Source organism: Macaca mulatta, chromosome 6 (genome assembly GCF_049350105.2).
Source record: "Macaca mulatta isolate MMU2019108-1 chromosome 6, T2T-MMU8v2.0, whole genome shotgun sequence".
In the NCBI taxonomy this organism is placed as follows: Eukaryota; Metazoa; Chordata; class Mammalia; order Primates; family Cercopithecidae; genus Macaca; species Macaca mulatta.
The window spans coordinates 179,239,166-179,310,805 of NC_133411.1; the positions used below are offsets into that span (position 1 = coordinate 179,239,166).

At 47.2% G+C, this 71,640-nt stretch overlaps 1 protein-coding gene across 2 annotated transcripts; it reads right to left on the reverse strand.

Annotated features, from left to right (window-relative positions):
- Positions 1-5,867: 5,867 nt before the first annotated feature.
- On the reverse strand, positions 5,868-20,210 carry KCNMB1 (potassium calcium-activated channel subfamily M regulatory beta subunit 1). 2 transcript variants are annotated; one of them, XM_028849143.2, is made up of 4 exons: positions 20,098-20,210; positions 15,740-15,897; positions 14,118-14,289; positions 5,868-9,460 (listed from the first exon to the last, which is right to left on the reverse strand). In XM_028849143.2, the coding sequence occupies exons 2-4, from the start codon at positions 15,871-15,873 to the stop codon at positions 9,191-9,193; spliced, it is 576 nt and encodes a 191-aa protein (XP_028704976.1). In that variant the 5' UTR covers positions 15,874-15,897; positions 20,098-20,210; the 3' UTR covers positions 5,868-9,190.
- Positions 20,211-71,640: the final 51,430 nt, after the last annotated feature.

Consider the following 71,640-nt stretch of genomic DNA (forward strand, 5'->3'; position numbering starts at 1 on the left):
CAACCTCTGCTTCCTGGGTTCTTGCCTCCTGAGTAGCTGGGATTACAGGTACATGCCACCACACCCAGCTAATTTTTGTATTTTTAGTAGAGACGGGGTTTCATCATGTTGGCCAGGATGGTCTCCATCTCCTGACGTGATCCGTCCACCTCGGCCTCCCAAAGTGCTGGGATTACAGGCGTGAGCCACCACCCCCGGCCTAAATTACTTCTTGATGCTTCTCTGCATTGTCTGAATTGTCTTCAATAAGCATCCATATTTAATCAGAAACCATAAACATATCATTCACTAAATACACATCTTCAATTGTATAGTTTTCAATATGGGAACGAATGAAAGTTCTGCTTTCACTGGCGTATCATGCCATGTGGCAGTACACCCGAAACTACCAGATTTGGCATTCCCAGCCCTTACCCCACAGTCTCAGACCTCAGCCCATTCCCTATTCCTGTCTCCCTGCGACCAAACCCACACACACATTCTCCTCCAGCCAAACTGGTCCCCACATGTTTTCCAAACCAGCCTTCTGTTCTATGTTCCTCAGCCTAACCCTCAAATGATTCAGAAACACACATGCACATGCACATGCACACAGAGAGAAATAGAGACAGAGAGAAAATCCAAATATGATAAAATACTGATCATCATTAGTGAACCTAGGTGAAGGGTAGGCATGCTCACAATTTGCATTGTAGTTGAATATTTTCAAAATAAAAAGCTTGGGAAGTAAAGGAGCAGTGTAGTATAGTATTTAAAGGCATAAATTCTGCATGAAATTACCTTATTTCAAGTTCCAGTCCCACTGCCTATTAGTTGGGAAGTAGTAACATTAGGCAAGGTACTTACTTTCTAAGACTCAGATTCTTCATCAGTAAAATGGGGATAATCAAAATCTTAGTGTATTTGTTTCCTACTGTTGCCCAGAGAATGGAATGTATGTGTGTAAAAGGCTTGGTTAAGACTGCCACACACCCTTGATCATGAAATGTTAGTATCAATCCTAAATATAGAAATCAATTTCTTAACCGTGACTCTATTCATGATATTCTCTACCCCCATAACCTACTCATCCCTGGACAACTAAGTAAAGCGCTACAGCTTTGAAATCTTTGCTTGCATGGTCTTTTTTTTTTTGCCACTAGCCCTGAAAGCTGCTCCAATGCAGTGCCTGTCTCGCTGGTATCCATATCTCCAGGCCCTGGCACAGAGCCTGGCAAGGGGGAAGAAGCCATTAAATGCACGGAACCCCAAATGAGAAACTCATAGGGTTCAAGCTGTACTTTAAAGAAAACTCTTCTCATCAGGACCAAGTTTGCAATTTTGCTGATGCAGCCACTCTATTCCCATGGGCTTCCTTGAGATAAGGCATCACCTTGATAAATTAGCTGTGGATATAGGCATCTTGCAGTTGGCATGGGAAAGCAATTTAATTTCCAATTAAGCCTGATTTCTGGGCCAAGAGGTTTGCCTACCTCGCACTAGGAGGATTATTCTGGCCAGGACTATTATTATCACAGATCATGATTCTACCATGAAGTGGACTCTCAAGGAAGCTGATCCTTCAACTCTTGGAATGGTTCAGTGAGGCAGAAATACGGCCTCTGTGGTTAGGACCATTTCTCCCCAGGAAATAAGTTCATACAAGTAGAGTCAGGAAAGTTCAAAGCAAAGATAGGCAGTCTGTTTTTGGGCAAAATTTTTAAGTCAGCGTACCCCTAGAAATGAAGCAAGAGGTGAGAGAGGGAGGGAGGCAAGGCAGTCATCAATCAGGTCCACAAGCAAGAGAGGCGGGAAGTTGCTAGGGAGAAAAAGAAGGCAAGAGGGAGTTCTCTGAGCCCAAATGAAAAGAATCTGAAATATCGGTGGAAGGAGACACACTTGCTTGAAGAGAGAACAGACATTTGTGAAGCATCTTTTATGCACTGTGCTGAGTACTCCACATTCATGATTGATGATTCAATGCACCCTGTAAAACAAACACTGTGAGGCTCATTTTCCAATTGAGGAAACTGAGATTCAGGAAGATTAAATAAACTGCCCAAAGTCATAAACAAGAGAGATTCAAACTCTTGTTTTCCTGAGCTTTTCTCCCTGCAGGCTCCTTCTCAAAGACAAATACAAAAATATCATTTAGGGCCATAAGGATAATGCCACACTCAGCTGTATCTTACCCACCAAAATTGTAAGCATGAGAAAAAGGCTTTCAAACAAGTCCTGAGAGAGTGAAAATAAATGGTGGCTGAGGCTGCTTGGGGCGAATGATCTGATGGAAGAGCTAACAATATCCACTTCTCTTTCGGGTGTTGTTTTTGCTCCCATCTGCCCCTCAAGGAGGGAGACTTGAGACCTGGGTACCATGGCCGAGCGTGGCTGAGAGGCTCCTGTGAGGTCAGGAGCTTCTCCGACAGCTTAGACTGTTTCAAACCAGTGGGATTCTGGCTTGTGGCTGAGGGGATTTCAATTTGGAAGGGTTGGAAAGAAATAACAGAGGGGAATGAGGGATCGTGACTAGTGGAGCCACAGAAAATTTAGTTAGATGCCAAGAAGGTGTGACATGGCCTAAGTTTAATTAACGATAGTAAAAGAGGACTCTAAGGCAATATGTAAGCAAGCATGCTGTCAACTCCTTTACGAATTCTAGAGCACATGATTAAGCCCATGGTTTGGGAACACTTATGGAAAAAAGTAGAGATGAATGAGAGGAGGGTGCAGTCACTGAGAAGGAGCCCTGCCGGTGGACCAGACTCACTTTTGTTCTGCTTTTGCATAGTGACCAGTTCAAGGATCGCTGCAACCATAGTGTGCCTGGGTTCCAGTTGGGTGTGTGATGAGCTATGGATTGGAAAGCGTGGGTTCAGGCAGGTGGTAGTTGATCTCGTGGTCCTGTCTGTCTTGGCAGTGCCCACAGCAGAACCTTTGTGGGACTTTTTCAGATCCTTCTGCTTGGCCATCACCTCCACATCTATTGACACTTCAGAGGAGTGGCCCCAGGGAGTCAATTGAGAGCCTGGGCTCTGTAATGGAAAGGTATATGGAGGCATCTAACAAGCTCTCAATAGTTGACCTTGACCTGCTTGGCATTTTCCACTTTTGTTATGGGGTGAAAACTAAAGAACAAGATTCCTTGTGATTAGAGAGTATTCTGGAGCAATACTGCCTAGATTTGAACCCCAGCTCTGCTATTTGCTAACTTCTGACTTGGGGCAAGTTAAATCTTTTCCTTGTGCCTCCATTGGCTCATTGGTGAAATGAAGATACTAGTAATAACCTCAAAGGATGTTGTTACTGTTCAATGAGCTGTGCCTGGAAAGATCCTGACATTCAGGTAGGTGCTCAACAAATGCTAGCCCTTATTACCATTAGGAATGACAGATTCTTGCACAGGAAGTGGTCAGCTAAATATATGCCCAAATGGAAGTGACTGCATCTTGCTATAGTGAGTTATTCATCCAAAGAGGTGTTGCTGCAGGTTGTCATTAAAAAGAACTATTGTAGAAAGAGTGTGACTGCGTTCTCCCTGACAATACTTCTGACATCACATAAGGTTTTTTTCCCCTACTTTTTTTTAGGGGATTTTATGAAGATTTCACTACATAGGCATGATTGTTAAACCACTGGCCATTGGTGATTAAACTCCACCTCCAGCCCCTCCTCTCTCTGCAGAGGTTGCAGGGTAGAGCTGAAGGTTCTAATCCTCGAATCAAGTCTTGGTCCTTCTGGCAAGCAGCTCCCATCCTGAAGCTATTTACAGACCCACCAAGAGTTGTCCCATTAGAACAAAAGATACTCCTGTCACCCCTAAAGGATCTCTGTACCAAAGACTAAATAACTTTCTGTGGCACAACGGAGAGTTCAAGCACCAAACAGAAAGTGGAGAAGTGCTAGATGATCTCTAAAGTCTTACTGGCACTTAGAGAAGAAGCGTTTGTATTTGAACACGTGAAATCAAAGGGGAGTTGAGTAGCAGGGGCTCCAGAATTGACAGAGGAGGAGGACTCAGTGCAGCAGTCTTGTGGGGCGTGGGGACAGAAGACATGTCCCGAAGCCGCATGTGCCTCTCAAGCCCCTGCTTTTGTTTTATGTGTACTGGGGATAGGGGAGGTTGGTATGAGATGATGGAGATTATGGGAGAACACAGTCCATCTAAGCCACCTTTGACTCTGCAACTGGGGGAGATGCAGCAGGCCTGGGGAGGAATCACAAATGTGGTCCAATACTCAGTTTAGAGTTGTTGGCTTTGCTTCCATATACCTCCCGTTCTGATCTCCCAAATCCTTTGAGGAAGTTGGCTGGTGAAAATGTACTTATATAAGTAGGGAGGGAGAGTTGTGCAAAGCTAGGAAGAAGCTGAGTTCTGCATCAGAGGGGACATGAGAAAAATCCAGGAAAGCACTGTGGAGAGGAGGATGATCCATCAACTGACTCATCTTGGGGAACAGGATCTGGGAGCCAGAGGTGATGCAGAAAACTAAAGCCCTCCTCCTGGCCCCCGGTGGGAATCTGATGGAGCCTGGTGGAGAGCCTCACATTTCCACAGGGCACAGTGTGGGAGGAGTCTGGAGGCCTCATCTCTGGATGCACTAGATTGGCAGTGCTGAAGCTTTTCATCCTCAGGACCCCTTTACATGCTTGAAAAAGATCAAGGATCCTAAGAGCTTTGGTGTATATGGGTTATATCTATTAACAGTTACCATTTTCGAGATTAGAACTAAGAATGGTAAAAATATTTAATTTGAATTTACTTATTTAAAAATAATAATACATCCATTAGCTGTTAACAAAGTAACATAATTTTGTGAAAAACAATTATATGTGCCAAAAAATACATTGGGAGAAGTGGTATTGTTTTATATTTTTCGCAAATCTCTAATGTGTTAGTTTGCTTTAGAAAGGCAGCTGGAATCTCATTGCTATGTCGACATTCAGACTATTGTAACAATGCATGTTACGTGACCTCTGGAACATTCCACTGCACTCTCATAACAATGAAAATGAAAAAGGCAAATAGTGTCTTAGTGTTATTACGAACAGAGTTTGGACTTTGCAAGCCTCCACTTTGAGAACTGCTGCACTGGACTCTAGTGAATTTCTCCATGTGTCTCTGGTCTTCCTTTGGCCATTTTCTTTCCACTCCATATCACAGGGCAATGGCTGGCAAGGTACAGGAAGGTGGCACTTTGTTCAAACAGTGTCTTCTTAAATATTTCATAGAATTCAAACTCCCCCAAACACAAGACTAATTCAAAGAATACCGGATAGTCTCACATAACAGCCTGTGCTGCCAATGAACAATAAAGTAAGTGCAGTTTGCAATGCCCTGACCCAAGGAGTTTAAGATCAATTTTGGATGAATTGTTGATTTAGAGGAGGAACTGGTATCACTTCAGCAAGTCACAAAAAATAAGATTATATTAGTATTTATATTGCACTATTTTAAATTTGCATAAAGCCGAGTCTTCACTGTGAAGAAAGAAGAACCTCACAATGATTGGTGAAGGGTAGGGAGAGAGAATGGCAAGAAGACACCAAGTTCCTTGCAGGCAAGCGAGTAGATACACCATAAAAGTGAAGTGAAATTCTGGTCCTCTGAGATCTTCAAAAATAGAAGAAACCCTCATTTCTTTCCTCCTCTGGTTGCAGCTTGGACTGATGAGCTAAAGCTCTGTCTGAGACCTGGCACTGTTAGGATGTCCCCCAGGGTCCTTCCCACCCCAGTGCTGGAGCTCAGGGGGCCCCTTGCCTCTGATTTCCACCGTTTTGTCTGCGTTCTGGAGGAGGGCACATGGGAGAACCATCCAGGTGCACCTCTCCGGTGTGAGTCACTGGCCCATGAGAGGACAGTAATAAATAATGGAAGCACTAGACACTCATTAGCAGAGTGGTTTATTGAGAACTGATGAAGGTTATCTGCTCCCAGGCAGATATTATTGCAAAAAACATGTAAGCGCAGTGTCTAACTCCATTATGCCTAAATTCCCATTATTTCATGCTTATCCTTTGCATACAGTTCTGTGAGCAAGAGGACAGTTGTGGCATTTGCTAGAAGGCTGGTCTTTGTTAACAGGAGAACATCTGTCTCAAGCAAATGAAGGCCATCATTAATAATTTATGGGACAGCGGGGGTTAGGCATCCCCACATACTAATTTTCCCAGGGGAACATGGCCTTTTTCCCTGCAGAGATTGTTTGGGTGTTCTGAGTTTCTGTGTATTTTAGTCCCAAATTCAGGTGCATGGAAACCATTGACAAAATAGGCCCTTTAAATCAGACTCCCAGTTGGGACTTCCTTTCTTATTTTTCTTCCTTTTTTTAACTTACATTTTTGAGATAATTGTAGATTCACATGCAGCTGTATAAGATAATACAGAGACATTCTGTGCCCCCTCTACCTAATGTCCCCAATGGTAATATTTAATATTTTGCAAAACTATAGTACAATATTACAATTAAGACTTTCTTAAAAGACTCACATGAGGACCCTTGAGACTTCCCTGATCCCGGAAGGGAAAAATTCCGGGAAATGATGAGCTGCCTGCCTTTGGAAGGAAAGTCCACCAGGTAAGAAACTAGAAGCCACAGGGATACCTCGGCTCCCTGGCTGGAAGTGGCAGATGCTGGTGCAGATTCCAGGGCCTTGCCTCAGAACTCCAACCTGCATGAGGGCACCTGGGTTCCAGGGATGCAGCACAGCTCCCTGCTTGGCCCCTGTGGCTTTGGGTGGCTGTCTCTCAGCCCTTCAGCTGGCTCTGCTGAGTTCTGTGGTTGAGATGCCAGGCTCTGGAATCACACAGCTCCAGGCTAGAGTCCTAGCCCCTCACTTTACAGATGGCCTTGGCCAGTTACCTCTTACAGCCTCAGTTTTTCATAGTAACTTAGATTGCACTTACCATATGTCACTATCCTAGGAAATTTACATAAGAATTCGTTTCATGCCAAAACTCTATGGAAAGATACTATTATTAGTTCCATTTTGCAAATGAGGAAACAGGCACAGAGAGGTTATTTGCCCAAAGTCACCCACCTTGTGAATGGCATGGTTGGAATTTGAACACAAATAGTGCACATCCCAGGTCCACATACTTAGCCACTGTACTCTGTTGCTTCTCATCATCTATGAGGCAGGTTCAGGAGTACCTCATTTTTTTTTTTACAAGGCAAACTAATTAGCACAGTGCCCAGCACAGAATAAATAAGCACCCATACATACCAGATAACATTTTTAGTATAACTTTTGGAAGTTTATGAGTATTCATGACGTATTCTTGTTACTAATAATAGCTCTTTTTTCCTGATCCTCTCCCTTCTCCTACCTTCCACCCTCCAAGAGGCCCCAGGGTGTGTTGTTCTCCTCTTTGTGTCCATGTGTTCTCATCATTTAGCTCCCACTTATAAGTGAGAATATACAGTATTTGGTTTTGTGTTCCTGCGTTAGTTTGCTAAGGATAATATTGGGCCTCCAGTTCCATCCATGCCCCTGCAAAGGACATGATCTCCTTCCTTTTTATGGCTGCATAATATTCCATGATGTATATGTACCACATTTGCTTTAATAATGGGTACTAGACTTAATACCTGAGTGATGAGATAATCTGTACAACAAACTCCCATGACACAAGTCTACCTATGTAACAAACCTGAACGTGTACCCTGCAACTTAAAACGAAAGTTAAGAAAACAAAAACAAACAAACAAAAACTATAGTTGCCATTTTAGACACCTATGATGTGTCAAACATTCCTTTAGCCCTCCCAACTATCCAGAAGGAGTTCTTCTTTTATAGATGAAAAAACTAAGAATCAAACAGATGAAATCGGGCAGCGGTAGAGACCCAAGATTCAAACCCAAGAAGGATCAGTAGGATTCAAACCCAAGAGCTGCATCTTAGACTCATAGCACTGGAAGAAACTTCAGACACTGGCCTAACTTCACACCCAGCTCAGGACTGGCCCTGCTGAATGGTCACTCATCTGCTCTGAAAAACCCGGCGACAGGATGCTCGCTTTCTACACCAGTAGTTCTCCGGCTCGAGGTGTGCCACGGAATCCCCTACACCATTGTTAAAACATAAAGCATTGCTACCCCGACCCTGTGCAGGGCTTCTAGCGCGGTGGGGCTGGGACAAGGGCCTGAGAGTGTGCAGTTCTCACAAGCTGCCCCAGGATCCTGATGCTGCTGGTCCAGGGACCACACTTGGACAGTCATAGTTCTAGGAAAACTTCCTGGAGTGGGAATGGTAAAGGCGATGGCTTCTTCCCATTTAGACCTTTTCAGATCTGAGATAGGCTTCCCCAGCAGGCTCAGTGCCGGAGTCCATACCCTCAGTTTAAGTAACAAATCCTCCTCCACATCACGACCTTTCCTCCAGAGGGGTTTTTAAGATTGTGTGTTCTGAACGGCCTGTCTCTGACCGGAACCCAACTCCATCCCCAGACCCACTTCCATCTTTTTCTGTGAGGGGGACACACTCTCTCAACTTTTCCTAAATGGCATCTACCGTGGCTTTTCTGATTAAAAACATACAAAACACAACCTTCCTATAATAAAACAATTTAGAAAAGCACCAAAAATCAAAAGGGGGTAAGGAAGAAAACAGAAATTAACCGCCATCCCGCCGCTAATATTTTGATGAGTTCTCGTGCATTTCCCTGCAGCTGATTGTTGTTTTGCATACATTTATTAATATTGGAATTAAAAATATATATGGCACTTTGTATCCTAGAAAATAGTAATACCGTAAATGTGTTCTAGAAATGGGAGCTGCTGTTGTTCTTATTAGAGAATTCAAATAAAGAACTGAGGCTCACTGGCGACAGCTTCCAGGGGAAGATGGGTACCCCTTTGAGACAACAGGGAGAACACAGGCACAGAGGTGACGATCATTGTTCTCTGTGGGGCACATAGTGACGCAACCGGAAACAGGTATGAGTTTGTTGAGTAGGGACAGGTAATAGAGAGCTATAACTGGCTGGCCTTATGGCCTCCACGGCACTGGGGAGCCATTGTACATTCTTAAGCAGGAAATGACTTCACAAAGGGATTTCTCAAAGGTTAATCCTGCAATAGAAGACAGGGTGGATTGGAGTGGAAGAGTGGGAGGGCAGGTGCAGAAGGCATAGGTCTGCAAGTGGGGAGCAGCCCTGGGGGCTCAGCCAGTCCCCTGTGCCCTGACAAGTGGTATGGCATGGATGGCTCTACTTCTGGGCCGCCAGGATGGACAGGTACTGGTTGCTCTTCACCATGGCGATAATGAGGAGGCCACCGGTCAGCAGGAAGGTGGGCCAGAAGAGGGAGAAGAGGAGGGTCTGGGGCCCGTAGAGGCGCCGGAACAGCACGCTGGTTTCGTTCCCTGGAGGTGCGGAGAAGCAGTAGAAGACCTGCTGCTCTTGGAAGTTGGCTCTGACCTTTTCCACGTCGGCCCGGGCCGTCTGGTAGTTGTCCAGGCTGCCTGGGATGTAGGAGCACTGTGGGGAGAAGCAAGAACAGCCGTGGGCTTGGAAATCCCCATTTCTTAGCCAAGGGCTTGATATGAAGCAAAGAAAAATACCAGCTTTGTAGTCAGGCCCCTGGATTGGAGTCAGGACTTTGGTCTAAAGCTTGGCAGGCCATGCGCTGTGCAGGTCTGGAGAGCACGCTCTCATTTGTGTCGTGTGTGTGGATGGCAATGCTGGAGCTGCTCGGGGTACAGGCTACACACCTGGGCGCATGTCCTGCCTTGGAGTCCTGGCTCTGCCTGGATTGGCTGTAGAATTTTTGGCAAATTGCTCACTCTTTCTGAGCCCTGATGGCTTTATCACTTAAATGGGTGAATATCAGTTTCAAAGGATATTATGAAAGAAGGACTTCAAACAGAGTCACCTAAGGAAACCAGGGAGGGACACAGGCCAAGTGGCCTATGTATCTGAAATAGAGATCATGTGCTCAGTTGCCTACAGGGCTCATGAAGGTATTGTCAGCAGGTGAAGCAGGCAAAGCAATGGGATGAGAGGTGCCCACTGACACTTGCCTTGGTGCCAGGAAGAATTGCCAGGGAGTGACAGGGCCTGACAATAGGGAGACAGCCAGCTGCCTCCAGACAGGCAGTCACCACTCCCTCCAGACAATGGATGTCAGGCCATCTAGAACATCTATAAGAGCCAGACCTCCAACACTTGAAGAGAAGTCGGAAACCAGATCACACCTGTAATCCCAACACTCTGGGAAGCCGAGGGGGAAGGATCCCTTGAGCCCAGGAGTTCAAGATTAGCCTAGGCAACATGGCGAGACTTTATCTCTACACAAAGAGTTAAAAATTATCCAGGTGGGCATGGTGGTGTACCTGTAGTCCCAGCTACACAGGAGACTGAGGCGGGATGATCACTTGAGCCCAGAAGTTGGAGGCTGCAGTGAGCTATGATCTCGCAACTGCACTCCAGGTAAGGCAACAAAGTGAGACCCCACTTCAAAAAAAAAAAAAAAAGTAAAATATTAGCTAAACTTAAAATTGAAAACCTTTGCAGTTTCAACCTGTGTACAGCGAACAAAATGTGTTGGCAAGCTGGTATTTGACACTGGGATCCAAAGGAAAGAAAGGATGCGTCGAAAAGAGTTTTGTGCCAGCAGAGCATGACACACATTTAATTCTGACACTGATTATTGCTATTAGGAACCTTTTGCCCTGTTCCTATGAGGCCAGCTGGAAAGTACTGCAAAGCGGTCATAAAGCGGAGACCCTGGTTTTATCTCTGTTCTGTGCTGCAAGTGTGGTGCCCCCATCTGCAGCGGGATACCTACAGGGCCCCCACAGCCCAGGTCCCTACCCCCTCTGCATCACTGAGGGCGGGGCCCAGGAATGTGTGCTTCCTTCATGCACTTAATTTTGCCCTAGTGAAATCATGTGCAGGATCAAAATGTGTACAACTGAGACCCAAATGGCAGGTGTTGAGCCAGCTTCCTTACAGGCCTCGGCCACTCCCTGGATTTATATGAGGCCCCACCCTGGAAGCTGCCTGCCCTGAGGGCTTTCACTCCAGCAGCACAGAGGAGGGTTGCACTGTGGTCCTCACAGCCTGGGAAATGGGGAGCACTGCACTCAGATATACGGTGCCAGCCAACCAGGGAGCAGCTGAGGCTGGGGAGAAGCTGGCTCCTGAGTAATCTGGCATTCAGAGCTTTTGGGTACTGCCAGGTCCTCAGTAGCACACAATCCAGCGTCCTGAGCTGAGGGTAAGGGGGCCTGGCCTGAGTCTCTCCAATGCCTCTGACTGTGACCTTGGCTAACCTAGCTCCTTAAACAACACTGTGGCTATGGAGTCAGACAGGCCTGAGTTCTGAGCTGCATGACCTTGGCAACTGCCACGACCTCTCTGGGCCTTGTAATATGGGTTAGTGAGGCTACCTGCCCAGAAGAACTGTCATGGGGATCAGATGAGATGATGCATGTAAAGCACTGAGCACAGAGCCCAGCACATGATAAGAACTCAAAAAAGTGGAAGATGCTATTATTATTTATGATAATATGTTTTGACTTATCTATGAAATTGCAACAACAGCTCCTTCTTTACCTTCTTAAAGAGAGGTCTATGGATGAGCTCTGAAGAGGAGGCTTCTGCCCATCCTGGGCCTACTATTTCCTCTGCCTGCTCAGGGTTCCTCTGGATCTTTTATGCTGGGCCTGTTTGGCAAGACACTGGGCAGGAATTCACTCTTCAGGGCCAACCCCAGAAGCCGGGGGCCTGAATGCATCCTTTCTCTCCTGTCCTGGGTCCCGCTAAGCCTCGTTATCTGAATGATCTGAAACCACTCAGCTTTTTCCCAAGCCCTGCGGTGTAAGGTCCCCAGGACAGACAATGGGAGGGGATTTAGAACTTACCTGCTCCAGGCTAAGACTCACAGGAAAAGCTGAGGGTAGACTGTGGCCCCCACCTTCAGAGTTGGAGGGTGGGATGAGAGCCTTCGTGGCCCTTCACAGTGATTCCAGAGGACACTCAGCTCGCCTGGAGCCCCAGCTACTTGAACCCCTATGACGGATGTAGGCGGAAGGAGCAGCTAGCCCACAACCCAGCTGCTTGGCAAAAACACAAAGGGCATTTCCACTGTTTCCTCCCAGCCCCTGCAGCCTGCTATCAGCACCACACCTGGTCAAGCCTGGATGGCAGAGGAGAGGACAGCAGTGGCTCCAGCACATCCTTCCTTCACATCCTGCTGACAGCTCATTCAGGGGATGCTCCTCTGAGCTGGCAATCTCCGGACCAGGGAGGCAGCCTAAAAACCAGCCTGCTCCAGCCCATATCACACCCGGAGAATGTCACCAGTTATTAAAAATTTGTGTCTTGCTTTGGGATAAATCAAGGGCTACTGAATGCCAAAGCAGAGGTCATGAGCAGGAGCTACCTCCAGTGGGCCTGGAGACCTCTCTCCACCTGGTGGGGCCGAGTCACACTAGCGATGATAAAACACCTGACCATCCTGCACTGCCCAGACCCACTTCTCCTTGACCTTCAGCACTCTCAAGATCCCACAGCCTCCACGCCCCATGCCAGGCACCCTGCCCTTTCCCATCCCGTCAGCCATCAAGTCCTGACAGTCAGCATCTCCCTTGCTGCAGGCCCACATCTTGGTCCTGAGTGTCTGCTGTGGCCTTGGCTCTTTTGTCTCGTAACTAGACCCACACACTTGTAGGCTCCATCTTCCCGGCCCAACTCTGATCATGCCCTAAAGATTCCCATTGCCCACAGCAATAATTTCCAACCTTAGAATCACCTTGGGAGCTCCATGAATGGATCTCCGACCAGAGATTCCGCCTGGATAGGTCTAGTTTTGGACCCTAGTTTTGTTTTTTTAAGACTCCTACGTGGTTCTAATGCATAGCCAAAGTCGACATATCTTGAGACATACACACATTTTAATTCCATACTGTGATGATCAAAAGCCTCTGGGAATAGGCGTTAGTCTGCCCTGGCAGCCTTTTCCAGCTGCATACACCCCATCATGGGTCACTTTCTGTCGTCAGCCCTCTCACTCCTGTCTCCACCTAGCCCTTCCCTCCTCCTGCCTCCTCCTATAGACATACCCACTTTCCATATCACCTCCTTCTCTACGCCTTGCATCCTGTGCCTGTCTGATGTTAAAAGCCTCACCCAAGAGCTTTTCTTTCTTTTTTTTTTTTTTTTTTTTTTGAGATAGAGTTTCGCTCTTATTGCCCAGGCTGGAGTGCAATGGTGCGATCTTGCCAAGAACCTTTCTGATATCCCCATCATTGTCAGCTGGAAAACATCCACCTTCTCTAACCCCTGTAACTTCCTCTATTCTTCTCCCCAGTGCCAATCCCTCCTGCTAGGCCTGTTCATGCATGAGCTCTCTCCTCTTGAGTCCTACAGGCTTGACACAGGATGTGCTCAATGGCTGTTTAATAAATAAATGAGAGGAGGAAGGAAGGAAAGAAGGAAGGGAGGGAGGAATGGAGGGAGGGAAAAATAGAAAAGAAAGAAGGAAGAAAAGGAAAAAAGAAGGAAAGAAAGAAGGAAGGGAGACAGAATACGGGCCAACTGATCACTTTAGGAAAGGATATGGTGGTAAGTTTTGTTTTTTGGAAGGGGTGGGTGGGATGTTGGGAGGCGAGGATGGAAAAACCATCTAAATGTTTGTTTATGGCAGTTACTCCAGCCCTGAGTCCCTGGTTTCCCGGGTAGTCACCAGGATTCCACTTTGAGGATCTGGCCCTGTGCCTGGTCCCTCATTTGACTGAGGTTGTAGAATGAAAGTAATAACACTCATCGCTGCTTTTGCTTGAGTGCCCACTATTCACCCAGCATCAAGCATGGTACTTTATATACAGCGTCTCTGACTTGATAACAACTCTTCAAGGTGCAGCATTAGCATTCCATTTTACAAGGGTGGAAACTGAGGCAGGGAGCGGCTAAGTGGCTTGCCTAGGTTTGCACAGCCAGTTAGTGGCAGATTGAAACCCAGGTCTGTGTGACTCCAACACGGAAGAGCTAGGGCTGGCTCAACCTCATTCCAGCTGGGAGACCTGGTCAAGTGGGTTGATTTTTCTCAGCCTCAGGGACAGGGACAGTTAGGAACAGTCTCACATACCTGACAGGGATAAGGGGATGTGTCCCCATCCCCCCAGTTCAGTACCTGCTGGTTCTGGTCCCGGGTGTCCTCTGTGTGGTACAGCACAGCCCAACTGCCCGCAGCTGACACGTTGACCCACAGGCACGGGTACTGGGGCACCTTCTTGCCCTTCAGCTCCTCCTGGTCCCTGATGTTGGTCTCAATCAGGTGGCACTTGGATTCCTGGGTCCACACGCTGAGGAGACCACACACAGGCACACATTACATCTTGGAACTGAGTGACACACAGAACATCCATTTGAACCCCTGATCCCCTGGGAGCCTTTAGAGGGATCCAGGGCTGGGATCCTCATCTTGTCTTAAGCGTCCAGCAATAAAGGCACATGACCCCACAGTCCCTGGATACAGGGAGGAATTGTAGAAGCTAGATGGGGTCTTAGACATTATCTATATAACTGGTTCTCAACCCTGGCTACTCTTCTAAAAACCTGGGGAACTTTAAAAAAGATTCCTGTGTCCAAGCCACACCCCGGAGCAAATGAATCAGAACTTCCTGGGTGGTTGGGCCCAGGGCTGGTGGTTTTTCAAAGTCCCTGATGTGATTCTAACAAGCAGCCAAACCTGAGACTCTCTTATTCAAATCATCTTCGTTTTGCAGAGGCAGAAGAGAAACTCAGAAAGATCAAATGACTTTGCCGAGGCCATGCAGGACCTGAAGCTAGGTCTGAGTGGCTTTGAAAGCTGTGTTCTTTCTCCTAAAAGGAGTAGATGTAGGAGGGCCTTGATTTGAGCCAGGATGGGAAAGATGGTGGGGACGATCTTTAACTGGTGCCTCACCAGGGTAAGGGTCCAGCCTGGAATCACTCCAGTATTGCGAAGAGTGAGGCTGCAGCAGGCCAGGGAGAGGCTAACAGGCTCGTCAACATGTTAGTAAATCAATTGTGATTCATCTCCCAAGTATCCTGCGGGAGACCCACTGCCAGTCAGATGGGGGCTGTCGGCTGCTGGAACGTGCCCAGAGAGTAGGTCTGAGTCTTATTCTAAGGACAGGCTGAGAGAACTGAGTGTGTTTGTTCCAAATAGAACACAAATTAGAAATTCACAGTTCTTCCTTAAAGTCTCAAAAAAACCCAAAAAACTCAAGTGGTTGATACGTCAGGGAGCAAGGGCATGGACCCTTCTCTGAGATTCCTGAGCAGAGCTTCAGGGAAGCAGATGCTGGCTCAACGCAGACACATCAGAAAACCTCAAACATGAAATGGGATGTTCACTGAGGCAAGGAGCTCCCCCTCACTTGAGGTATTCATCAGGAGGCTGGATGGCCACCTGACAGGGAGGCTTCAGAGGGGACAGAATTATGCAGCTGAGCTGTAAACGTCTGCAATTCTCTGATTCCTCCTGGGATCAAACTTGCACTGGAATATTTCCTCTGATTCTTTGCTAATTCTTGTGAGAAGGGCATCATGTGTCTGTTACCACCAGGTCCTAGAATCTCAGAGCAGTGGGGCTCAGTTCATCCTACCTTCCCTGCACTTGAACCCTAGAACCTAAGAATGAGCATTGTCTTGACCCTGCTGCCTCGAGTGAGGGTCAAGGAGAGGGGTGAATAGAAGGCCAGGGTTCCTTACAGATGTCAGACCCTTAGGAGAGGGTTGGGGGGTGGGCAGGCCAGAAGAGCTCAGTACCTTTTCTGGTAGAGGGGCAGCAGAGTTGTGACCAGGACGTAGTAGGTGATGACGGCACACACCACCATGGCTACACCCAGGCAAAGGGCTCGTGTCTCTCCCCGTTTCTGGGCCATCACCAGCTTCTTCACCATATTCACTGGGGGCAGTGATCATTTCTAGGTCCACGGAAGCAAACAGAAGTGAGATCAGCCCAGTTCACAGGTGATCCACAGAAAGAGAGGACAGGTGAGAGGGGAAGGTTCTCAAATACTAATATCACTCTTGTTTGTATTTGGAGCTTTGCAACTTCCAGAAGGCTTGTTTTTCACACCCCATGTAAGCCTAATCCATGCAATTGAGAGGCAGTTGCAGATAAGGACCTATGACTCAGAGAGGTAAAGTGACTTGCCCTAGGTCACACAGTATGTAATAGGCTCAGTAATGACTCCCCAAGATGTCCATTTTCTAGTCCCTGGAAGCTATCAATGTTACTTTATGTGGCAATGACTTTGCAGAAGTGATTAAGATAAAGGCTCTTAAAATGGGGAAACAATATTGGATTATCTACGTAGATCCTAAATGTAATCCCAAGGGTCCTAATAAGAGAAAAGTGAAGGGAGATTAAACATAGAAGAGAAGGCTAAGGTGATATAACCAGGGAGATGGCAATTGGAGTGATGTGCCCACAAGCCAAGGCGTGCGGGCAGCCATAGAAGCTGGCGGGGGCAAGGAACAATGGCTCATCCCCTACAGCCACTGCAGGGAGTGCAGGCTGCAGACACCTTGCTGGTTTTGGACTTCTGGTGAAATTTCTGTTGTTTGGGGCCATCAGGTTTATGATCATTTGCTACAATGGTCATAGGTCCCATACAGTGAGCAAGCTGTACATGTGCATCATCCACACACCTTCTTCCACGGCACTTATCCCACAGGGACACTTGGAGTATTCCTGCCCAGAAACGGTTCTGTGGTAGGGCTGGCTGGGCCGGGCAGCAGGCAGGGAAAGGAGAGGAGGGCCCCAGAAGGCAGCTGCAGGTTGTCAGGAGAGGCAGGAAATTTACCATTTTCTGTTTTATTTTTTTTTTGTAAGGAACCTTCCCCCACTTCAAGCAAAGAAAGAAGAAAGAAAGAAGGCATGATGGTGGCCTCAGAGATGGCTTTCTTATTTCAGGGGTTGAAGCCACCTGGGACAAAGCGGAATGGGCACATTGCTGGTGGTGGCTTTCCTTCTCTCCTCCTTCTTTAGGCAGCAACTCCTTGTTTTTTCCCGGGGCATTGACCCCACCCCAATGCAAGCAAAGATTCCACCCTCCCCTGCTAGGCTCCCGATCCCTCCCCCAGGAGTGTGAATCTTGACAAAGACTTCAAGAAACAGCCCATTAATCTATGCCGCCTGGAGCCACAGAGATGCCCAGCCATGGTCCCCGTGTGATCTCCCGTGCATTCCACAAGCTGTCCTACAGCCTTCTGATAAATGTATTTGCTGTTGTTTTTATTTGGTTAAGGTAACCAGAGTCCATTTCTACCAAAAATACCAGGGCCATGGGACCTGTTCACTGTAATCCTCCGTTTTAGGGGAAATTTTAGCCAGATATCAGGGAAGACTTTATTCTCCTTGCCAGGTCCCTAAAGTAATAAACATACTATGTTTTATTTGTTTGTTTAATTAGTCAGTGTCCAGGGGGACAGGCATGAGTCCAAAGAGATTTTCAGCAAAGTGCTCTATTTTCTGCTCAGGCGTCTCTTAACTACTGGACTGTTTCAAATATTCAGTCAGAGATTCTTGACTTCCTCCCTTCAGCCAGGCTGCCCCCATACCTGGGCATCCCTGCTAAAGGGAAGAGTCCAGGGTCAGGCAGCACGGATACCCATCGCACCTTCCCAGTGAGCTGGTCCACCTCCCTTGTCAATTGACAGAGGTGACATCCAATGATAACTTTTTCTGCTTTATTTGAAACCAGGAGGTGGGGTTCCCCTACATTCTAATGGAGACATTATAAAAGCATAAGCAAGCAGAAATTTCCCCTGACAAAGAGAGATGTTTTGTTCAACTCCTTTTTATCCTTTTCCTTCTGTTCTGTGGTCTTGTGGGAATGGGAGCACCCACGCCGTTTTCTACCTGGCGTCAGTTGAGAAAGCCTCTCCACGTATTCACAGGTAAAGCAACAGAATCACCTGGAGGTAGGCTAAAAGCCCCAACAGACTGCTTCCCCAAGACCTTTAAGGGTCACTGGCACTTGGCCCCACCCCAATTTATACTGTGAGATATAAATCATTTGAAGCCAATGGGAAATCCCATTTTGGAAACTTAGGGCTGAGCGCCCACAACGAAGCCATTTCTCTCCTGGGGCAGTTGGAGCGTACCTGTGGGGGTTTCCTGTTGCGTGAGGGCTCCTTCCTGGCTAATTAGCCCCCTACCTTCCAGGGCCACTGCCTCCTCTGCTGTGTGGCTTCTAGTGCCCTCCCAGGCCCCTGGGCACTCCTGAGGCTGGTGAAGGCAGGAACCTGGTTTTACCAGTTTTAGGAGCTCAGAAGGAAAGGAAAAGAGAGGCTTCCCTGTCACACAGAAGTCTGGAAACTTGGCTCATTCAGGTCTGACCTGTGTCTAATGCTCTGATGAGACTGTTGCCTGCACTGAGTGAGTGAGTTTATAGAGTCTTGATAAATCCTCCTAAGACCATGCATGGGGTTCCATGTAGATGTGACTTCAGCAGGAAGTTAATATTCAGCATCGGAAGGGAGAACCTTCGGCAGCAGGAAGGATGGGAACTGTCAATATCCCCCGAGGGACAGAAAGAACAGGAAGAAGTGGGTTTCTGCTATCATAGGAGGGATTTCAGTTAGACTTTAAGAAGAACTTCCCAGTTTTGAGCATTTCTAAATATCTCTGAACTTCCGGGGTATATCTTCCCATTTAGAAAGGTCACTTGAGGTCTGGGATAGATTCAGAGAAGATGGAGGACAAAGGAAAGCAGGACTTTGGAGTATCCTGAGTGACCTGATAGCTGGGTCGACATCCTTTTCCTTAGAAGGACAAGTAATAGTGTACATTGTTTAACACGTTGGTGGGGTGTAGACAGGGCGATTCTGAGGTCATCAGACACGGAATCAAATCCCGGCTTTGCCACTTAGCAACCATGTGACTGTGAAATGAGAATCATGGTACCTGCCTCAGAGAGTTCAGCTAGAGATCAAATGCCATATTGAGTATCAGGCATGTATCATAGTGTCTAGCCCCAAATCAGCCCTCAGTAGATATTAGCTATTATTACTGATGAAGGAAACCCTGAAAGTTTGGAGCAGAAGTCTGGACCCCTCTTGATGAATCTATTTTTTGTCCCACCTCTCTACCGGTGACAAGTGCCAGGACTGGTGTTAATCTCCAGGCTGCAACCTTCTGGCCACTCTGAGAACTGGGACCTAGAGGGCCAGGGCACCTACTACGAGAGTAACCTGGCCACTGTGCCACCCTCCCCGCTGGCCACCAGACCACCGGCCCCCCATCCGGAAGGACAGCCCTGAGAGGAAGGGAGTCCTCCTGCCTGCCTGCCTCCCTGCCCCGTGGCAGACTGCGTTCCCCACAGTCTCCCTCCAGCCCGGTCTTCGGAGAAACAACTTCCCAAGTGCTTTCAGATCCAGTACTCACAGTCTCCCCGGCGCCCTGTGGGTCTTCAGCAGCAGATGGTTTCTTTCTGCCTGGCCCCCAGCCCCCACCCCAAAAGAGGCCACAGAGCTCCAGCAGGAAGTTTGGCCTCCCCGCCCGTCTCCAGGGAAGCAGACTTGGGTCCCCATCTGGGGCAAGCCTCCATGCCCAAACATGGTCAAGTCTGAGCACACAGCCTGGAGACACAGACTCGGAGAGCAGGTATCCAGCCCTGAGGAGGGCAGCTGTTACCCAGGCCCTGCACCTCCATCTTTCCAGAGTCTCGTGGGAAACAGATTGCAAAAGACAACAGACAGCAAGACTGAGAAACTACGAAAGATCAGCCTGGTATATTTGGAAATATTTCTTCTCTCTGGCTCTGTGGGCTGCCAAAGATGCCAGAAATAGGAAATGATTCTCCTTTTGTTGGCATGAGGAAGGGTGGAGTTGGGCTGGAGGGGTTGGGCTTGTCACCAGTCCCTGGCATACCCATGCTGGAGCAGCTACAGCTCCCTGCCTTTGGCACTTACGTGCTGTGTAACCCTGAGCAAGTTATGGCACCTCTCTGGGCCTCAGTAATTCCTTTTATGTTTTTTGTTTTTCTCGCAAACTTATCATTAAAGGACCTCAGTTTTCTCCCTTGTGTTACTGGCATTTTTAAAACTGGCTATGCTTTAGGGTAGCGATGAGGGTTAGAGATGGTGGGGATTTATGGCAAGGGGAGAGAACTCACCTTTTAAGGACCAACCAAGATGAAGCTTGGAGTAGTGAGAGCTCCACGGCTGCTTCCAACTAGGTCCGGACAGTCTGCTCACCATGGGCCCTCCCAGAGACTGTGAAAGTACAGAGATTTGTACCTGGCAATCAGACAAGTGAACGTCAGCATTTACAGGCAAGAAACATGCTTTTAGATCTCTGCTTCTTCATCTGTAAAGTGAATGTAAGGATTAAAAATCAGCATCAAAGGGCAGGTGTGGTGGCTCGTGCCCGTAATCCCAGCACTTTGGGATGCCAAAGGTGGACGGATTGCTCAAGCCCAGGAGTTTGACACCAGCCTAGGCAACATAGCAAAACCGCATTGCTACTGAAAATACAAAAATTAGCAGGGCGTGATGGTGCATGCCTGTAGTCCCAGCTATTAGGGAGGCTGAGGCACGAGAATTGCTTGAACCCAGGAGGCAGAGGTTGCAGTGAGTCAAGATTGTGCCACTGCACTCTAGCCTGAGCAACAGAGCGAGACCCCATCTCTCTCTATATATATACATTTATGTATATATATATATATGGTTTTTTTCCAACAAACAAAAAAAAAAACAATCCCAGATATTGGGGCTTTCCTGTGTATCAGGCATGGTGCTAGAAGGCAGCATATCTCCAGCCTTCACCGGACCCAAGGATCAAAGAACCTGAAACTGAGGCTTGGAGACTTGAAGTCAGTGGTCCAGCCCTAGGGGCCAAAACTAGATTCAAAGCTGGCCCTTCCAGATTGCACAGCTCGGTCTGTCTCTGCTGACCCTGGGGCTGCCCTGAGACATTAAAAATCACCTCTATTATACAGTAAGCTGCCACCTGAGGATCTGAAGGTCACACTGAGTTTCCCCAGCCCCCAGGGAGGTGGGTGCAGCCTGGCCTACCCTGCTGAGCGAGCTCATCACCTCCTTCCCTCCTGCCCTCAGCAGGCGCGAAATGAGGGCGGCCATTCAGGCCTCCCTGACACATTCTAAGGCCGTGAGTGCCCTTCTCCACCCCTTTCCTAACTGAATCATATTAACAGGAGACTACATTGTCTGTTTAACGGGCACCATAGCACCAGAGGGTCTAAGGCCAGCTTCAGACCTTGCGGGCAGATTGACAGAGGGATGCAGGATCTGGAATTCAACCTCAGAAAAGTAATTTTCCAAGGATGATCCTCTGTCCATCCAGGGGCAGGAAAAGTCCTCCTGAGGCTATTCCAGAAATGCCAGCCCTCTCCTCCTGCTTCCCCGGAGGAGAGATACACAGTGCAACAGGCTGCCGTTTATGAGTATAACCAAAGGGCTCCTTGCTCGTAATACTCTAAATAAGTTATTAAGGGCTACATATTATTTGGAATTTATCGACAAACTTTAGCATTCTTCCCAAGGGAAGGCAGGAACAAACAGGGAAGGGGGGCTGTGGGGTCTTCTGCTGCCCCTAAGTGAGCCACAATCAAAAGGCATTGACAAGCTTTGTCCTCAAGGGTGTCACCTTTGTGGTTGAAAACCCAGGTCCTTTGCTGGCTGCGGGGTTGTGTGTGACAGATGGCTGCAGGTGGAGGGCAAGAAAATAACAATGCTGCAACAATAAATATTGACGGTCTGCGTTAGTACGGGGTGTCAGAGATCACAAAGTACCTTCTCTGACTCTTCCAACAGCTTCTTAAGGTACTAGCACAATAGGCTCACAATAGACCACTGAGGTAGAGATTTTTCTACCCATTTGACGGAGGGAGTAACTGAGGCTCAGAGAGGTGAAATAAATTGCCAAGGCAAGTTACTTTGCCTCTCTAAGTTTCAGTTTGTCTCTCTCCAAAATAGAGATAATTATACCTAGACTCTCAGTGTTTTTGAGGAATGAGAGATCACTAAGCTACCTGACACATAGTATGGAGATTGTACTTTCCAAAGATGGTCACACTGAAGAACTTACCATTCCATCGGCCCTTTTTACAGTGTGGCATGAACACTCCACCATCAAGAGGGGCATGTATGTCTCTTCCCCTTCACCCTAGGTGGAGTTTTGTAAGGGCCTCAATAGTAGAATATGGTAGAAGGGCACAGCACAATTTTCAACACTAAGTCATAGACGGGGGCTCGAGTTTTCCTGACACGCTCTCGAGACATGTACCTGGGAACCAGCCACCATGTTGTAGGAAGCCAAGGCCCAGTGGTCCAGCTGACAGCCCCAGCTCAGATCTCAGTCAACAACTAGCATCTCTCACCCCGCATGGGAGAGGACAAGCCTGTAGACAGTTCCACCCCCAGCCTACCAGCCTCCCAGCTGAGGCCTCAGAGAATGTGGAGCAGAGACAGCCCACCTGCTCTGTGCTCTCTCCAGAGCCACAAAATCCATGAGAAGAAAAAAAAAAACCTAATGTTTCATGCCCCTGCGTTTTGGGGTAATTTGTTATGCAGTCATAGTAACTGGAACAGAATTGCAAGTGATTTCAAAGGGGGACTGTTAGTGTTGCTGGTGATAGTGGGAATTTAAACTGGTGGGAATTAAAACACCTGAGATTGCTATATGGCGTGTTACAGGAGAGTTTAGAAATGCTTTATCTAGGTTGGGCATGGTAGCTCATGCCTGTAACCCCAGCACTTTTCGAGGCCAAGGCAGGCGGTTCATTTGAGGCCAGTAGTTTAAGACCAGCCTGGCCAACATGGCAAAAAAATCTACAAAATCTATAAAAATTAGCTGGGCATAGTGGCAGGTGCCTGTAATCCCAGCTACTCTGGCAAGCCAAGGCATGAAAATCATTTGAATCCAGGAGGCGGAGGTTGCAGAGACCTGAGATTGAACCACTGCACTCCAGCCTGGGTGACAGAGTGAGACTCCGTCTAAAATAAAATAAAATAAAATAAAAAAGTGCTTTATTTACTCTTAGGTCACACACTATGGCACAAATGGAATAGAAGGGCAGTGATATGGGAGGGTATTTTTGTTTATGAAGCACCTACCATGTACCAGGGAATGACCACATCGATATGCAATATGTACACATACACATACACATGGACATTCCTCTCCACAATCCCCCACAAAAGGCCTTGTTCTTTCTGTAAAAGCACAAGGCAAAGTGATTTTCCCAAGGTCACGCCCCTAGCGTGTCATGTGGTGGAGCCTGGAGTGTACCTGTGCCCGCCGACTCTACAGCCTGTCCCTGCCCCTCTGTCACCCCATGACTCCCTTGGGAGCAGTTTGCAAGAGACCCCAGGTTTCTTCAGGATGTCTGCTTCCGCTGCTTTCCAGACGTCCTCAGCTCAGTCTGTACCCCCTCTGGATTACACACCTGCTTGTTTATTGAAGTCCTTCTGAATCAATATCTCCTCTCTGCCAACACTTGGAATAATAAGTTCCATCAATCAAATTGGCAACTGGGTCTTGAACCCCTGTGTGTGCCTCTCTGAGTGCTGCAGGAATGGGTTTTAGTCACTCTCAGTCCTAGTGAAGCTGTGCGTTCACAGACGTCTCAGCGCTTGCTATGCAGAGGCTCTGGATACATCACCGTGCCGAGGCGACTCAGACACTGCCCCTTCCCTGCAGAAAAGCAATGCCAGATTTCCTAAACTGCAAAAATGCAGAACAGAAAGCAAAAGATGTATTTTAAATGAGAGAGAGTAATAAAAGGGAGAGGAAATAACAATGGGAGATTTTTTAGAAGATTTGAGATGACCAAGTGTAACAACAGCAAAAGTAAACGCCAATATTAGAATTAAATGGCCACAAGACAAGACACGACAAAAAACCTGGTAAGGTTGTTCCCTGCTGTGTGGGGGGATACTCACTGCTTTCTCCTCTGACTTTTTTCACCATATTTTCCCTTGGCCTAATTTTTCTTACTTTTCTCTTACTTTATCCTGCCATGATGTTAACATAATTGTAAGCACCTTGAAAATCCTCTTTGAGACAAAGAGGAGCATAAATAAATAAACAGCCCTGCTGTCTGTCTGTGTGGTAAGGTTGGTTTTTAAAAAAAATGCCTTGTCCCAGGCCGGATTTGAGCTTTAGTGAGTGAGAGAGAGCAAGAGAGAGAAAGCTGTTGTTGCGGCTTGTGGGACTCAGAACATGAACAATGCCACTTTGGGACCGAGGAAGAGGGTATTTCCACTTCTGCTTAGCTGTGGCCTTGGGCAGTGGCCCTGATAGATAACAGCCATCATTATTATTTAAAATAGCTGCAGCAAAGGTAGACTCCTGTATGAATCAGGATCCCCAGGCATGCTGGAGCTGACTCACACTGGCGCTGTGAGAGCCTTTGCAAACCAGGTGTTCAACTATCAGGAGCTGAAAATCCACCACAGTGATGGAAGTAGTTATACTGTGGAAATCTACGAACAATACCAATCAGGGCTTTTGTCTTTTTGGAGAGCTGCTTTGCCAGCACACCACTTTAGAGGATACACTTAAATTGGGAAACCTGGGGAGGTATTAGGAATGAAGGTGTGGACAGGTTATAGGAAACCAGTAGTAACCTAGGGGCTCACAATGTTGGTTGAGGGCTGAGGGAAGGGAGCTATGTCCAGGATCAGCAGGAGAATCTTCTTGAGAGGGGATGTCCCCAGCCTGGGGAGACTCTCAGGGAAGAAGCTGGGGAACAGACTGCTGTCCTCACTCTCCTGGGATGTGTTGATGAAAAAACCAAACTCTGTAAATTGTTTGAAGAGAGTTGTTCTGAGCCAAATGTGAGGACCATGACCTGTGACAAAACTTCAGAAGGTTCTGAGAACATGTGTCCATGGTGGTTAAATTACAGCTTGATTTTATAAATGTTAAGGAGGTAGAAGTTACAGGCAGACATCAATGAATACACATAAGATTTACATTGGTTCGGCCCAGAAAGGCAGGACATCTCAAATGGTGATGGATTCAAAGATTTCCTGGTGGATTCAAAGATTTCCTGGTGGATTCAAAGATTCAAAGGTGTATTCAAAGATTTCATGAATAGCAATTGGTTGAAATAATTAAGTTTTGCCTAAAGAGTTGAAGTCGACAGAAAAAACCACGGAGTGGGGTTGTGGAAACCAAGGTTATTGTTACGTAGAGGAAACCTCCAGGTAGCAGGCTTCAGAAAGAACAAATGATAAATGTCTTTCATCAGACCTTAGAAGGTTTGATTATACTCTTAGTTAAATCTCTCTGGGATGAGAAAAAGACTTGGAAAGGGAAGAGAATTCTCTGTAGAATGTAGATTTTCCCCACAACTGACAGCTTTGCAGGGCTGTTTCAAAATATGTCAAATAAATATAGTTTGGGGTAAAATACTTGTTTCTTTCAGAGGCTGCTATCTGTCATGTGATGCTATACTACACTCAGTTTGGAATTTGGCATTTACTACTACAAAGAGTCTGTTTGTCAGTCTTAAGACCTCTGTGTTAATGTTAATGCTGGTAAGTCGTGCCTGAATACCAAAGGGAGGAAGGTATTTTATTATGAGGCATGTCCAACATCCCCTCCCCATTATGGCCTGAACTAGTTTTTCAGGTTTCTTTGAAATCTCCTTGGCCAAGAAAAGGGGTCCATTCAGTCAATCAAGGGACTTAGCATTCTATTTTTGGCTTACAGACCCTTCTCCAGACACCTGATCTCCTTTGGTTGAATCCAACTGGTAGACAGACAAAGAGCTTGCTGCTGCAGTCCCAGGGATCAGCTTCCAGGGCAGAGCCAGCTAGAGAGTAAGAAGGGGTCAGGAGGGGCTCACATAGATATCAGTCCATCTGCCTGTGTATGTGGCTTTGGGACAGGAAAGCTAGATAAGAGCAAACCAAGAGGGCTTGAGCACATAGGGACTCCCTGCAAATCCCCCAGCAATATTTGTAGGGGTCTGAAAGCTATGTAGGTAGGGACTCTAAACCAAAACATTTGTAAGTCAAATTTTATGTGGCTTATTTGGAGCCCCAGGTTGGTGAGAGCTCAGGAAACTCAGGTTCCATAAACAATGCCTCATTAAATATTCTTTGCACAAAATAGGTTGATGAAAAGAGTCAAACTCTGTAAAATATTCTGAGCCAAATATGACTGACCAATGGCCCATGATGCAGCCCTCAGGACATCCTGAGAATATGTGCCCAAGGCAGTCAGGGCACAGCTTGGCTTTATACATTTTTGGGAGACGTCAATCAAATACATTTAAGAGATACATTGGTTCAGTCCAGAAAGGTGGACAACTTGAAGAGGGGGCTGCCAGGGTTATAGGTAGATTTAAACATTTTCTGATTGGCAATTGGTTGAAAGAGTTGTAATCTATAGAAAGGGATGCTAGGGTTATAATAAGAAGTTGTGGATGCCAGGCTTCTGAGCCCAAGCTAAGCCATCATATCCCCTGTGACCTGCTCATATACATCCAGATGCCCTGAAGTAACTGAAGAATCACAAAAGAAGTGAAAATGGAAAATGACCTGTTCCTGTCTTAACTGATGACATTACCTTGTGAAATTCCTTCTGGCTCCCCCACTGAGCACCTTGTGACCCCCCCACCCCTGCCCACCAGAGAACAACCTCCTTTGACTGTAATTTTCCACTACCTACCCAAATCCTATAAAACAGCCCCACCCCTATCTCCCTTCCCTGACTCTCTTTTCCGACTCAGCCCGCCTGGCCCGAGCACCCAGGTGATTAAAAAGCTTCATTGCTCACACAAAACCTGTTTGGTGGTCTCTTCATAGGGACACGAGTGAAAGTGGAGACCAAAGTTTTATGATGCAGATGAAGCCTCCAGGAAGCAGGCTTCAGAGAGAATAGATTGTACATGTTTCTTATCAGACTTAAGGTTTGTGTTGACATTGAATGTTGGTCAGCTGTTCCTGAAATCCAAAAGGGAGCAGGGCATAATGAGACATGTCTGGACCCCTCTTTCCATCATGACCTGAATCAGTTTTTCAGGTTAATTTTGGAATGCCCTGGTGAGAGAAGTGATCCATTCAGATGATTGGGAGGACCTTAAAATTTTATTTTTGGTTTATGAATGTTTGCACACCTCTTGTTATTTTCCTAGAATAAAGACTGGACCTCCAAGGCAAAATTCTAGGACAAAGGTTTCTACGTTTTAAAGATTTTGTTATATACTGCACACCTTTTACCAGAATTGTTTCACATGTCGGTGTGAACAGATCACCAAACAGGCTTTGTGTGAGCAACATGGCTATTTATTTCACCTGGGTGCAGGTGGGCTGAGTCCGAAAAGAGTCAGCGAAGGGAGATAAGGGTGGGGCCATTTTATAGGATTTGGGTAGGTAAAGGAAAATTACAGTCAAAGGGGGGTTGTTCTCTGGCGGGCAGGAGTGGGGGTCACAAGGTGCTCAGTGGGGGAGCTTTTTGAGCTAGGATAAGCCAGGAAAAGGAATTTCACAAGGTAATGTCATTACTTAAGGCAAGGGCCGACCATTTTCACTTCTTTTGTGGTGGAATGTTATCAGTTAAGTCAGGGGCAGGGCATTTTTACTTCTTTTGTGATTCTTCAGTTACTTCAGGCCATCTGGGTGCATATACATGCAAGTCACAGGGGATGCGATGGCTTGGCTTGGGCTCAGAGGCCTGACGAGAATATCGATACCGATTTTTGTACTCACAGCTGGTAGAGGAGACTGGTTGATTTCACACATCACCACCAATTCTTAACACTCTTAAATTTGGAAATATGTGTCTTTTGGCTAGGTAAAAACTCTTTCATCTGTTTTTTAATTTGCTTTCTTTAAAATACTAGCAAGATTGTACAGTCTTTTATATGTTCATTGGAAGTGAAATATTTTATTGGTCCCAAATTGTGACCAGGAATACATAAGAAGCCCCTGTTTTAGACCATTCTAACTGTCCTTCTTCTCTGGAAAGATTCAGAGGCCCAATCTTCATCAGCTGTTCTAAGTGGTTCAGGTCAGGACCGGCTCCAGGGGCTGAATGCCCCACCCCATGCCCTCCTAGCCTCTCAGCATGGGCAGGGGGTTTTGAGGTTATAAACAGGTTATTCTGTAAACTTCCTTTGCTAAGTCATAGAATGTCAGCCCTCTAAGGGCCCTTAGAGGTCATCTAGGCTAGTTGCTGGAAAAGAGGCGCCTGATCCAGCCCCCTCGAGTGGGTTCTTGGATCTCATGCAGGAAAGAACTCAAGGAGAGTCACAGAGCACAGTGAAAGAAGCAAGTTTATTAGAAACTACTTTGTTACAGAGTAGGGCATCCTCAGCAGGAGGAGGAACATGCCATCCTTTGCTAGCATCTCTATTTATAAGAAATTAGAAGGAGCTATAATTAAACTTGGAATGTGTAGATGTGCTCACCAGAGGTAAGGGCTATTGGTGCTATCAATGACCATGAATCTTTTAACCTAAGGCTGCTAACTGACGTTATCTTTAAGTAAAATGGGCTGTACTCTTAAGATATCTGGACATTGTACAGGCTTGGTGGGAGATGTTCTGTATGGCCATAAATATTACATAATTATAAGTGGTGGTCAGCTTAGAATTTGGCTATTTTCAGACCATTAGCATTAACCTTAAATATGCTTTGTGAATGCCTGGCTGCTCGCTTCAATATGGAGTCACTCTAGTCACATTGTATTAAACCAGAGGCCTGGTAAACAGGGATTTCTATAACAGGCCTACATGATCACTTTGTCCTTGAGTAATGTTTTCTATTTATAAACTGATAGAGGTAAGTCATAGAGAATTTGATAGTACAGAAAAGTAAAAAAGGGAGAAAATAAAAACCAATCAAGATTCAATGTCCTGAGGAAACCACAGTCAAAATATTGGTGGATTATGTTCTGAAGATTGATACAAATACTTTCTATAAACAAACTTAGGAATATACTATACAATTTAAAATATGTTCTTATTTTAAATAGAAGCACTTTCCCCATTTATGTAATATTGTTTTTCAAAGTACCACTTCATGGCCCTATAATAGTCTATCATATAGATATGCCATAAAATGTTTTACAATTTTCCTATTCTGAGATATTTAAGCTATTTTCCAGACTTTGCTCCAGGGATGATCTACTCTCCGGGGATGATCTGTTCATGTCGACTTTGCTCACCTCTCTGATTATTTCCTTCCAACAGGTTCCTAAAAGCATGGATCAGAGCCAAAGAATATTAGCCATTAAAGGCTTCTGCCTCTTCTCTTTTTGTGGAAGCATAGGATCTGATAAAATACACACCTCTGTTCAGCTGGTGAGCCACGTGAGCTCAGACAGGTGCAGTGATTTGCCCAAAGCCACATAGCTTTGTTAGACCAGGGATTGGAACTCAGGCCTGTCTCGACAGCCTCTCGTGAGTGCCAGAACCCAGCCGGGAGCCCATGCTTCCTGACTCCTATGCCATATTCTTGCCTTATTCCTTGTATTAGTCCGTTTTCACACTGCTATAAAGATACTACCCGAGACTGGGTAATTTATAAGCACCAGAGGTTTAATTGACTCACAGTTCTGCATGGCTAAGGAGGCCTCAGGAAATTTACAATCATGGAGGAAGGAGAAGGGGAAGCAGGCACCTCTTCACAAGGTGGCAGGAAAAAGAGAGAAAATCCCAGGGGAAATTGCCATTTATAGGACCATCAGATCTCATGAGAACTCCCTCACTGTCACAAGAACAGCATGGGGGAAACAGCCCCCGTGATCCAATCACCTCCCACCGGGTCCCTCCCTCAACACTTGGGTATTACAATTCAAGATGAGATTTGGGTGGGGACACAGAGCCTAGCCATATCATTCCTCTTTGTAGAATGTTTCTCCACCAGTGAGAGCTCTCAGTTACTGATCACCAACATATGCCAAGAACTGTGCTGAGTACATGAACTGTAGTATTTCATTTGATCCTGACCCTTTGAAGAGGTTACTGTGGTTATCCTAATTTTATAGATGGGGACACTGAGGCAGAAACACAGCGTTTCTTGTCCAAGGTCACGATGCTAGTACCTTAGAGCCGAAACCCCCATTCCTTCTTGTCTGAGCAGTGTGGTCCAAATAGAACTTTCTAATGGCAGAAATGTTCTATAACTTTGAGCCATTCAATTCAGTAGCCACCAGCTACCTACGGCTGTTGAGCACTTAAATGTGAACAGCGTAAGTGGAGAACTACATTTTTAACTTTAATTAATGTAAATGGAAATAGGCACATGTAACTAGTGATATTGGACATGTATCTCTGGAGCCTTAAGCTTCCCTGTTCCCTCCATCATAGCCTGTCACAGGCAGCTCTGAAGAGCTCTCCCCTAGCATCCTTGGACCTCAGCCTGGGGTGGGACTCAGAATAACCCTCCTGACACGCCGTGCTACTCCTGAGCCAGAGACCTTCTGCGAGCCGGGACCTTGTGCCTGAGGCAGATTCTTCCGCGGCCCATAGGGCTGGCAGTCCCCGGAGCTACTTCCTGTGGGCATTTGAAAAGACACACTGCAGAGAGAGGCTTTTTAATCCCCTTTTGTTACACATTAATGAAAATGTAAGTCTGTCATCCATAAATAATAAGATTGCCCCTGTGAAGCTCAAGGTCTACATTTACACTCAGAGTGAATATTATTATGAACTTCACTAGAATCTTCTCTGGGAGTGAACAAGGTAGATGAGAGCTGTGCCTTCTCTCAGTGGAGCACCATCTCCCAGAAGACTCTATCTCTAAGGAGGGAAGTGAAGGGGCATAAAAGGACTGATTTTTAAAAAATCATCCTTAAATCTGGGCACAGTGGCTCATGACTATAATCCCAGCACTTTGGGAAGCCAAGACGAGAAGATCACTTGAGCCCAGGAGTTCTAGACCAGCCTGGGCAACATAGTGAGATCCCATCTCTACAATTTTTTTTAATGAGCCAGGCATGGTGGCACGTGCCTTTGGTCCCAGCTACTTGAAGCTACTGAGGTGGGAGGATGGCCTGATCCCAGGAAGTCAAGGCTGCAGTAAGCCATGATTTCGCCACTGCACTTTAGCTTGAGTGACAGTGAGACTCTGTCTAAAACAAACAAACAAACAAACAAACAAACAAACACCTCATAATTTCATAATTTACTGAGTGTCTTCTTCATGCCAGGCCCTGCCCTGGGCCCGGCACATGCCTCACCACAGTACTTTCGTAGAGTTGCTGTGACCCAAATCACTACAAACTGGGTGGGTAGTTTAAAGCAACAGAAACATATTCCCTCACAACTCTGGAGGCCAGAAATTCAAAATTAAGCTGTCAGCAGGCCCATGCTCCCTTCAAAGGCTCTAAGGGGAGAAGCACTCCAGGCTCTGCCTCTGTCTTCACGTGGCCTTCTCCTGCTCTGACAGTGGCTTCTTCTCTCCTGTCTCTGATAAAGATACTTACTGTTGGATTTAGGGCCCACCCAGGTAATCCAAGATGATCTCAAGATTCTTTGTTTAATAATGTCTACAAAGACTCTTTTTTTCCTAATAAGATCATATTCAAGGTATCAGAAATTTGGACATGGACATATCTTTTGTGGGGGCACCATTCAAGCCACTATACTCATCTTATTCAATCTATGTAACAACTCTGAGAGGGAGGTGAATTAGCCACGATGGACTCACTGCTGCAACCACCCCAAGGTTTTAACCGCGTTATACAGTAACAGTGAATTTCTCACTCGTGGGAAGTCCAGTATGGATGTTCCTGCTTGGGAGGCTCTCCTCTAGGTGGTTGCTGGGAGAACCAGGCTCCTTCCATCTGTGGCTGCACCATCCTGTGGCCTTGAGGTCCCCCTGGAGTTATCCAGCAGGTGGACTGGGAGCAGGAGAGGCAGAAAGAGCATGTGAATCATTGAACATCTGATACACAGACACATTGGCCTGAAAGTGACATACATTACTGATCCTCACATCCCATTGGTAAGGACGAGTCATGTGGTCTGCCCACCTGCAAGGGAGTCTGGGAAATGTAGCCCCTGAAGGCTCAGTGACTTCTCAGCATGAATATCACACTCTTGGGATGGGGGTAGGGGCAAAGCACCACACCTTGTTGGTCAGCTGGCCATGGCTGCCAGTGTCATTCATTCACTTGTTCTTTATTCATGTAATTCATTATTTTGCTCATTTTTCAGAAGAGAAATTTAAGGCTCAGTAAAGTTAGGTGATTTGACTGTCACAGATCATTTAAGTCACAGTTCAATTATTATTTATTAAGGGATGCTGAATTAGGTGCCCCTCCTTCATGTAGGCCTGTTCCAACATTGGATTTAACCTACTATATAATTTATCTATATGTTTGCCAGGAACATGATTGATAAGATTGATTTATCCCACCTCCCAAATTGTACTTTGGCTCTCAGTCCTCCTCCCTCTCTCATCTATCCCTTTGGAGAATGGGTAGAGAGAGCTAGAGCTGGAAAGCAGGAGGCAGAGAGGTACCAGAGATAAGAGCCAGAAAGGGAGAGAATGGCAGAAAGACAGAAAGAAACTCCACGTGGGCCAGATGTCCTAGAAAAGTTCCCCTGGTTTGATATGTAAGGGATTTTGGAGCAGATTCATTTAGGGAAGATTCAAGAGCAGAGGAAAAATATGAGAAACGTAACTGAGAATTATTAACGTGATCCTCTTTTACGTGTTTATGGAAAAGCAGTGACTTTCTTCTGAATTTGTTTTAATTTCTTTTGTGTGCTAGACTGTACATCTCGATTATGACCCCATACAGAGAGATGGGCTATGGGTAGCATGACCGCAGGTCCCCATCAGCCATGGACAGGCCCTGTTTACTCCTGTCGTCTCCTTTTACTCTCAAATGTGTCCTAGTTTGAGTCAATGAAGTGGCCATCCTAACTTTGGAGGAAACTGGCTTTTGAGTGTATAGGTCCCCTTCCCAAGGCCAAGTGCTCCTCTGGGATGGAGGCCATGGCCAACTTATCTCTGAAGGTCCAGGCATAGCTCAGGCCCTAATGCATAGCAGGAGCCCAAGAAATGAATGTAGAAGCCAGGAAGAATCGAGCTATAGTTTGAGTTCAGGCCTTTACAATCCAAATGCCAGATTCATCCTACTACTCCGGCTTTGGTTGTGGAGCTCTTTGAACACAGTGAAGCAATTAAAGAGTGCCTCTTGGCGTGGAGCCACCTGCACTGCATGCCAGAGGGATTCACAGAGGGGAGATGCATATTGTAGCAGAAAACAGCTTCTAAGCTTCCCACTTCAGAGCCTGTGGGGAAGAAGCAGAGTGGGACTGAGGACTGCCCTCCACAAACCACTGTCTTGGTCCTGCACTGGAGGACATGGCTTAAGTTTCCTCCCGCATCTCTTGTGGGCAGGAGGCAGGATATTATAATGAGGTCCTAACTCTGGACACAAACTTGCCAGAGAGGTTTGAATTAGAACTCGCCAGAGAGGAAAATTAAGCTTCAGGTTTTAGTTTTTTAAATGTGCATTTATTTTTCATTGTAAATAGCTTAAGCACAGTCTTAAAAATTTGAAACTAATAAATAATCATCTATAATTCTACCATTTAATAAATGTACTATGTATATTTATAAATTTTTTCCCAGATTTTTTTTCCCTTTTTACATGGTTTTTCTGTACATAGTTATCATCACAGACTGGTGTATTGGTTATCCATTGCTGTGTAACAAACCACCTCAAAATGCAGTGGCACCAAAGGCTCATGATTCTGCTGAGTGGTTCTTCTGGGCTGGGCTAGGCTGGTCTCAGCTAGGCTCACTCATGTACTTGCAGTCAGTGGGCCCCAGGCAACTCCTTGTGTCGGGTGGTTGCTGGGCTATCATGGGTGACAGGCTAGTGACTGTGCCATGTGTTTTTCAGAAGGCTAGACAAGCCTGTTCTCATGGTGACAAGATGTAGAAGCAGGAGGGGAAGCAGAAGCTGCAAGTCGTCTCAAGGTCCAAGCTTGAAACTTGCACTGTCACTTACAGGCATTTGATTGGTCCAAGCAGATCATGAGGCTAGCCCAGACTGAAGGGTAAAGAAAGATTATTTCTTGATGGAGGAACTACAAAATATTGTGGCCATTTTTGCAATCTATCAGGACTGTGTGAAGATTTTTACCTTTCCATTTTAAAATTTATTATTGTATTATAATTTTTTCCTTATTAATACAAGGGATTCGTGATATTATTTAGATAGTAGATAGACTACAGTTTACTTAGACATCTCCCAATTATTAAACATAAAGATGACTTCCAGTTCTCCGCACATAAATAAAGCTGCACGGAATAGACAGGTATTGCTGTAATTTTGATTGTTTCCTTGGGATAGACTCCCAGAAGGGGAGTCAATAAGGCATAAATGGTTTTTGATATTCTAATAAATGAAAATAAATATAGATTTAATAATACATTAAGGCCAAATTGCCCTGCAAAATTATGCTGCTTTACCTCCAGCCACAGAGAGAAAAGGGATTTTCTTTTTTCTTTTCTCTTTCTTTCTTTTTTTTTTTTTTTTTTGAGATGAAGTCTTGCTCTGTTGCCTAGGCTGAAGTGCAGTGGTGCAATCTCAGCTTACTGTAACCTCCACCTCCAGGGCTCAAGCGATTCTCCTGCCTCAGCCTCCCAAGTAGCTGGGACTACAGGCACCCACCACCATGCCCAGCTAATTATTAGTATATTTTAATTTTTTAGTAGAGACAAGGTTTTGCCAGGTTAGCCAGGCTGGTCTCAAATTCTTGACCTCAGGTGATCCGCTCACCTTGGCCTCCTAAAGTGCTGGGATTATCGGTCTGATCCACTGCGCCCAGCTGAGAAGAGGGATTTTCAGCAGCAGCCTGGACTCGAGTATCCTTGCAGGGCCTCCTGGCTTCCCTTGATTCATTTTGCTTTCCTGGTGCCTCATGCCAGGGAGCTGGAATGAGGCACAACTGGGCAGACCCTTCCTTGGGCAAAAGTATTAGTGTCTGTGGTCATTGTTCTCTGACAGTCAGTTCTGTGGTACATAACGATTGGTTCAGGTCCCTGCGATCTTCTTGTCCATGCGAGACCGGATGAGAAGTCTCCTGGACCAGTGATGGTAACACCTGCACCCTGAGCTGGGGAGCAGATGGTATCACAGATGAGCTCCCATCCCAGGCTCGCTCTCACAGTCTCCTTCCACAGCTGTGTTACCAGCCCCTGCTCAATCATGTTTCCATGTGATTCTCATGGAAACCTCATGTGATTGGCAATACCAAGATTTGTACCATATCCAGATAGAGACTAGGGGCTAGAATACCTCTTCCCTCCCCGTTTCCCCTGGGCTTGACCTTTCAACCAGACACTTCTTCCACTTCCTCAAAACTTATGTCTCCTCTTTTACTTCCTCAGTTCCTTGTTTGTCTAAAACACCAGCTAACTGATAAATAATTGCATATATGGTTACTATGCTTTCCTCCTGGAGAACAAGCTTCATTGAAGATTTTCTAAAAATATTTGGCTCTAATATAAGGGAAATTGGGATCACCATGAGCAGTGAGTTGGTGGAAGAGAGATTGGGGGTATGTTTATGGAAAATCACAGATCCGTGGGTCTAGAAGTTAAAAGAGGACTAGCCCCTTGAGCAAATAAAGGAGGAGTAAGTTGGAGAGCCTATGTGTATAGCATTTGAGGGCAAGGGCTCCGGAGTTCAACACACTCAGCCTCAAATCACCTACCCATTACTGGTCGCGTAAATGTGGCCAAGTTACTTAACCACTCTGCGCCTTGGTTTTCCCATTTCTAAAATGGACATAATAACCCATACAGGGTTATTGTAAGGATTTTGACAAGAAATGGCAGGTAGCAATAATTACACCTATTGCATTTAAAAAGTGGCTCAGGCACAAGAGGTGAGTGGCCTGTTCAAGGCAGCATGGCCTGGAAGACCTTCAGCAGGGGCCAGTAAGCACCCTCATATCCAGGGAAGCTGTTTCTTTCTCCTCCGACATCAGCATCCCTCTCTTCGTCCTATGTCGGCCCCAGAAAGTTCATGCCCTCTCCTTCCTAGGTTCCTTCCTCATTCCAAAGCCTGGAGGATCTTTGCACAGAAAGGGATCTGCTTCCTGCCTAGAGCTTGGAGAACCCCAGGCCTTCCGCATTCATGAGGTCCAAGGCCAGGGAGGAGGCCAGGCAGGAGGCAAGGCCATGGGCCCAAATCTGTGCCATGAGCATCAGCAGAAGATTCCAAAGCCGGAGACCGCAAATAAAAACCCCAAGTGATGTGGGGCCATCAGCTTACTCAGATTCAACCCAGCACCATTCAGCAGCTTTTCAAGACCAAGAAGTCCATACTACTCTCTTGCTTGCAAGATACTCAGCTTATGAAATCCTCAGCTGAGGGAGTCCTCAGAGGAGCGTGGAACCTTGGGGGTGATTTTGAGGAACTGACACTGGGAAGCAACCTAGGGTCTGTGGCGCACATGGTGGGCAGCAAACCTTGCCTGTCCACACCACGGACCAGCTAACCATGGACCAGTTAAGAGTGACGGCTGCTGCTGCTAGTGGGGGAAGCTGCCTGTGCCATGGTTAAGGACCCCAGGGCTGGGCCTGTGCCCCATCGTGTTATGTAACAAGAAAGACAAGGATTGCAGGTGCTTTCCCACAACTAAGGTGGGTGCAGCTGCTGGGAATGGGAGGAACATTTATAGATCTAAAGACGGGCAGGAATTTAGAAAGGTAAGGGTACTATCTACCTTGGCTGATACTTTTATTTCCTTCTATCCAGAAGTATAACCAAACAAAAAAATCTTTTCTAATGCTATGTAAAGATAGGGAGGTTTAAAATTTTACCAACAATCCCAATCCTTGAACACAAGGACTATCATTATATTTGTGACTGTTGAATATTTTTAAAGACATATTAACACTACAGGGAACTGTATTTCTATAGAATGCACTTTGAAAAGCATTGCCCTACAGTATTTATACATTTCAGAACACATTTTAGGATCTGCCTTGTGTTGCTTCTGTCATCATTTTACATTTGCTAGTCTTGACTTCCCATCTATCCAACACGCTTCCTGAGGGCAGGGCAAACTTGGACATCGTTGATAGAACAAGTGCCCAATCTGAAAATGTGTCACATTCCTGCTCAGGTTCCAAACGTGTCATAGAGGATTTATGGGTGTAAATTGTACTATTTGATCAAAACACCACCTCATCTTCAGTAGGGTAGTGACAATGACCTTCAACTGTGGTGGCATCTTAGGTTTAGGGGTGTCCCTCAAAAAGCATGGGCTTTGTTGAAGCACAGCTTACTCTGCTGTGTGACTTAAGGCAAATAGCTTCATCTCTCTCAACCTCAGTTTTCCCACCTGTAACATGGGCAGGATAATAGTTTTTAGCTTCTAGAATAGATTAAGGGAGGTAATATGAGTGGGTCATTTACAGTTGCTCATGAGATAAAATTCAAATGCTAGCTGTTGTCATTTGCCTGTTAATGTTATCTTGAAATCCCCCAGTGGTCAATGGTGGATGGCATTAATTGGAGGAAGGAATTGTTAGATAAAAGATGGTTACTAGATGATAGAAGGAGATTCAAATTATTGACTGGCAGAGAACTGTTTATGGAAGAGTTCTTGGCTCGTGACAGTCTCAGTTAGATAGAGCAGGGCCACTGGAGGGAGACCAGTTGCTTGAATGCAAGCTGTTAATCCCCAGGGAATCTCCAGGGCTCAGCCAGATCCTGGTCTGTAATCTGCCCTCACCACAGGCTGACTGAATGAGCTCATTGTCATGTAATTTAATAGGAACCAGGTGTCTGTGATTTCCGAGAGTGTGAGCAGAATCATCCTGCACCCCAAACTAGGAAGGTGGAAAACACCTCGCAGAAGCACACTTGCCCCTAGCTGCTTCCCATGTCTCAGACAGAGAGGAAATGGTCAAATTCCAAATGCATTCCTGTCCTTCTCGGGCGATGAGAGAAAGTAATTGGCATAGTTTGGGTGGGGTGAAGGTGGTTGTTTGGTTTGGGGTATTTGGTATTTTTTATTGGCATAAAGGAAAAATTGTATTTTGAATGCCCCCTGGCTTCTTGAAGAATGCTTTCTCTGCTGTCACTGCAGCCCTTGTCAAACAACAACAACAACAACAAAAACCTTAGTTGAAAAGAAAAAAGAAGGCACAGAAAAAGAGCAGCAGAGCAAAGGCTCAGTCAGGAGGTGGGTCTTTTTGCGTGAGTATTTGAAGGAAGAAGGAAAGGTCCTAGAGGGAAAGTCAGGCTGCTCTGCAAACGTTTCAGTCCTGGAACACCTGGGCTCTAAGGGTGTCATCAATAGCACACTCTGCCCAGGCACTGCAAAGTGGGCAAGCAGGTGCGGTTTGCCAGTGAGCCGCCCTCGAGGCTGTAGAGGTGGGAGGGGCAGTAGGGGGAGAGGCTCTATTCTAGGGACTCAACAATCAGTGACTGTTCCTCTCCAGACTCTGCCTGATTACTGATGCACCCAAGCTCACATCACACAGACCTAAGAGGCAGATTGGGGATGTGAACACTGGTCTGGCTGATGCTCGAGACTGTGCCATTCCTCTGCCTTCATGCCATCTCCTGAAGTTGAAATCTCAAACTTGGCTGTGTCACCACTGTCTTCCTTGGCTGGGAGTGGGTTCTTAATTTACAAAAATCCATCAGGACACTCCCCCAGGACCACCTGCCTTCAGGGTCTTGAGACCTCAAAAAGTTACCCTCAGGGATTAGACCTGGGGTCACAATGTGTGCAATGCGTGTGTGAACTCACCTGTCCAGCTGCTCTTAGCAAGTCAACAAGGTCAAGTCACTTCTCCGTCCCATGGCTTTGCTCTTGTAACTTGGGGACAAACAGTACCCCGTGAGAAAGTTCACAGAGGCAGGGTTGTGCAGTAGTGACACGCACAGGCTCTTGAGGTGGTCTCGGTTCCAACCTACCCCTGCCACCAGGATCACCATGTAGGGTTGGGTGGGTTATGCCCTGTTCCAGAGCTCCAGGCCAAGATGACAAGGGGGGCCCAGCCTGTGCCTCTCTACTAAGCCATGGTCCCTGGAACTCCACCGACAGCAGGGTGTCTTATGCCAGTTCTACAAAGTATTCACATGGGCGAGGCCTGGCCCTGTGTGCTGCTTAGAGCTCAGGAATGTGGTTGAGTTGCATACCCTCAGTGTGCCTCAATGCCTTTACCTGTCAAAAGGGTAACACAATGCATTTCTCATCTGGGTTGTCATGAGGATCCAAGAGGTAATACCTAGAAAGAACTTAGATCAGTGCGGAAAGCCTAGTAAATACTCAAAAACAAGTAGCAGGTATCTAAGAGGTTAGCTGTTAGCATTTGACCGGCATTTTTAAGTGCCTGTTTTGCTAAAGGCCAAATTTGAATCCGTAGTGTTTTCTAGCTTTATATGATTTTGTTTTTAGATCCAGTGTAACTATCAGGAATCCTGGGCAAAGCCATCAGAGTGCCGTGAACCCCTGCCAGCCATCCCGTCTCGTCAGCCTTCCCTGTGCGGGGCCTCCTGGATCCCCCAGGCAGGGGATCACAGACAGTATGGGTGCACCTGGGTCCCCCACACAGGGGATCGCAGGCACAGTGCAGGTGCACCTGCATGTTCTTCTTGCACCCTGAAATGGAATAGGAAAGCTGGCTTTTTTTTCTTTTTAAGCTCACCTGTTTTGGACCAATTAAAAGAAAGGCATTTTAAATAGGCCCTGTGGAAAGGGAACTGAAGTTGCTCCCCCAGGCTGGGCTCTGTGCAGGAGGTCAGGGCAGGATTAATAAGGAAGCTATAAATATAAACAATGGCCCATGTCTCTGTGGGCAATGTGCTCTGGTTTGGGAGGAAGTGAGAAAATTAAATTATAATGGGAAAATTTATAAATTACTTGGATCAGGATAAATAGAAAGAAATTAGTGGTGTCTGAATGAATCTCAGTGAATCTGTCAGAAGAATTTTGAGGTTGGCTCAGTGCAGGTGCACAAAGATGCCTGGGAGGATGGTGGAACAGGGCCCCACACAGAGGCAGGTGCAACTCCAGAGTCCTGCCTTCTTACTGTTAGTCATGCTCCCCCAGTGGGCTTCAGGGCTATTCTGCGATGAGAGATGATTGTATTTGTCAGATTTTCTATCAAAGTGAATATAGATGGTCACCCACCCAGTGAATGTGATTTTAACACCTTCCCTGTTGCACACCCTCCCAGATACTGGAGGTTTAGAGGGAAGCAGAGCCAGCTCTATGTTGCCCTCAAGGAGCACCCAGACATATCATGTGGCCAAGACGATTTCATCCAAGCGATGCTAATTGATCGCAGCCTTGCATGGACCTGGCGGGGTGCGAGAGCTCCTTGGGAGCACTTGCTCGCTTTTACCTCACGGTACCTCCTCTATCCCCGCTAGGGGTCAAATGTCATTATGATGCCCATTTTACAGGTGAGGAAGCTGAGGCTCAAAGATGTGAGGGAGCTGCCACACAGCCAATATGTGGCAGAGTCATGGTTCAAACCCAGGGGTTCGTACCTTCAGAGACCAAATTCTCATACACTGAGCAGACAAATATTCTGACAGAGGACAGCCAGGGGACAGAGAGAGAGAGAGAGAGAGAGAGAGAGAGAGAGAGAGAGAGAGAGATTACGTACGTACATGTGTGCACATGTGTATGGCGGTGGCTCTGTGTCAACCTGGAAGGCTTCTTGGAGGTGGTGAGGTCTAGTGGAATCCTAAAAGAAAGGCCTTAAATGCTACACTAAGGAATTTGGATTTTATCCACATTTTTTTTCTTTTTTGAGCAGAATTGAGACATGATTATATCCCCAACAAATCTATATTTAATAAGCAACTCCAAGGTGCCAGACAATCTTCTAGGTGCAGAGAGGGTTGCAGACACTTAATATAAGATGTATTCTCTGCCCTCTCCTTGCTTCGGTCTACTTGGAGAGATGAAACACAGATTTATCTAGAAGATAATAAGTAACAGTGTCAATAAACCAGTGCCGAGCATCAAATAAAAGTCAGAGAGTAGGTGCCATGGAGGTCAGAGGAGGGGGCAGTCAGGGCTCTGGGTTGGTCAAGGAAGGCTCCCAGGGTAGATGGAGAGGGAGAGGTTGGAGGGGTTATGGAAGATTCCAGAAAGGGTGCACTTTGAGGGCTGGGGCCTAGTGTTTGGCAGTACAAGTTCCCCCATGCTTAGCAGAGGGCCTGCCCATAGCAGGTGATGGTACCTGCTGGCTGAATGAATAAACGTTGGACCCAATGAAAAGAAAGGACAAATGGTTGAGAGATGAGGCATAACAAAGGGACTGGGGGTTGCAGGGATGTGTGACCACTGAGCCTCTAACCAGCCCACCAATACAGTTTAGTTGACTTGTGGCCCCACCAGGTAGATGAGCTTTCTTGACTTTCCTTTTTTTCAGGTCCTGCAGGCACATCTGTGGGAGAAGCAAGTAGAGTCTATAGGGGAAAAGCAGGAGAAAAGATGGGAGAAGCCTTGGGGGACAGAAGGAGGAAGCCTTGAATGTGAGTCCAACATGTTAGCTTTTTTCCTGCAGGCAGGAGGCAGCCTTTGAGGCCTCTGGACATTCAAGTAGCAAGAGGTAAATTATTTGGGGAGATCGATCTGGCCCTCCAAGGGGGAAAGAGGAAAAATGCTATAGGAGAGGGTTTCAGGAAGTGACTCCTACTATTTAAAATGTGCAAACCCTTTCATCCAGAAATGTGACTTCTGGACATTTGCCCCTAGATTGCGGAACAAATGTGAAGAAACAAAACCAGCAAAATGCCTCCTGGAGGTCCTTGCAGTGCTGTCTTAGATGGAGAAAACTAGAATGCAGCTTCCTTCAGGGGTGCAGTGCAGAAAGACGGAGCTTGCTTTTTCTCTGCTGGCTCTCACCTCAGGGCCTCTGCACCAGATGTTCCCTCTGCCTGAAATGCTTTTCCCTGTCCGGTCGCATGGCTCAATCCTTTTCTTTGCCGAAAAGCCCCCTTCTCAGCAAGACCTTCCCTGATCACCCTATTCAAATTTTCTTCCATATCCCCAGCCCCTTGTTTACACCACACACCTGCTGCCCCAGGCACCCAGCCCTGTGACTACCTGACACACTCTTCATTTTATTTGTGTATCTTCTGTCCCTCTGGAATGGAAACAGCAGTGGCGATTGTCGTCTGGTTTGCACACAGGCTGTATCCTCAGTGCTAAAGCAGCGCTTGGCATAGCAAGTGCTCAGTGAAGATCTGTCGAATGAGTGAATGAAAGAAGGGAGGAAGGAAGGAATGATGATGGGTAAATCCACAGGTGTGTAGCCTACACAGGACATTAGCTTGAGCACCAGAGAGCAGACCAGAGCAGGTCCTTGGCTCCCGTGCCAACCTGCATCACAGAGGACTGTGGGGTCTTGGTGGATGAAGCCTGGCCTGGGTCTCTCAGGGCCCTCTGGCTGGGGCCACGAGGCACAGCTGCAGTGGACACTTTCAAAGTCATCACGCCTGGCCTTGGCACTCAATGGGCTCATTTTTTATCATAATGACACCTTTCTAAACATAGCTATGCAAAATTAAAATGTCACAGTGCAAATGCTGCAGCTGTGTGGTACTAGAAAGAACTCTAGGTCTTGAGTCAGAAGAGATGGACTCAAATCCCAAATATCTAGCCATCTCTCTCTCCTGGGTGTGGCCTTGCACTTCTCTGAGCTTCAGTTTCTTCATCTGTAAGATGGGGATGGTACTAGTAACTGTGTCACACACTGTTGTGAAGGCCGAGGAATTAAGCATGGTGAGAGATTTTTGGAAGCTGAAAAGCATCACACATTGGACATGACTTTTATACATAAATATGTAAAAATGGTCTCCTGACTGTGTCCTTGGCTTCCTGGTCTGCCACATGGAATGAGGGCAGGGTCTCCCTCTCAGCACAGACTGGTCTCCTCCACCAGCCCAGCCTCCCCTTGTCACAGTGAGAAGGAGCCATTGACTAACTCAGAACCCACTCACCTCTCTCTTACATGGGGAAATCAACAAACCACAACTATTTATGAATCCTGCATGTTCCCATAGTCTTGTCCAACTGTATCTGCTACCATTCCTGAGTGGAAGTTAAAAAAAAAAAAAAAAAAAAAAAAAGGCAGCACAAGTTGAAGATGGGAAAGAAGTGACCTAAGGTGACAGTCAATGTAGAAGGCAGATATGTGTCATCCTCACAGCAACTAAGATTAATGGGCATTGAGTGTCAGTAGCCCTGCCTTGGGAAGAACTCTGAGACTGGCTCCAGAATTCTGTAAATCCAATCAAGAGTGCTGCAATCAGTTAGCAATGTCTGCCTCAGGCAAGGGAGAAGAAACTATGGTCTGTATGTCATATCTAATATTTTCCCTTATATCTAAGATACCCTCTGCTGTGAGACATGCAATCAACCTAATGAAGCTTTTTAAGAAAAAGTCTATTGTTAAATCAAGTTTAACCTAAAGCTGCCTCCTTACATATTTTAAGGTCAGCCTAAAGATTTCTCCGCACATTGTGAACTATAACAAGTAGAGATGTAAACAGACTGTAGCCTACACTTGTGCCAATCAAGGAGTTTTGGCCAATCAAATGTGGCCAACTGTTAGAACCATATTCAAATAAGGCAAATGCTGAGCTATAACCAACCCAGCTGTTTCTGTACCTCACTTCTGTTTTCTGTGCATCAGTTTCCTTTTCCTGTCCATAAATCTTTTCCCACCACATGGCTGCACTGGAGTCTCTGAGTCTACTCTGGCTCATGAGGCTGCCCAATTCGAAATCATTCGTTGCTCAACTAAACTCTTTCAAATTTAATTCTGCTGAAGTTTTTCTTTTATCATTCTATTAATGCTAGATGTTGATTGTTGAATGAATCCCGGTTTCAGGAACTTACAAAATGTGTGTGTATTTGAAAGAAGGAAATCATTACTTGCTATCCTTTCTCTATCAAAATCTACTTCAGCTTTTCAACTGAAAATTCAATGAGTATTCTTTGGAGTATAAATAAATGTGCTGAATCTACCTGGGCTTTTCCCACTCTGTGGCTTCTTGTTTCTATGTGCGATGCGAAAGGGGAGCTGTAGAGATGGGGAGGAGATTCTTCCAGGTGTTGGGAAGGTTTCCAATGCCCAGCACATAGTAGGTGCTCAGCAAATATTTGTTGAATGAATTTTTAATGATGAACTCAGTTTCTGCATAACTTTTCATGATTCATAAATGCTGTTACCTTAGCTAAGTTTAAATGTAGCATTTTATCTCCTGTCATACATATTCTTCTCTCTTTTTCTCTGAGTAGACACCGTGATAATCAATCGGGATAACCCACGAGGATATTGCCTCATTGTTTCTGAGTGAGGGGATGGGGCTGATGGAGGAAACCGGGGAGAGGCTTGCCTGCTGACTTCTTCCTGCTTTTGTGTTTGTGTTTGCCGTCTGCCTCTCCCTCACGTTTCCCTCAGTGTGTTCCCATCCTTGGATCCCTAATCCTACAGCCCAGGACTTTCTACAACGGCACTACTGACATTTTGGACGGAATAATTCTTTGCTCTGGGGGACTGTCCTATGTGCTGTGACATTTAGCATTGTCCCTGGCCTCTACCCACTGGATACCAGAGGCACCCCCCAACCCCAGCCGTGACAACCAAAAACGTCTCAAAACACACTGCCCAGGTGAGAACCACTGCTTAGCCTCCCCGGGGAACATGGCTGGTTCCTTCTTTCTGAACAGTTTCAGAAGGAACATCAAGTACGCAACAAGCCTTCTGACTTCATGGTCCAGACCAGTTTCGGGCCCGCCATCCTATCGACCCTCCAGGCTCGTGTCTCGAAGGGGCTCTCTGACCATTCCCTGGTGTCTCCCTCATTTGTTGTCTGCTCCTCTCCACTGGGCTGTGAGCTCCACTAAGAGTTTTTTGTATCTCGATTCTCTCTCTATCCCTGGGGCCCAGAAGTGCCTGGCACTCAATAGGTTCTCCAGTGGATGAAGGTGAGGACCAGGTGACTAGGGGAGCCTCCCTGTGGAGGTGACGTCTCCATGCCATGAAATTGCCAGCCCTGGGAAGTGCTGAGGAAGAGCACTCCAGACAGAGGGCACAGCCACCGCACAGCTCTCAGGCAGGAACAGGCTTGCCTTGTGGAAGGCTACCGGAGAGGAGAGGGGAGCGGGATTGAAGAAGGGTGCTCCAAGAGCCAGAAGAGCTAGTCAGGAGGCCACAGTGAGGAGTGCAAACTCAGTTCCAGGAGTGACAAGAAGCCCTCTGGAAACCTCCCAGATGTCCCAAGGTCCACCCCTGGCCCACTCTCACACTCCTCTCTCCTTGTTGCCCAGCCTCACTCTGGGAAGGCTGGGGAGGATTCCTAAATCTGGTCTGAACTCCTGAGGCTGAAGCCAGAGCTGACGTGGCCCCAAGTCATATCTCAGGGTGGGAGAGAGTCGTCCCATCAAGGAAGCAACACTACTAGGGCAGCTCAGCGCTCAGCCACCCCTCTAGCCCTCATGGGCAGGCTCTCAATCCGGAACCACAAACTCCAGGCCCAGGCAGGGAAGACCTGGATCCTCGACTTCCGCCTCCTCCCGGAAGTCAGCTTAAAGAAGCGATGAGGAAGAGTGATCATTGAAGAGACTCGTCATTCCTGGTCAAACCATGCTGGAGGCCAGGGGTTTGCTAACTCGGCCTTGTCACAGGGGACTTCCCTTCTGCCTCAATGCTATGACAGAGCTGGGTCTTTAACGAAAAAGCTACATTTCTGCATTTAAAATGGAGATCAAGCCACTCAGTACCTCCGGTGTAAGAAGACATTTGGCAATAGTAACAGCTAATTTTTTTAATACTTACCATAACTCGTTTTACCCATTTCCTGTCTAGGAAAAAAAAAAAAAAAAGTGCAGCTCACTGCCAGCACTCATTTCTTGGGGCAAACAGGAAATGAGTTAATCCTAACAACAACCCTGTAAGGTGCATACTTTTATCATCCCCATTTTACAGATGGGGAAACTAAGGCAGTGAAGTCTAGTAATTTTCTCAGATTCACTAAAATTTCTAAGATAGGTTTAACAAAGAAATCCACCCATTAACCCTTAAATAATATCCTCTTTTTAAAATTAATGCTAGAATATGGTGCCATATCTTTTTAATTGAGTATATCTTTTGACCCAGCAATTCCACCACTAGGAGCTAAGCCTAAGGAGGTAAAGTATTTAGCAAGAAGGATGCAGTATTATTTAGTATGTGGAACTCAAGGAGAATCTCCACTAAGAGGGCTTATTTAAATAAACTGTGATTGATGCCTCCATATAAAAGTAGCTGTTCAAAATGACATCTGTTTGTATGTACCAACATAAAAAGATATCTAAATTATGTATTTTAACAGAAAAGTCCAGAATAATCACATTTTTGTAAGCAGTCATTTTGTCTGAGGACTGGGATTTCTATTGACTTTTAATTTCTTATTTTCACGTGTCTATAGTGTCTAATTTCTCTACAATGAACATGTACTACATTTATAATAAGAAAGAAACTCAATAAAAGTTATTGAATAAAAGAATAAGCAGCCAGAAATCTTTCTCTCCTGGGGAATTAGTGAGCCTCTTCCTCCCTGAGAGTAGAGGCTATGGCTGCTTTGCTGGAACCTTCCATTTGTCCCAAATGCTCCACTTTCTGCCAATGGGAGATGGGGTCTATATTCACCTGGTCCTTTCTGTGTGAGGCCACCTTGGCAGACGTCACCGCCCCTCCCAAAGCATCTGACTCTGCAGAACCCTCTTGTCATCTGGGTTCTGGTAAATTCCCCACTCCCTGTTTTTTTTTTTCCAGGTATAGAGATAGCAAAAGCTCTGCTGCCCTGGCCCTGGTTCTAAATGTCCCCTGGTGTTTTCTCTACACTCCACTGACACCTTGATCATGAGTCCTTTTGGGAATGAACCCTCCTCAAATCAGCTGAAGGTAGAGTAGCATCTGCTTCCTGTTGAGGATTTGACAAATACACTTACCTGATTTGCTGTCTCTTCTTTTCCTAAGTCCTAATTTCCTAAAATAAAATGACTCTCCAATTCACCTGTCCCCCTTGCCCTTCTCTCCTCATACCCAGTCTTGCCCACTAGACATCTTCGTTTGGACAACCAGGCAGCTTATAAGCCTCCTGATGCCCACCACAGGAGTCTGACTTTGTGCTGCCAAATCTAAATTCTGTCTTCCGTGAGCACCACTCTTTGACTTTCCACCCACTCCAAACCTGAAAATCACCTTTGTCTGCCCCTCCTTTAATTTTGTACATCTCATCAGTGCCCAAAGCTTCTGAAATCAACCTCAGTAATGTCTCTTTCAAATAACCCCTTCCTGGTCAGGCGCAGTGGCTCATGCCTGTAATCCCAGCATTTGGGGAGGCTGAGGTGGGTGGATCACTTGAGGTCAGGAGTTCAAGACCAGCCTGACCAACATGGAGAAACCCCATCTCTACTAACAATACAAAATGTAGCTGGGCAGGGTCGTGTGCACCTATAATCCCAGCTGCTGGGGAGGCTGAGACAGGAGTACTACTTGAACTCAGGAGGTGGAGGTTGCAGAGCTGAGACTGCACCATTGCACTCCAGCCTGGGCTACAAAGTGAGACTCTGTCTCAAAAAGCAAATCAAATAACCCCCTCCCATCATTTCTCCAGCCCCTTCCTCCTCGAGTCCTCCTGACTGGGTCCTGCTGGCTCCCTGCTTCCCCCTCAGTCTGTTATGTGTGACTTCTGGGTAAAGGTTCTCAAAATACAATTCGGATCCCATCCAGTCCCCTACTCAGAACTGTGCCCATGGGATCAAAACCAAACTCTGCAACCTTCCATTCAGAGCTTTAAAAGTACTTTTCAGCCTGTCTCACTCCTCACCACTAACAGCCTTCCCTTCAATCAAACTGAACTATTATATCTACAGAAAGGCCGTCCCACCTCCAAGCCTTTGCTCACACTGGGTCCTCTGCTGGATCACCATCCCTCCACATTTCCAGGTGTCCCTCAAGACCACTCAGCAGCAGCTACAAGTTCCTCGACCCTGGCTTTCTTGCCCACTAGTAACCAGTTCATCCTTCCCAGTCATATAGCCCTCTATTTACATTTCTTTTCTGGAAGCTATCATTTTTCATGTGCCATTTGAGTGAGTGTCCTGGTTAAGGCTATATTTCCCTGGAGGGCAGTAACCTTTCTTATTTGTCTCTCTATCCCATAACCTTAGCAAAAAAACTAGGGACGGAACAGGTGCAAAGTCTACATGGTTACTGAACTAACAGATCTTCCGAAAGTGTAAACGTCATTATCCAGGTGAATGGAAGAAGAGAGCTGAGACAGAGGGGACAGGCAGAGTCAGTGTCCAGTGCTGACCTCTGAAATGGAAAAACATGGTCAGTCCTTAGGAGGCTGCAGAGGCCAAGACCCCAGAGAGGTTTGGAGGTTCCACAGCAGAGGAGGAGCTGTGGACCATGGCAGGACCCTGATGCCATCAGCAGAGGAGGAAGTAATCAGAGAGGTGGAGGAAGGAAGCCAAGGGAAGTCAAGTAAACACCAAGTATTCCCTCCCTGTCCGATGCTGTGACCTGCATAAGCCAGCAATCCCCTAGTGTAGACTCTACCCATGGAAGAAGGAAGAAGATAGAACTCTGGATTTGAATATAATTCTAAAATAACCACATTTACCTGAAAATGACTAGGTTGAGTTTCCTGCTTCAACCAGAAATGGAGCTTGGAGTCAGAAATTATGTGGAGTTATAGAAGAAAAAGTCACCATCTTCCATCTCTGAGTCGTGTGATCATCTTAGACATAACATGGTACACTTACAGTGTTCCAAGTGCTTAATATATGTGATCTCATTTCACCAGGGAAACTGTATAATTTATTGCTTTAACTGACAAAATTCTGAAGGAGGTGCTGTTAATAATTGCATTGAGACGCAGGCCTGAGCAGGCCATGATTTATGGCTGTCCTACATCTGACCCTCACAGCATCCATGGGAGAAGGAAGCATGCTTATGCCCACTGACAGCTGGGGAAACCAGCACTTGAAGTGATTAAGTCACAAGTCCAAAATAAACGACGGAGTTGCAGTTCAAGCCCAGGTGGTCATTTACCAAAGGCCATGCTCTTTCCACTTTGCATGGGACCGTGAGTGCTGGCTCTACCCAGCTTCCCAGTGTGGCCTTTCTCTGCCCACTGTCTCTCTTTTCTGGCCAACAGAAACACAATGAGACCGCATACGTAACATTGCATTTTTTCATAGCCACATTGAAAAGAAAAAGGAATCAAGTAAAATCTGTTTTATTATGATATTTTATTTAACCCAATACAGTTGACGCTTGAACAACACAGGCTTGAACTGTGTGGGTCCACTTACACATGGCTTTTCTTCAGCCTCTGTCACCCCTGAGACAGCAGGACCAGCCCCTCCTCTGCCACCCCTGAGACAGCAGGACCAGCCCCCTCCTCTTTCGCCTCCTCCTCAGCTCACTCTACATGAAAACAAAGAGGATTATGATCTTTTTGATGATCCACTTTCACTTAATAAATAGTAAATATATGTTCTCTTCTTTATGATCTATCTTAATAACATTTTCTTTTCTCTAGCTTCATTTACTGTAAGAATACAGCATATTCCCAGCAACTCAGGAAGCTGAGGCAGGAGAATCACTTGGACCTGGGAGACAGGAGATTGCAGTGAGCCAAGATCGCACCATTGCACTCCAGCCTGGGCAACAAGAGTGAAACTCCGTCTCAAAAAAAAAAAATACAGTATATAATGTATATAACATATAAAATATGTGTTAATCAACTGTTTATGTAATGAGTAAGTCTTCCAGTCAACAGTAGCCTATTAGGAGTTAAGTTTCTGGGGAATCAAAGGTTATACACAGAATTTAGATGGCATGGTGGTTGACACTCCTAACTCCCACATTGTTCAAGGCTCACTGTATATTCAAAATGTTATTCAAGATGTAATCAATAGAAAATAGTTATTCATGAAATACTGTGTCTTCTTCTTCTCCCTTCAAACCCATTTCTTTGTATTCAGTCTTCGAAGTCAGTGGGTATTTTAACCTTACAGCATATCTCAATTCGGATTACTCACACTCTAAGGACTCAATAGCCATGTATGGCTGGGGTCTGCCAGCTGGACAGCGAGGTTTAGCCCTGATCTGAGCAGGAGCCATTTGATTGGGTTCTTGGTACACTGCCATCTGGTGGACAGACGTTCCTTGCTTGAAAAACCACCTCGAAGGAAAGTGTCAGCATCTGGGAAAATAGCACAGTGGGCCTCAGGATCAGCTCCCCAGAAAGAACTTGGGGTTGGAGGGGTGTTGTTGCTGAAGATGTCCCCAGAGAAGATGTACAGCCATGGAGCAAACTCAAGTCACTTACGACATCGGCAAACCTTGGCCATGGTGCACTCTTGTTTCCTGGTTGCAAAAGGATTTAGCAGAAAATGGTAACTCTTTTCCAGAAGGCATGTTTAAAGCAGCTCTTTAAAAAGCAGGAGTTTCTTTCACACCCAATTTTGCCATGTGGTTGTGTGAAGGGCTTCTCCCCAGAAATCATGTGGTCTCTCTTTTCATTCATAGTAAAAACATTTCTTCTGTCTTGGCCCATTATGGCTGCTATAACAAAATATCATAAGCTGATCTTATACACCACAGAAATTTATTTCTCACATTCCTGAAGGCTGGGAAATCCATGATTAAGAGTTGGTGTCTAGTGGGAGCCTGCTTTCTGGTTCACTGACGGCATCTTCTTGCTGTGTCTTCACGGGGGTGTAAGGACAAGGCAGCTCTCTGCAGCCTCTTTTCTAAGGGCACTAGACCTATTTGTGACGGTTCGAGCCTCACGACCTAATAATTTCCCAAAGGCCCCACCTCCCAACACCATCACCTTAGTGTTGATTAAGTGATTAGGTTTCAATATATGAATTTGGGAGAGGACAGAAACATTGAGACCATAGCGTCTGCCAAGTTGTGTCTTCCTCACTCAAATTGAGTGGGTGTGGCTATTCCAGAATTTCACTGAACCAAGATGTATTTTTCCAACGTGAAGAGTTGATTAAGAACACTTGATTAGGGTCAATGTTATTCTGTACTTCTGAATCACTCCCACATTTGAAGGGGAGTTTTAAAAACAACTTTGTGTGAATAAAATGATGTGTCTGCATCACTCCAGGAAGGAGTGTTTGGAGCTGAAATGACTTGGCAGGGAGAAGAATCCATTGGGACATTCAATAACTTGGCATTGAGAATGTTTTCAGCACCATGCTGTCCTCAGAATAGTGTTAGAATTTATATAAACACAGATGTGACTTGTGCCTTTAAGGAGAATACAGTCTTCCCAGGAGAGACATGAAAAACCATCATAGATAAACAGAAAAAAACAGCATCAAGGATGTACGTGCACAGGGCAGAATGTAAATTGGATGTAAAACAACGCATTTGAGGGCAGTGAGAAAGGAACTTCATTCTGGTCTCAGCTCTGCCACCCACAGCTGTGTGACTATGTCTCTGTCACACAGTCTCTCTGGTCTTCAACTTTATCATCTCATACTGAGCAAGAGACAGTCTGGACAATTTATGCTTCTAGAATGAGGAAACAAGAAGAAAAGAAAGCTAGATACCCAAGAACTTCAGTGACTGGCTCAGGAAGAGTTACTCAGCAGTGAGGGGGCCAGCATGAACCCAGGGGCAAGAAGCCGGGACTTGGAACAGGAAGGAAAGGTGCTCAGCTGGCTAATCTAGAGGAAAGTGATTGGCTGGAGTGTCTGGTTTATGTTTCAGGGATGGTTAAAGATTGCTCTGTTAATAGGCAAAAATTGTTGCCCTAAAGAACCTAGAATCTAAAGGGGTGTTTGACATAATCCAGAATAACAGGTCGCAGAGGTTATTTTACAGAATGTTAGTACCTCATGATGTTAATAGATACATAACAAAACAGACCTCTTTGCCACAAGACTTCTCAGAACCTTTAACATTCTATGATTTTCCCAAAGGGCAGAGAGTGTGCAGCATTTCCCAGACTTATTTAATGGTGAACACCTGTTATCCTGAGGCAGGCAGATTGCTTGAGTCCAGGACTTAGAGTCTACCCTGGGCAACATGGCGAAACCCTACCTCTACCAAAAATACAAAAATTAGCTGGGCATGGTGGCACATGCCTGTGGTCCCAGCTGCTCAGGAGGTTGAAGTGGGAGGACTGCTTGAGCCGCTTGAGCCCAGGAAGTGGAGGCTGCAGTGAGCTGTGATCACACCGCTCCACTCCACTCCAGCCTGGGCGACAGAGCATGACGCTGTCTCAAACAAACAGACAAAAGCCTCACGGAACTCTCACTGCTCTAGTCCTGACTTTTTATAGACAGGGAAACTGAAAAGGCAAGAGGCAAGTCCAAATTTCACAGAGATAGTAGCAGAGCCAAGACTGGATTTTTGGTCTTTTGACTCCAACACCCAGTGACTTTCTTCTTCTTTCTTGTTTTTTGTTTTTGTTTTTGTTTTTTCAATTCCTATTATACGCTATTTAAGACACACAAAGAGATAGAAAGACTAACACCAGATATCCATGCACCACCACCTAGTGTAAGAAATAAAACATCACCAACACAATAAAACCTGCCTTGTGTACCTCTCTCCATTTGTCTCCCCAAGGGAACCTATATCCTGAATTTGGAGATATGATACATGAAAATTCTGGTGGAATTTCAAATAAGTCATATTGTCTTTAGAGGATCTTCTTAGCATCTCCCATGATTTCTAAGTTGTGATGGTCTTAGAATTCAAAACAAAATAAAAAAACTCCACTTGGCCCAGAAGAGCGAAGATTAAAAGTCAGCCTCAAGGATCCCCAGCTTGGCTACCTGCAGCTCACAGCAGCTTGGAGAAATTTTACGAATCGGTGAACTTTTTCATTCTCAAATGGACTCTTTAGATGGTTTATTAATTCTGTTAGATGCGGGGGTGCATCTGGCTTTATTCTGTGTGGAATTTTTGGATGAATTCACTGTATCACCCCTCCCCTCCACAGGCCAGATGGGGAGCCGGGTGCTGTATAAATGTTTAATTGTGGCTCAGTAAAAATATTTGCTTTCAGTAGCTGGAAGCTACAGAACGGAGGTAGTGCTGTCTACTAGAGTTGCCAGACTTCATTCTAATGAGAACAGAAATAAAGGCTGATTAAATCAAATTCCCCATAGTGTAGAACCACTTAAATAAATGTTTCATATTGTTTGCATGATGATTTTAAAATGTAACAGCTGCTTATGTAACCATTAAGTTGGACATAAATCATTCATCGCCATCACTGCCGTCAAAGCAGCACAGGCTCCTTTTCTTCTGCTGCTGACATTTCCATTACTAGGGAGCTTCTCAGACATGCTGTTGGGTTTCCTGTCCTTACCCAAGTGCGGGGTAGCAGGAGACCGAGGGAGGGGATGAGGAACGAAGAGCAGGCACGATGCCACCGTTTATCGAAGGCCTACTTTGCACATGTCCCGTTGGGCTGGCATGTCACATTTCATCCTCCCCACAAGGAGGCATCACTGTTCCCGTTTTATAGATAGGGACGCTGAGGCCCGTGGAAATGAAGTGAGCTGCCCCCAGGGTAGGGAATACAGCCCGTATGTGAACTCAGGTGTGTCTGAGCCTTGGCAACTCACACAAGGCTGCCCAAGAACCAAGGGTGCATCCCACCCCAAGGCTCCACACACCTCAGGCCTTTTAGCAATGATGAGACCAAACACACCAAGACTCAGAAAACTGCAGAATCCTTTGGGCTGGGGCTAGGGGTGGGGCAGGGTAGATACTGATCCAAAGGATTTGGACTCCTTTTCTTAGGACAAATCCCCATCGTCTCTCCCCTGTTCACTGTGAAAGACTCCTTCTGGCTCCATTGCCTCCATTCTTTTCCATCTCAATCCATCATTCACCCAGTAGCCTGAGTGATCTTTTAAAAGTAGAAGTCAGATTATATCATTCTCAGGCTCAAAAGCCTCCAATGGCTTCCCACCACTCTTAGAATAAAGCCTAACCTCCCACATTGGCCCTCAAGGCCTTTTATGATATGACCCCTGCCAACATTTGCTCATTTGTTGCTACCCCGCTCCTTTATCTGGGTGTCTTGGCTTCTTTCTGGTCTTTAGACACAATAAACTCATGCCTACCTAAGGGCCTTTGCACACGCTGGAACCATCCTCCTCAGACCCTTCCCATGACTAGCTTCAACCTGTCATTCAGACCTCAGCTCCAAGTCACTTCCTCAGAAAAGCCCTCCCTGCACCCTGGATTGAAAACTGCCCTCCCCTGCACACACTCCACACCACAGCTCTGTCTCATTTACTTGACAGCACTGAACACTGTCTCTATTTCTTATTTGCTATTTTCCTATCCCACTATAACGTAAGCTCCATGAGAGATATCTGTCCTATTCTCCACTGCTTCCCCAGCCCTAGAATGGTGACTGTAATGTAGTATGTGTTCAATAACTATTAATTAAATAAATGAATTAACTTGTCTCATCCTTTCCCCCTGCATCCAAGTTGGGTGAACCCTGACCTGGCCCCTAGAAAGAGAGAATTTGATTCTGAAAACCAATTCTTACCTCCAGGCTCAGGCCCCATGCAGGAGCCTTTCTCCAGGCCATGCAGGTGATGGCTGTCATGGGGTGAGGCAGAGAGCTGGTGGAGAAAAGTCAGGAGGCCCTTTGGGGTTCCCTGTATTCCTAGGAAGGAGGATCCTTTGGATCCAAACCCCCAACTCTGCAAAGCTGAGTCTAAAGGATACACAGAACACAAGACATCCTTCTGTTGCCACCAAAGCTTCTGACACCCCATTTTAGCTGGAGAGAGACTTGGGCACGGTTTTTGAATTGGCTGCAACTCCACCCTCCCTCCTGCAAGTGCCTTTCCTCTGCCATGGAGGCCTCTGTGCCATGGAGAGGACCACCAGACCTCTTGGGGTGAGGGCTCTGGGTGTCAGTCCCCTACGCCCTAGCAAGATCTGGAAGGCAGGAGCCACCTTCCCGCAGGCAGGCAAGGTCCTGGAAATACAAGGTTGTCTGTGGCACTGGTCCATTGACCATCCTACTGCTTCCAGTGACAGAAAATGTTGCATCGGTGGCAGCCATGGGGACAGCTTCCTGGTTCCTGAATTGCAGCACTCATCCATGGTGTGCTGTGGGACTCAGGCATTTTCTCAGCAGCTTTTGAGGTAGTGGCCCCAGGCAGGTAAGTTTGGCAGTGTCCTGAGGGTCATTCCTGGAGGCCCAGCCTGGTGGCCACTTCTCCAGCCCTTCCAGTGATTTGGAAGCGGCTGATTCCTTGCAGTAAGTCCCTTCCTCCTCGAACCACTGATTGATGCAGAGCTCCTCCATGGTAGGGACTGGTTCTCTTAGGCCCCTGTATCCTCAGGCCCAGCATGCTTGGGAAAATGTTTGCTAATGCTTTGTGACTCAAAAGAAATCCTACACACACACACACACACACACACACACACACACAGACACACACACACACACACACACACAATGTTAATATTATCAGTCACATCAGCCCCCTGAGGCAGCTGCTCTGTTCCAGACAAACCCTGTTAATAACATTCTTATCCTCTTTGTTTCATTTTCCAGCTCCATTTGGAAGCCTGACCTTGTCTTACTTTGCCTCCTACTGAGAGTTAACACTGGGACATACTGAAGGGCGAAGGCTTGAGTCACAAAGTCACAGGGATTTTGGCAGTTACGGTCTGCATGACACTAAGCAAATTAGTTACCACTGGGACTCAGTTTTACCAGTCTGCAAAATGGAGCTATCAGCTGCATCTAGCACTATGGGTGCTGTGAGCGTGGAGGGCAGTCTGCACCAAGGGACTTCCCAGGTTCACGCCGCCAGTAAATGGTAGGATGAGGCCCTGATAAGCACAGCCTGCCATGGGGAAGGGAATTCATCCCCAGCTCAGAACCTCTGCATCCTCACCCAGGGGTTCCCTGTGCATGCAGGTGCTCGGTAAACGGCAGTTGCTGTCAGCACTGTCTGATTTACCTGAAGGGAACGGTTCACACTCCACCCAGATTTTCACTGCAGCAGCCAAGAAGGAACTTCTGGGAAAGCATCCGCTTCCATCCAACTCCCAGGAGGGGTTGGCAGAGGGTGGAGCCAAGAGCCCGCATCCCCTACCAGCCTGCAGAAAGCAAGCCATGTTCTGGCCTCAGGGAGCAGAAACCCAGATAGAAACCACCCCATGTGCAGCCTTTGCACAGTCACAGGACCAACTCCACAGGGAGAGGAAAGAGGCCTCCTCCCAGGGGTGGGGAGCTGAGAGCAGGACAGACCTTTTCTGACTCAGCCCAACGAGGGCTGGAGCAGGGGCTGCAGGTTTCCTGCTTTGTGCTACAACACAGGGCAGGGGAGAGTCATGGCCTCCCAGATCTTCTTCAGGTTCACCTGCAAAATGGAGATAATAGCATCCTCCTCTCCAAGTCATGGCCTTAAAGAGGTGCTGAGAGTCACCAGTTAGGCAGACCCAAGGCAGCTGTTTCTGGTACATTAGGACTATCGGTATTCCCAGACCCTCCTGCAGCCTCCAACGACCAGGAGAGAAAGGCATAAGGTGTAAGACTCTGGGCCAGGTTCTGGCAGCTTATGGCTACCCTTTTTCTTGTGTCTGGACAGGAGCACTTTAGCTACAACCAGCTCATCTAATCCTCACTGCTGCCCTATGAGGCAGGCATTCTTACTTCCCCAGTTTTGAGATAGGCACAGAAAGGAGAAGCGGCTTCCCAGGTTCACGCTGCCGGTAAGTGGTAGGACGAGGCCCTGACAAGCACAGCCTGCCATGGGGAAGGGAATTCATCCCCAGCTCAGAACCCCTGCATCCTCACCCAGGGGTTCCCAGCCAATGCAAACAGGGACGTGACCGGTCTCCACTGGTCCCCTGTGCCAGGTCTCCACCTTGCCAGCCTGCTGCTGGGCCCCAGGGCTGTAGGGTCTGCCACTTGTAGAGTCTGTCACCTCCTCGACTTCCTCTTGAGAAGCTGCTCCCACCCTCTCGCCTTCCTCTGAAGGGAAAGCGTGCTGCCAGGCAGCGGGAGCGAGATGGCCCACAGACAACTCTCCCATCACACTCCCTGCAGCATCTGAGTCCCACCCCCAACCCCAGAGTTGGCAAGCTGCCCAGAGCCTCCCAGAGGAGGCCTATGGGTTAGCTTCATATTTAGTATTTTCAGCATATGGTAGAAAAGAAATAGTTTTGTTATGTTTACAAGTGTGATTTTCCCCTTCCAGAATGCCTTCCTCTCTCCTCCATGTGGTGAGCTCCTATTCATACTTCAAAACCATGCTCAACTATTCCCTGCCCACCTGTTTCCTTCCACTCCTCCCCTTCTAATGTGGATGTGTCCCAGGGACAACATCTGTGTTCCTCAGTGAAGTTGAGAGAAGCCTAAATTTGCTCTACATAAGAAAAAAGAATAAGGAGGTAAACTAGAAATGGGAGGAAGCTGGGAAAGGCAGAGTTGGTGGAAGGACTTGTGGGGACGCTGTGGCAGCCACCTGAGGGTAAAGAACTGGAGAGCCAGGGCAGCTATGCTTAAAGGGCTTTGCCACAGTGCAGAAGGTAGGATGCGAGGCCCTCTTCAGTCTCTCCATGAAAACCACAGTCAAAGTACACATTACTCAACCATGCTTTGGAGCTAGACTTGGGCTTAATGCTGTCTTTTAAAATTATTATTATTAAAACAATATTCCAGGCTGATGGAATTTAGCAACAAGAAACATAATATCTGACACAAACATAGCCTAAGCCTTGATATTTATCATCTTATATAGCAAGACATCAGGGTGTTGAGAACTTTAAGGGCAGCTCCGTTATGTCCAGGCTCTGGGCGGTTTCTGGGATTCTGTCTGCTGTCACTTCAATACTCACTGGCGGGGGCTGTGTCTGCTACAGACATCACAGCCTCATGAAACCACCTACACTAAAGCCAGTAGGAAGAAAGGTGTGTGTTGCCTTCACCTTCCCACCCTTTATGTGCCAGATGACCCACCTTTCCCTTCTCAATGCCCCTTTGATCAAAGTCTGGTTCTATGTCCCTGCCCAGCTGCGGGTGGTGCTAGGTAAGAAGGTATCTGGGGTTTGACAGTCTGCTGTGGGGGCTAAAAAAGAAGGATGTGAGAGGTCTACCCTCTGCTTGTACTCCTCTGCTGAGGGAGAACTTGCTGCTCCTGGATACCACCCTTTCCCATCATATCAAGGCCTGAAGTGTTAAGAATTGTTCCCATTGAATCACTTGAACTCAGGAGGCAGAGGTTGCAGTGAGCCGAGATCATGCCACTGCACTCCAGCCTGGGCAAGAGACTGAGACTCTGTCTCGAGAAACAAACAAACAAAATTGACTTTCTCCCATTGAGCCCAAGGTGCTTTCCTGGTAACTTCTCTTTGACCCGGTCCTGCCTCCCGCATCTTCCTTCAGCAACCCTGTTCTCCACATCAGCCACCAGAGGGAACATCTTAAAATGCAGTGCTAGACCGGGCATGCCATTGTCTCTGCTAAACCCTTCGGTGAGTCCCCAGTGTCTACAGGATAAAATCCAAGCTTCATGGCATTGGAGGCTCACCACAGTCCTACTTCAGCCTAGTCTCTCTTCCTTATTCTTCCCCTACATATATAGTTACATTCTCATATCATAGATGAAGCAACTGAAATGCTTTTTATTCCCCTGACACTTCTTCTTTTTCAAATTCTTGTTGTACAAATTTATGGGGTACATCTGCAATTTTGTTACATGCATAGATTGTGTAGTAGTGAAGTCAGGGCTTTTAGGGTATCCATCACCAAAATAACATACATTGTACCCATTAACTAATTTCTCATCATCCACTCCTCCCCCACACCCTCACCCTTCCAAGCCTCCATTGTCTATTATCCCACTCTCTACATCCATGTATATAGGTTATTTAGCTCCCATTCATGAAGGGAACATGTGATATTTGACTTTCTTCACTTGGCTTGTTTCACTTAAGAGAATGAACTCCAGTTTCATTCCAGTTGCTACAAAAGATGCCTCACAGAATTTTAAATGCTTATGTATACAAACACACACCCTCTTTGTATTTGGCTACACAAAACTAACAAACCTTTGTGAAATGTAACCTACAGGAAATACGATCATATGCAACGCTGGACATGAGGCAGATACAATATACAAACCCATAACGTAGACTCAGGTATTTCAGATCCTGACCGCGATCTCAAGTTTACCTATTAGACCACAGACCAAAGACTCTCACTGATGTCCCCACAGATTTCACCACTTATTCCTCTTGTCCCACACACTCTACTCCAAAGTCACCCTCCTCTAGAGGATAGTCATCTGAGATACTTCAGTGACCCAGCTCACCCTGGAAAATCAGGTGACAAGAATCATCAGTTAAGCCTGTGGACAGTGAGCATCTGTTGGTCTGGATGGTGTGGTGGGCAGAAGGCAGGACCTAATAGGGGCTTTTCATGGTTCCAGCTCCAAACCTCTGACCATGCCAGTCCATGCTGCAGGCCCCCATTCTATTTATGGTTAGAGCCACACGATTCACATGTACTGTCTCAGGTGCTTCTTGAAACACTATCTTCTCCATTTTTTGATAAGCCAATGCCCCTGATACTTCTATGTTTTGTTCAAGTTGTTCTACTTGCCCAGCATTCTCTTCCACCTTCTCCAGCTGTCACTCCTACACACCCTTCAAAGCCCAGGTCACGTGTCCTCTCCCTGACAATGATTCTAGTTGAAAGAGATTACATTGCTACTTCCTTGGCTCCTATCATACCCTGCATGGCTAGTGTAGCACTTAACATTGCTTGGTGCTTGGTGACTTTCCCAAACGTTCATCTGTACCCAAAGATGGGAAAGTCCTCATTTTCAGGAAATTCTTGCTAAACCAAAGACTCAGTCCCTCATCAGGAACCAGTGAAGGATAGAGCTGGGAAAGAGTTGTTGTGGGCGTGGGGACTATGTGAGGCTCACGGAGGTGAGCCACGAATGGTAGCTGCAGCGATGATTGTCACCCTACTGTTACTATGTGATTACTGATCTCAGCCCTTCTCTTAACTGACCCCTTCCCTAGTCTCATAGATGAGGGGCCAGCCTGCCTTCTAGAACCCAGAATTTGCTCACTGTCCCTGACTTCCTCTCATGGCTGGGAACATTCAGGCAGGATCTGGTCCCACTCGTGGGAGGGGAAGACAAAGAGTGCCATCCCTCCAGGCCCTCCCTTCCTGCAGGACAGATCCCCCTGTCTCACTCCATCTGCAGATGCTGGCAAAGCACGTCCCAGCCCTCGCCTCTGAGGCAGAGAAATGGATTCCAATTAAGGGACTTGCGGAAAGTGGCCTCATTTTACAAGCAATTGGGTTGTGAATCGAAGCGGGCAGTAAAGTTTACAAGCTAGGCTGGCAGAGGAGCCAGCAGGCCTTGCTGCCACTGCCTGTCAGGAGACATCTTCTCCAGTTACTCGACAATTGTGTGGAGTGAGTGAGGGGCCGGCACGGATCCTGCCCTCCACGGCTGGCAGTGGAAGAAATGTCCATTCATTTGTCTTCTTAAAACCAAGAATCAGGCTGTGGGAGGGCACAGGATCGTCTCTCTCCTGATAGGCTTTCCCCTTCTCTAGCCTTATGCAAGAATCTGGGGGATTTTTAGTTGGTGCTGAGAAAATGAGGAAAGAAATCACATTCGTAGACCTCTGCTCAGAGCTGGGATCCCCATGCAGCTGAGAAATTTCCAGGAAATCACCTGGGTTCAATGGAGGAACTTAATACTTCAAGCTGTCATCTGGTGGGAAAGGGTGGTGGCAAGAAGTAACAAGATCTCCCAAATGGATCCAACCAGAGAGAAGGCCTCATCATTTCCTTCTTACCTAAGCCCATGGGGGCCCTGGAAGACAGAGGTTGCCGGGGCACCCAGGGTCTACATGGGCTGAGCTCCCCAGACCTGGTGCAAGGGGGCCAGGCATTCCCGCGAAGGCTCTGCCACCTACCCAGCAGGACCCATGAGTTCAGCACCTTTCTGGACTTGAGATGGGTCTGGTTTTGGCCTTTTCCCTCCAGGCTTCCTTCTGCCTCCTCCTCCCCACTGACACCTGCCTTTGCTGTCCCCCAGGACATTCCGCTGTCTTCTCAAAGGCTCAGGCCTGAGAGGTTGCTGGTGGGCAGATTCCATCTCATGGTTGAGCTGTTTGGCCTCAACGGCATTTTACTCCCTCTGCCTCTCTCTTTCTCTCTCTCTCTCTTTTTTTTTTTTTCAAATTGAGCCATCTTCTTACAGCTGAGGTTTTCATATAAAAAAGCAAGTTGCTGGTTTCTCTTTAAAAGTAGGGCAATCTGGCGGTTTTGGGCTCGTGTAAAACAATTAGGTAGAGCTAAAAACAGGGGCTTTTGATAAAGCCTGAGCTCCCAGCAGCCAAAGGACTTACCACACCCTTAAAAAAATCCCTTCCTGCACTCATTTATATCAACTCCCGCCTCTGCAGATGTGTATTGTAGGTTTTAACTAGAAACAAGAGGATTAGCTTTATTTAAACAGCAAAACTGCTTAAATGAGATAATATATGTATTTGGAATGGTGCCTGGCACCTAACCTAATCCTTAGTTAATAAATATTTATTGAGCAAATCATCTTGATTATTAAAAAGACAGGCCAGCTGGACACAAGGATGCTAGCTCAGAGCTGGCATTTGAAGGCTCAATAGAATATTCATGGCTTGGAGGGGGGCTATTATACGAGCCCATATAATCAGAGAAGTTCAGATGGGACATGAGAACCACTTAGTAGCCTAAATCCAGAGAAACTAAAGCCAGACTCATGCTCTGAAGCTGGCAAGTGTTCATTTTTGGAAATTAGAAAGTCATGATGTGTTATCCCAAGAGACTCCTGGGACAACATGCAGTGAGCAGTCATTCACAGAGACTACCTTGAACCAGGCTCTTTCCCTACATTTTGTTATTATATCCTCACTACAACCTTCTGAGGTGGAAATTAATATTCCTATTTTACAGATGGGCAAACTATCTAGTGAGGGTGATAGATATTATTGACATGACCACGAGAATAAATATAAATGAGATAAATTCTCTCTGAAGGAAAGGAATAAGGATTTACAATGGTGTAAAACAAAGAAAATAGGCCTGGTCTAAGAGGTCAGGGAATGTTTCTTTAAAGAAGTGACATTTAAGCTGAAGTCTAAAGGATTAAATGAGTGTTAAATAGGAGAAGATTGGGCAGGAGGGAAATATTATCCATGGTTCTCAATCCCAGATGCACAATTTGAACCACTTGAGGTTCACACACACAAAGAAAGCATCATGACCTGGTACAGTCCAAGTCTAATTAAATCAGTAGAACCCAGGTACCAATGTTTTTATGTTTATTTTTATCTTATTTATTATTATTTTTTGAGCTGGAGTCTCGCTCTGTCACCCAGGCTAGAGTACAGTGGCGCAATCTTGGCTCACTGCAACCCCTGCCTTCTGGGTTCAGGCGATTCTCCTGCCTCAGCCTCCTGAGTAGCTGGGATTACAGGTGCCCACCACCACACCTGGCTAATTTTTGTATTTTTAGTAGAGATGGGATTTCACCATGTTGGTCAGGCTGGTCTCAGACCCCTGACCTCAGGTGATCCATCCGCCTCAGCCTCCCAAAGTGCTGGGATTATAGCATGAGCCACTGCACCTGGCTGGTACCAGTGTTTTTAAAAGCTTCATGGTTGAACCACTGAAATGAAACCAAAAGTAAATCCAAAGTTCATATACTAAAACAATAGCCATTAATAGCTATTGAGTAAATAGAGGAGATGCTCAGTGATAATGAGCAGGTAGATCATCAGCATCCTTGTCATCACCACTACCTCTGCCTCCTCCAGATCATTTGATAGCCTAAGTCCAATGTCAAAGGAATAAAGGAAATCTGCCTCTGTTGAGGGCTTGCTGTATGTCACGCACTATGCTCAATTCGTCACTTTGTTTCATTTAACATTTACCGAAACCCTTATTATTTCACAAATGAGGACATTGAGGCTCAGAACAAGGCACCAATTTGTCCTGGATTTCACAGCTCATCAGGGCAGTGGGGGACCCTCCTCCAGGCCCACCTGGCTGTAGAGACCACACTCTTTCCTGTCTCCATGCAGAGGGGCCCCCTGCTCACTTTGGCTCCCATTTCCCAGCCTGAATGCCTTGATTTGGCCGCACTGCTTTGGTCTGACCACAAAAAGAGTTTTGTAGATTTGTACCCACTTTTCTCACCAAGGTTAAGAAAAGGGACCAAAATTGAACCAAGCTATCTAGGTTCAAATGCTGCTTACTGGCTATCGGACCCCAAACTATTTGTGGAACTTCTTTGAGCTTCCATTTTTAAATTTTCTATAACATGGAAATAATATCAGTATCTTCCTCAGAAGTTTCTTATGAAGATTAAGTATGTATGTGTTAAGATTCATATTAAGTGAGAATTATGCATGTACACATATACACACAAGATTAAGTATGTATGTAAGCATATATATACACATACATTTAGAATAGTGCATGACATATAGCCAGTGTTCAGTTAATGTCAATTATTGTTAATATTATCCTATGGGCTGGAGTGAGAGGCCCCCCAGGGTTTTTGCTTTCCAGCCCCCAATTGGGTGGCATCCTGGATAGGGTATCATCATAGCTCTCCCCAGGAGACCAGGATAGAATTGTAAGAGCACTCAGGTTGGAGGTAGGATGTGCACCAGGGAAGCTCAGGCAGGTTGGAGGTAGGATGTGCACCAGGGAAGCTCAGGCAGGTTGGAGGTAGGAGGTGCACCAGGGAAGCTCAGGCAGGTTGGAGGTAGGATGTGCACCAGGGAAGCTCAGGCAGGTTGGAGGTAGGAGGTGCACCAGGGAAGCTCAGGCAGGTTGGAGGTAGGATGTGCACCAGGGAAGCTCAGGCAGGTTGGAGGTAGGAGGTTCACCAGGGAAGCTCAGGCAGGAAGCTGCTGTCACTAGGAGCAGCAGCCAGGGACCTGGGTTGACTGGGGGGTGGATCGGGGGGTGGGGTGACATGTCTATCAAACCTCCTCTAAAAACAAGATGGGGCCTGGTGCAGTGGCTCATGTCTGCAATCCCAGCACTTTGGGAGACCAAGGCGGATGGATCAGTTGAGATCAGGAGTTTGAGACCAGCGTGGTCAACATGGTGAAACCACATTTCTACTAAAAATACAAAAATTAGCAGGGCGTGGTGGTGCGAGCCTGTAATCTCAGCTACTTGGGAGGCTGAGGCAGGAGAATAGCTTGAACCCAAGAGGCGGAGGTTGCAGTGAGCCAAGGTCGTGCCACTGAACTCCAGCCTGGGCGACAGAGCGAGACTCTATCTCAATCAATCAATCTATCAATAAAATGCAGGATGGAAGGAGGCGCCCAGCTCTCAGTCAGCTGCCAGCCCACAACCTTGGATGCCACCGATGTGAGCCTGTCTGGGCTGGGGCAGAAGGGGCCAGTGTCAGGTCCTCAGACAATTTCCCCCTGGTAGTCTGGCCTGAGGCCCATCCAACGCAGAGAGCCAGCCCTGGCCAGCTGCAGCCAGTACCACCTGGTGACCAGCAGAGAGCAGCACAGGCCACAGGCTGGCTTTTTCTTGGTGAAATTTTGCTACACCGTGTAGCCTCTTGGGTTCAGTGTCTCCCTGTTCTTCTCTGCAGGCCGGAGAAGTCCCGGACATTATCACAGGCACCCTGCCTCATCCTCATCCTCATCCCCAGACTCTGAGGTCTTTCTGGACTCTGTTAGCATATTTCGGAGCTTCACTGCAAACCAGAAACGGGACTTTGAGCTCACGTTCCAGGGCAGAGGGTCCCAGTGCCTGTACATGCAGACAGTGCACCCCCAACACCCCCGAGTTTCCGCCTCCTCATCTGGAGAGAGGGGCTGGAAGGGATGGTTTTGGGGCTTTTTTACAAGCTCACCAGGGCCAAGTGAGCTATTTGCCCTCGCCATTCTCTCCCAGGAGGAGAAGGCATAAGATGATGCTGAAGGCACAGGCTCTGGAAGAGGACAGGGTCGTGCTTAATCCTGCCTTGTTACGTGATTATGGAGAAGCCTTCACTGACCTCTGTGGAGTGATGGATAAAATCTGTACCCCACGAGGTTACAGGAGAACTAAGTGAGGGACCACGTGCACGGAGCCCAGCAAGGTGCTCAGGAAACAATGCTATTGTTTTTCAGGTTACATCTTGGGGAGAACACCCAGAGGACCTTCTTTCAAGGACCAGTATCCAGAATTTCCCTCCCTTTCCTACATCACCTTCTTGTTTTCACGTGCAGGGAGGCCACCACTACTTGAGCCAGACCAGCCCCTTCTTAAGCCAGGGCCTGCAAATTGCTGCAGGGCTGCCCCCTCAATCTCAATCAGACATCCCCATTCCTGCCCAGCACACCCAAAGCCCTTCATTGACCAAGACCCTGGCCTCGTCCCAATCCTCTGTAAAGTACACATGCATCTTCAGGCCACCTTACAGGACTGTGGAGCCGAGAAGGTGTGGGGCTGAGCATCTACCTTTCCACAAGCTCTCCAAGGGGTTCTGAGGCCCACAGAATGGAAGAGCCACTGCTCTAGGCAACGACATAGTACTCTAACAGGATTCTAAAACAATTGATGAAGGCCCATGATGGGGACAGGAGAGCTGTTAGGCAAATTCTGGCCATTCAGGGTTATTAATTTGCAGGAGAGACTGTAGACGCTGGGTAAAGAATGCCCACAATATCAGGCAGTCAGGAGGCTGCCCCACAGGGCCTGTTCCTGCTCCGCCTGGTGAGCAGAAAGGTCCCAGGGACCAGCTTTAAAGGATGACAGGCCTCCCGCTGGGTCACAGGGCACAGCTGCCAGGACTGAGGCCAGAATGAAGAAGATCCCCCGTCTGGTTCAGTGGTTCTCAGTCTTGAGTCGGCACTGGAATCCCCAGGAGGGCACACGGAAACCCCGAGAGCTGGCTCCACCCCCAGAGTTGACCTCAGTACATCTGAGATGAGGCCAGAGAAACCATTTCAACAAGTTCCCAGGTGTTGCAGCGCATGTGTGTGCGTGCATGCATGCATGTGTACATGTGTCTGTGCCTGCACATGTGTGTATTCCCCTGTTTTCTGCTTTCTGCAGTGTTTTAGCTCAGACTTCCTAATTGGGGCCCCATTCTTGACTAGAGGCCCAGTCTAGACCTAGAATAGTAATACATGCCCAGCTCTTTAAAGCCCACAAGCCCTCCCATGGCCGTTGTTTCCAGGCCCCATAACCGCCCCATAAGCTGGTTCTAAAAGTGCATCTGTAGGGGAGAAAAGATTTCTTTCCTCATCCATCACTAGATTCACGGCTGAGGCACCTGTAACAAAAGACAGACTCACAAGAGAAAAGCAACCAAGTAATTTAAGTTTTGTGTGACATAGGAGCCTTTAGAAATGAACACCCAAAGAAACAGGGAAATCTATGTGATTTTTTGCCAAGTTTGATGAAGAAGCAAATAATTGTGGAGAAGTATCATCGGAAAAAGGGGGTACGACTTGATGGTAATGACCTAAGTGGCATTTAGCAGGCCTGTTTGTTCAGATTCTTCTCTGTGTCCCTGCATCTTCATAGAGAAGGACTTTCCTTCCCTGTGGGTCTAGGGAAGGCACCTCTTAAATGAAGGTTTCGTGACCCACTTGAGAAGAAAGTCAGGAAATTCTTTTATGGCCTGCTTCAGGGGAGAAGGGCAGGAGAAGGTCAGAGAGTGACCTTCCTGCTTCTGCAGTTTTTCTCAAATGCCAAGGTGGCAGATCTGGGACAGTGTGTCCTGAACTCCATCATATCCATGACTGTCCGCAGGCCAGTCACTCACGGCCTTGAATGTGTATTGACTTGTGAGATCCTCCAAACGAACCTTCAAATCTCTGCTCACCCCCATTTGAGAGACCAGAGATGAGCCAAGAGACATGAGGCAACCTTCCCAAGGGAGCAGAGCCAAGATTTGAACCCGGACTCTTGGGCCCCATGATCTAGGGCCTGAAATCCATTGCAGCACAGGTATCTTCCTCAGCAGGCTCAGAGATAGGAGGGGGACTGGCTGGAGCAGAACGGACCCTCCCCTTCAAAGCGGACTCTGTTCTTGAGCCCTGAGCAGCCCCTCTGGACAGGGTCCATGGTGGAAGGTAATCCTCCAGCCCACCATGCTTCCTCTGACCTCTTCCCTCTCTCAGATGGAACTGCAAGAAGATCCCAAGCCATCCAGATTTCCCCTACCTCTGGGCCTTTGCACAACCTTCAGAGTAGCACTGAGGTGATCTCCTGGGCCATCAGCACACGACCGAACAAACCTTGGGCCACGAAGAAAGGCTCCTTCCCCGGAGCTGGCTCTGAGGCCAATCCCCCAGTTTCACACCATGCTACCATTCCTAGCCTTGGTCCCTCCACAGAGCCCCCTGCCTGCTCCCTGCTGTCCTTCCTGGCACCAGCCTCAGTATTTCCAGAAACACATGCAGAGGCTCAAGGCTTGGAGGACTGGCTTTATCAAGAGGCTCTGGAAGGCTCTCTGACCCCAGTGGAATTTGGCTCTCTCCATCCCTCTGGATGTTATTCAGGCCCCGAACCTCGCCCAGCCTTGTTAGTGGCTTCTCCTTCCCACGCAGGCTGTGCCAGCACTTCTCCCTCAGCCTTGACCCCAGACCGGCACTGAGCTTTTCCCATCAGCCTCTTGGCTCACTGCAGACAAGGCTCTAGTGTTCAGACTCCGGCTTGAGTTCAGAGCAGGGCCCACTCCGGGCTTGAAAATACCTTGTGTGGGGACAGCAGGGCACACTGGAGAGGTGAGGAGGGTCTCCTGTCCTAGGTTGAAGAGCTGGCCCAGAGGCAGCCCTGGCCTCCTAGCCACTCCCCTGAAATCAATTCCTCATCTGAGGGAGCTTTCTAAAACAACATTTTTAAAATTGCCCATGGACCTGCCCAGCTTAAAGCCTTTGCAAGGCTTCTTTTAGCCCCAGCATGAAGCCCAAGCTCCTCTCCATCCTGGCTGCCAAGGCCCCAAGCCACTTGCCCACCCCACTAGCCTCACCACACTCCTATAGCCTTCCACACTCTTGGGGGAGTGGGGGCCACACGAAGTTCTAAAGTCAGCCCGTACTCTTTCTTACACCCAAGCCATTGCACAGCCCACTCCCTTGGTCTAGAACACTCCCCGTATCTGACTTCTACATGTTTCTTCCTCCAGGAAGCCCTCCCTGATGTTCCATTCCCCCTCAAAGGACTGTCCAGCATCTGGAGCACACTGCACCGAGCGGCACATTGTGGTGCTGGAAACGGCCAGTACTCCTTTGTGCCTGGACACTGCATGTGGGACTGTCCATACACCACTCAGACCCCTCGGGTACCTTTCACCATTTCTGAGCACTCTTCCCCTGGCTTCTGTGTGTTTGGCTTCTAAGAATCTATTGGGAAGAAAATATTCCCTCTCTATCAATGTAGATCCTAGTTGTGGAGTGGAGGGCTACAAATTAACTGACAATGGACAGATTCACAGGAGAAAAAGAATCAGTTGTACTCACATGCCCGGGGAAGACGGAACAGCTGGGAATAAGGGCTTCTATATCTATTTAATAAACCGGGTGAACTGGATGGGGTTAGAGCTGCTGTGGAGGCCCAGGAACCAATCAGAAACCTTCAGGTTTCACCTCTCATGCCCTGTTCCCTGACCCCATGCCACCAGATGCAAATAAGAAGGAAACTTTAATTCCACAAATTGCAGCATTTATGAAGCTCCCCAGGCAACCTGGCAGGCAGGCACAAGTGAGGAACAAGGGCCCCTGGCTGGGCTGCCTTCCAGGCAGGTCCCCTCGACACAGGCCACTGCAGCTTTCTCCTGCAATATGTCAGGAAAGCCTGGCACAATGTGGGGGGGTGGGAGGTGGGGTGGGGTGCAGAGCTCAGCATCTGGCCACCTGGCTCTTTCAGCTGCCACTCCACAAGTAGGAGGCCGGATGCCTGCTGGGGCAGAAGGTGAAATCCAGCCTGACCACTTTGTGGGCCTCATCTACGAGAGCCTTGGGAGCAGTGGCAGGCTGCTGTGAGGGGGCGCTACCCTGAGGAACCCTCAGCCTCAGTACTCCCAGGTGGAGCCTGCAGGAGCAGGCCTGGCAAGTCCCTAAGGCTTCCAGCAACATTCCCCATCCCCAGTGGCAGTGCCAGCCCACAACTCAGTCATGGGACACCAGGTGGGCTCCTTTCTTGTGGGTCTGGGGCAGTCTGCTGAAGAGAAGTGGGCTCGCAGCCTTGAGGGGGCGTAGAGCCTGGAAAAGAGGCCCATCCCTTCTTTCATACAACCGGGGTATGGCTGGCTGTCCACAGGTGGCCATCCATGTGCTATGGGCTGAGTTCTGTCTTCCCCAAACTCACGTGCTGAAGGCAGGACCTTGGAATGGGACTGTTCTTGGAGACAGGGCCTTTAAATGGGTAATTACATTAAAGTGAGGTCATTAGGGTGAGCCCTCATCCTATATGACTGGTATCTCCGTGAGAAGAGAATAAGACATAGACACACAGAGGTAAGACCACGTGAAGACACAGAGAAGGCGGCCATCTGCAAGCGAAGGAGAGAGGCCTCAGGGGGAACCAACCTGCTGACACCTTCATCTCAGACTTCAGCACTGGAAGAAAATGAATTTTTGTTTAACCCGCCCAGTCTGTGACACCTTGTGATATCAGCGTGAGCAAACCAATACACAAGGGCCCAGAGAGCTAAACAGAAAAGTGTGATAAGGCCATTTAAACCACAAATACACAGCGGTGGTCCCAGATCCCAGAGCAGGGTCTCAGTTATTTCACAGATGACAAAACTGAGGACGCTGAGGAAGGGGGCCTCCCCCAGGCCACACAACAACTTATAGGAAACGCGGAACTGAAGGAAATTGATTCCCAGGGGAGGGCCCTTGCCTGACCCCCTCCTAGGGGAGTGTCAGAGGGTTTCCAGGAGCATGAGGATGCTGAGACCACAGATGGGGGTTGTTTCATGGCTGAGTAAAGGGGTAGAAGCCAGGCAAGTATGACGCATGATCCCTCTTGACGGAATTAGAACACAGATATCTGGAATTCCTGTCATGCCCCTACCACAGATTCATGGTGGAACCTTGAGCCTCACCTGCTTATGTCTGAAGTGCAGAAATTTACAGTACCTACCTCCAGGGAGAGTCGGGGGTTAACTGATATCATGATGTACTAAACTGTAAGCTGTAAGGCAACGGAAAAGTGGAGGGTTCGTCCTTGGCTGAAGCTCCCGCCCTGGACAGCATGGAGGACCCAGGAGTCAGGCTGGGTTGCCGGCTCACAGGCGTTCTCTCCCTCTGGTCCAGTGCCCTGGTTCCCACTGCCCTGTCTGAGCTCCTCCCTTCCATGCCTCTGTTCTTGCTTCCTTCCCTTGGTCTGCCTCGCCCTCTTTGTCAGTGATCAGATGTGACCATGGGTGACAGGCACGAATTTTAGTATGCACCCACAGGTGTGCAAGAAACGTGGCTCCCTTTAGTTCCCATAACTAAACTTTATTTTCAGTTTGCATTGATCTTCCTCCAGCTGCCCACCCAGCCCAGCAGGGCCTCTGCCCTGGCAGGGATGAGATCAGAACTCAAAGCCCCTTTCATGCATCCATGTGTGCACAGTTACACACAGATCTGTCTAAAGTCTAACTAGTAGGAAGCAGTGAGAACTTGGTGCTTTGTAGAGAGGCTTTGTGATTCAGATAACAGGGCTAGCTCCAGGGAGTGTGGAACAAACAAGGCCCCTGAGGGCACAGACACCTCAGAGCATGTGTACCTCTGGTGCTGGGGAGGGGTGGAGTGGGGTGCCAGTCTGTGAGCCTCTGGTCCATGTGCCAACGTGCAGGGTTTGTATCTTTGCGCACTTTGTACCTCTGTGTGGCAGGCGATCAATGGTGTTTCTGTCTCAGCCAGGGACTCAGGTAGGAGACTGAGAAGCCCAGGAGGTAAGAGGCACCTGCGGCCCTAGAGCCCACTCCAGATTTTCCTCAAGTGCCGTATACCCAGAACCGTCCCACGGCTTGGCTCTTGAAAGAAAATGCGATCTTTAAGAATGAACAAGTGTTGACTACTGTTTACTACAATGAGCATAGCTGATACTCTATCCAGCAAGAGGAAGCCACCACTCAGTGCTCAAGCCAAGATTGTTCTCAAGCTTTTGTCCGTCCAAACCTTTATGAAGCATCCTCACCCACTGACATGTGCAGTACTTAAGACGGTGCACCCTGGAGTCAAATCCCAGCTTGGCCCCATATGAGCTCTGAGGCTCTTGAGGAGACAGCGCTGCAAAGACCCTGGGGGCCGAGCAAGCACAGGCCTTTCAGAGATCAGAGAAAAGGCCACATAGCTGGGAGCCTTTGTGAAACTGGAGAGGTCATCAGGGCCAGATCCTCAGGGGCCCAGGGGCCCAGGGGCCCTGGAAAGGAATCTGGTCTTGTTCCTAGAAATGGTGGCCGTCATTATGTGACTTTGTCCAAGTCGCTGTCCTATTCTGAGCTTCAGTTTTCTTGTCTGCAAAGGGCTCTGGACTGAACCATCTAGGATCCACCTTGACCCTGGGCCTTCATGTCAAGTTAAGAAGAGACAGGGCCCATTCTGCATTCAGGATGAATTTCTCCAGGGAAAGGCCTTCTAGCTCTGCCCTGCCCTGTCTGGCTCTGGAG

What these genes read in the sequence shown, in the direction of transcription:
- KCNMB1 (XM_028849143.2), bottom strand. Translation starts at nt 15,873, where the DNA reads ATGGTGAAGAAGCTGGTGATGGCCCAGAAACGGGGAGAGACACGAGCC. An exon ending in CTGCCCCTCTACCAGAAAAG is followed by an intron (nt 14,290 to 15,739) that starts GTACTGAGCTCT and finishes TGGTCTCCTCAG; the next exon opens with CGTGTGGACCCAGGAATCCA. An exon ending in CCCGGGACCAGAACCAGCAG is followed by an intron (nt 9,461 to 14,117) that starts GTACTGAACTGG and finishes TTCTCCCCACAG; the next exon opens with TGCTCCTACATCCCAGGCAG.